Raw genomic sequence first — 72,089 nt, forward strand, 5'->3', positions numbered from 1 at the left:
AAAAACTGAAAGCCATAATCTAATTTAATATTATTTAGTATAATCAGATAATTCTTATAAATACCTTTTACTTATAAAGTACTTCTAATTTGCAGTAATAATTGATGGATATAATAAGAGTTGGCAATATTGGTTGATTTTCTTTTTATACATTCAGTACATTTGTTCCTGACAATGGAATTAAATTAAAAGACAAATTTTCAGTAATTGTCTCACAGTATGAATAGGAAAAAAAAAATTGCCTTTCAACATGTAGGTGAAATTATTCAATGTTTAAAAAAATAGACCAATCTTATATATACAGTATTATGGTAACTAGTTAAGTTGGCATCGACTATTATAAGTTTTAAAATTTTGTTATACATTGTCAAAATATCACATTAATAATATATATAATTAGGACGTCTTGATATAACCGTAAGAATTTCGTAGCATGACCTAGTCTTTGTTTTCTTTTTCTTTAAACAGGAGCTTTTAAACCATTAAAACAATTTCAATGAAAGCTCTCGTTAATTTCTCGTGCACTTTCTCATGTCAAATCCTTTATAAGAACAAGGCAAAGCATATTATATCTTCAACACCCCTCAGCTTCTTGGAAAATTAATTCCAACTACGTTGTTTTTATATGAACAATTAAACGGAGTATATATATTATTATTTTGACAACTTTAAGATAATGTTAGATACTTGGTAGATTGTGCAGAGAATACTTAAATAAAATATTTTGAAAATATACAGGAAGGTTCATTACTTGATTTGGTTTCTTATTATTCTATATACTGCGGTCTATAAACGTTCTGAGCAAATACGTAAGAAAATTCCAAACAGGACCTACATATATAATTTGAGACTGCAACTGTCTTATTTCTGTAACGAAATATAATACACACTTTCTTATCCCTGTTTTTCTTCTGTATTTTCTTCCTTTTTTCTCTGTTCACTGCGATCATTGTTGCTCTTAAACTTGGTATCAGAGCCATTGACAAACGTCACTTATGGCTGATTCCTCAACCTCTTCTCCTCTTAACAAATCTGATAAGAATTCCAGCTTCAAAACTTTATCAGATGCAAGTATTCTTACTAATCCTTCTTCAATGGCTTCGTCCACTCTTCCAACCATCTCACCAAGATTGACGCGAGACAACCATCGGTTTTGGAAGTCTCAAATTCTGTTCGCTGTAGGAACTCACGATCTTGAAGAGCACCTAACATGATTGATCTCATGTCCTACCCCCTTCATCAAAGTACAATCAGAAGGTTCAAACTCAGAGGTAATCAAGAAACCTAACCCTGAGCATGTTATTTGGAAGAAAACTGATAAACTCTTAGTTAGTTGGCTGCTTTCATCCATTTCTGAATCAATGTTTGCTGTTATCTCTAAATGCCAGTTTGCTACAGACATTTGGCTCACTTTAGAAAAGGAATTTCTCACTGAATCTAGGGCAAAGACACTGCATGTTAAAAGTTTGTTGCAAAACACTAAGAAGGAAAACATGAGCATACATGATTATTTCCTAAAAATGAAAGGCTTTGCTGAGAATTTATCAGCAAGTGGTGTTATCATAACTGATGAAGAATTGCTCAATTATATTCTGGATGGGCTTGACTCAGAATATCATGCAGCTGTAGTAAACATAACAACTAGATTAGTATCAAAACTGGATCCTATATCTGTTCAGGAGGCGCAAATTGTGCTACAAAAACTGGAACTCAGATTGGAAAGAGCAAGTAACGCAATGAATTCTACTGTTCATGGTGAATTTCATGGTGGTTTGGTCAATGTTGCTACTCTATCAATTGACAGTGAAAACAAAAAACCATAACAGTTTGGTCAGTCTTCTGCATTCTCTATACAATAGCCTTCCACACTTCATCCTTCCAACTACCAAGCCTCTAATGTTGGTCACTCTTTATTTGGTTCCAATCAAAATCTAGCCATGTACTCCCCGCCTCAGAATCAATCTTATAGTCAAAACTTTACTAGAGGATATTCAAGTGGAAGAGGTAGAGGCAGAGGAGGACGTTGAGGGAAATTTATCTGCCAAGCGTGTGGAAAAATAGGCCACTTGGCCTTAAATTGCTATCATAGGTTCGATGTGAATTACAATGGGAATGGTCCATTTGTTCGAAACAATTTTCAAGCTCTTGACACCTCTGAGTTTATCAGGTCATCCAATTTTAACTCTGGAAATTATTATCCCTCTGCTGTTGTTCACCAGTATACACCAGATTCATATCCAAGACCATCATGTCACCCCAAAATGCACTTTCCTTTCAACACTTTCCTTTAGCACCTAGATCTACAGCTGCTAACACTAATAATCAGACAGTCTCCGCTGCTGCTAATTTGCAAAATCAAATCTTGATGGCACAGTCTCAATTGTCCAGGCAGACCCCTGCATCCACAAACTACATTGATACACCATCTACTATGCATGATGCAGCTTGGTACATGGACCTTGGAGCCACAGACCATGTTACCTCAAACCTTTCTCAACTTTCAAGCAGAACAAACTAATTCGGGATTGAACAACTCCAAGTAGGAAATAGTAAGCTTCTGCCCATAACTCATACTGGTTTCATTACCTTATTTTGTCCATTTAAAATGCTGCAAATTAAAAATATCCTATGTGTTTCTCATATCACAAAGAACTTATTTAGCATCTCAAAACTTACAAGAGATAATGATATTTCTGTTGATTTTTTTGCTGATTCTTGTGTGATTAAGGACAAGTCCTCCAAAGCAATTCTACTTAAAGGTGGGTTATATCAACTCCAAGTTCCAGTCTATTCTCTCCATGCTTCTGCTGAAGCTTTGGACACTTCTGTCAACTCCAAGTCAAAAAATTACTCTACCTACTCATTTGTTGAATCATGTGTCAAGTCCAGTAGTTCATTACTTCCTAATCAAATGTTGTCCTCCACTGTTTGCAATACAGATAAAATGTTGCGTAATATTCCTGTTAATTAAGATTTGAGCTCAAATAATAGACCTTCTGTATCAAATGTTGTATCCCATATTGATGATGCACCTGTTTGCAATTCAATAAATGATATTCAGTCTTTTCCTGTGCAAAAAACCAATGTTATGTTATGGCACAAAAGGTTAGGACATCCTAACATTACCATACTTAGGAAGGTTTTTACTGATTTGAAAATTTTTCTGCAAGTTGGAAATGATATTACATTCTGCTCTGCCTGCCAATTTGGCAAGTTACACCAGTTCACATTTCTTCAATCTGCATTTCATGCCTCTAAACCCCTAGAATTAGTATATTCTGATATATGGGGACCATCTCCCATACCATCCCCTAAAGGTTACAAATACTATGTTCAATTTCTTGATGATTATAGTAGATTTGCTTAGATATTCCCATTAAAAGCCAAATCTGAAGCACTTGCAGTTTTTAAACAATTTCACACCTTAGTTGAAAAACAATTCAATGCCACTTTTAAGTATGTTCAAACCGATTGGGGAGGTGAGTATAAGAAACTAGTTCCTTACCTTTAAGACCATGGCATCATGTTTAGACACCCATGCCCTCACACTCACCGACAAAATGGTATAGTTGAGCGAAAGCATAGACAAATTGTTGACAAGGGCTCACTCTACTTGCACAAGCTAGCATGCTACTTAAATTTTGGTGGTTTGCCTTTCAAACTGCAGCCTACCTTACCAACAGACTCCCCAAACCTGTCTTATCAAATATCTCACCATTCCAAATGTTGTTCAAAACATTTCCAAATTATGCAGCTGTCAAAGTTTTTGGATGTGCAGTTTATCCTTTTCTTAGGCCATATAGCAGTCACAAATTTAATTTTCACACAACCAAATGCATTGTTGTTGGATATAGTCTTCATCATAAGGGATACAAATGTTTAGATACTTCAGGTCGAATTTATATCTATCAAAGTGTGAAGTTTGATGAAACTTTCCTTTTCACTCACTCACTGGCACTATTTCAAATTCCTCACCTGAGATAGTACAACCTCAGTCCTCTCCTTATTCTTTCCCTTCAGTATGGAATGTCCCTATTTCTACTTTTGGTCCAATTATAATCAAGAGTCTGCTTCTGCACCTCCTATCAGTTCTAATTCAAAACATGGTTCAATTGTTCCCAAAAGTCTTGTACTAAAGTCTGGTATTGATCTCTCTTTACCAAAGACTAAATCTGCAGTTCCTAATTGTCCTATCACACATAATCAGTCAAAGTCTCAGCATTTATCATCCTCTAGTCCACTTACAAATTCCCAAACACACTTACTATCTCATCCATCTTCAAACATATCCACCACACCATTGCTACCCTCCCAGTCCACTCCACCTCAATCCCCTATAACCATACCCTCGAATGAATCCTATGACACCATTCCTCTCATAGTTGAGTTGCCTTTAACTGAACCTACAACCCTTGACTCAAGCACACTTAATACCCATCACTGTCGTCTCAACTCACCTTACCTCAACCACCTGTCTCCATACCATCTAATGAGTCTTATGATTCTCTTCCACTCACGGTTGACTTGCCTTTGCCCAAACATGTACCCTCTGTATCCAACACACATCCTATGCAAACCAGATCCAAGACAAAAGCTCTTAACACCATTTTACTCGCCTCTTCCTCCCTTGAAAATAAAGAACCAGCCACTATTACAGAAGCACTTTCTCACCTTGCTTGGAAGGCTACCATGCAGTCAGAATTTGATGCACTTATGGCCAATCATACTTGGGAATTAACTCTTGCTACTTCAGATATGCATCAAGTTGGCTATAAATGGGTATTTAGAATCAAATACAATCCTGATGGGTCCATTCAAATGTTTAAGGCCAGGTTAGTTGCCAAGGGTTTTCAATAAACTCTTGGTATTGACTACCTAGAAACTTTTAGCCCTATGGTAAAGTCCCCTACTGTTTGAGTGATGTTGAGTTTAGCAATGAATAAAGGCTGGGACATCTACCAAGTTGACATCAATAATGCCTTCTTAAATGGAGATCTCATGGAAAAAGTCTTTATGACTCAACTTGAAGGATTTGTGAACTCTCAATTTCCTCATCATGTTTACAGTATTAGTAAACGATCCAGTAACGCAGTGGAAAAACAAAAACAATTATGACATGGATCGTTACTTAGAACCAAGATCTAGGTACAAAATTACAGTTTATATATATTAAATAAGAATATGCAGATTTTAGTTTAGAGTTTAAGAAATCATACGCACGTTTGGAGGCTCCTCCAACTTGTCTTTGAGCGTATTTCGCTACTGACCCAAATGTAAGATCGAATCGGTGTAGTCCACACGAAAATAGCCTCAAGGAACTAAAGAGAGATTTGCTAGATCCTCTTTAGCCTTTAAGAACCAAGAAGAAAAATCAAGTATCTTTGATTCCAAGCAAAATGCAATCTGGCGTGAGAGTGTTTAAGGGGCTGGAATTGTTCCTTTCTTTTCAATGAATGAGTTAATCCAATTTTTTTACAAAGTGTGCACTATATACCCTATTCCATCATGGAATGGGCTTGGGCTCCAACCCAAACACCCCCTTTAAGATATTTTTAATTTTAATTTATCATTATCTCAATTAAATTCAATTAATATATTTACAATATATATATATATATATATTAACATTTAACAATAATGATAATTTATTTAAATAAATGCGAATACATATTTAAACATAATCTCACTTATTTAATTTTAATATCAAATTAAATAAAGGCTACGACCTCAGCAAATTTAATTGCACTGTGAAATTACCAAAATACATTTTCACCTAAAAAGATGAAAACGCCCTTCTTCTAAGTTGACTCTTAAATTATCTTCTATGTGTGTGACTCATAGGCTCCTCATCATACCGGTAGTGTATAGTATCGTGATTAACACCAATTAATCGTCTCACTACACACAGACCAAGATTGGCCCCTAGCAAGGCATCATGGCCACCCGATATATTCGGATTCAGCAAAGCAACTACATGTCAACGATGTGGTTACCATACAATCCGATCCTTTCATCATCCGTTATCTCAATGAGACCGAGGTAGAGAAATAGTATCAACCTTCGGTTACTTCCGATATTGTGTATTCAGTTACTAGACCAATGACCTATATTATAAACTGGATAGAGCAACAACTCAATCCCATTGTGGCCACAGTTTTAGTGTCATTGCCATTTACTGAATTGTACCGTGAGATAACTTCTCCCGTACTCGGGAGTGATGAATCCTCTATCCATCCACCATAGTCTTGATACACTCCTTGATGTAGCCAATCACCACCGTATTGACAGCTCTGAATAGAACTGCATTAGGTTAGTGTCAAACTACACCAATCAGTGCACAAGACACACTAGTGATCTCAAGTCTAAGGATCACACGCACCACCATTCGTTAGAGGATTTGTTCCATAGACACTAGGGTTACCATCCATATGGAATCCTCTGGTGGGTCAGTCCAGTGAACTTGCCTACAGCAAGCATCCATGTGTTGCACCAGGTTGTCACCAAACAACCTTGACAAGTGAGATCAGTCACTGCCTTTCGACAGGGTTGTTCAACACAATGATAGCCTTATCGTATTATCTGTGCCCTTACTTCAGATTAATACTGGGGCTATGGACATTTCTAGAATGGACATCATATGTGCTGATAGGGTTCTCACTATCAAGATTTGAAACACTTGATACCCTCATCACGGTTCTACCATTCTAAGGACATATATCAATACGTACAATGATGATTTATGTGATATAGTATAAAACGCCTTTTATTGATCAATGAACATTATTACAAAGAGTCAATTCTACAATAATTGATTGGCTCTAGGGCATCTACTCTAATAATCTCACACTTGCACTATAGTCAATCATTCATGTATTTAATACCAAATGATCTCAAGTGTCTTTCATGCTTCTACTGTGACAGAGGCTTTGTCAATGGATTTGCGAGATTGTTGTCAGTATGCACTTTACAAATTTGCACATCTTTCCTCTCAACTATCTCTCTGATGAGATGGAATCGTCTGAGTATGTGTCTGGACTTCTGATGAGACCGTGGTTCCCTGGCTTGAGCAATTGCTCAATTGTTGTCCAAATAGATGTCTATAGGATCAACAATCATGGTAACCAGAGCAAGTTCAGTAATGAACTTCTTAATCCAGACTGCCTCCTTGGCCGCATCTAACAATGCAATATACTCAGCCTCTATTGTAGAGTCCGCTACAGTGCTTTGCTTGGAGCTCTTCCAGCTCACTACACCCCCATTGAGACAAAATACAAACCTTGATTGCGATCAATAATCATCTTTGTCCGTTTGGAAACTAGCATCACTATATCCTCTTACAGTGAGCTTATCTTCCCCTCCATAAACCAATAACATATCCTTAGTCCTCTTCAGGTACTTAAGAATATTCTTGACAGCCATCCAGTGATGCTCACTTGGATCCAATTGATATCTACTACAAGTGCTCAAAGCACATGAGACATCAATCCGAGTACATAGCATGGCATACATGATGGATCCAATTGCTGATGCATATGGGATCCTCTTCATCCTATCTCTCTTATTTTGTGTTCTAGGACACAATTCCTTAGAGAGATAAACACCACGTGACATCGGAAGAAATCCCTTCTTGGATTCTTCCATACTGAATCTTTTTAGTACTTTGTCAATATATGCACTCGGACTTAGGCCAAGCAACCAACACGATCTATCACGATAGATCTTTATTCCAAGGATGTAGGCTACTTTCCCTAAGTCTTTCATGGAGAAGCACTTGGAAAACCAAGTCTTTATCGACTACAAGTTCAGTATATCATTTCCGATCAGAAGTATGTCATTGACATACAACACTAGGAATGCCACTACGCTCCCACTCACTTTTTGTAAACACATGGCTCACTTCGTTCTTGATAAAACTGAATTCTTTTACGGCATCATCAAAACGAATGTTCCACTCTTTGAAGCTTGCTTGAGTCCATATATGGATCTCTGCAACTTGCATACCCTATCAACTTGCCCATCAAGAATGAAACCATCGGGTTGTGTCATATACACATCCTCTTCAAGGTTTCCGTTCAGGAAAGCTGTTTGACATCCATTTGCTAAATCTCATAGTCATGATATGCAGCAATCGCAAGCATAATCTGGATGGATTTAACCATGGCAACCGGTGAAAAGGTTTCTTCATAGTCAATTCCATGAATTTGTTTGAAACCTTTGGCAAACTGATGGGAATGCAAAATGTCATATTTAACCCCCTTAATATTTAGTCTTTTATACGTATTTGTTTCCTAATTGTACTCATTATTACTTTATTTTGGTTTAGGAAGCAAATGGAGGTGTTAATTGAAAAACGGAATTAATTAGGGGAATTCGGATAGTTTCGCCACAGCTTCGTAATCTGGGCATAATTCTCTCATCCGAGCTCCGATTGAGATGATTCAAAATGCTGTGGAACACTAAGAAAGAGATCTATAACTTTCATGTTTTGAGTTTTGAGAGATACTGGCTGAATAAAGGTTGTAAGAGAGCTTGAATTTGACGCACCTGCATTGCCGACGTCCTGGAGCGTTCTGACTTGTCATGCAAGTCAGTCTATTATTGCACGTTTTGAAAACATACATGCTGCACGAAAATTACAGCTGGAAACACCACTTTCCTATTTTATTAGGACTCTATTTTATTTTATTTCCAATTAGAATTAAATTAGGATTAATGTTATTTTAGGATAGGAGAATATTTCTTTTAGGAGATTGAGTGGGATTCGAATTCTAAAATTGGATTTTAAAAGGGAGATCAGATTAGGTTTTAAGGGACCACGCCTCTCTCTCTTTTCTTCTCTGGAATTTTCTTTCTCTTGAGTTTTTGTGATGGCCATGAGCGGCTAGAACTTTTGTAACTTGGTCGAAGGAAACGGAAACCTCGGAATCAAATAAACTGTGAGATCTTTCTGTTTTTAGTGTTAAATTCATGTTTGAGTATTGAATGTTATTCTGTGCATATTTTCATGATTGATGCATTTAATTACTAGGAGGCCTACTAGTGGATTATTTGTTGCAATCTACTGCTAAGTTTGATATCAAATCCGTAATTGTTTGATCCCTCTAACTTGTGAAGCAATTAGGGTTAATAATTTGCTGCGTCAGGAATTTATAATCTTAAGAAGAACATTCAACTAAATTAAATACAACCGCTTGAGTTTGTGTTGTTTAGCTTCATCGATCTCTCTAATTCTTAAGGCTGCCACTAGATTAAATCTTTAGCGCTTGTCTAGGGTTGTTTAATGGTAAGATTAATTAAGATCGCTTGTTTCCTAATTAATTACAATTAAGGAGAGATAGGAAAATAGTTCCAACGGTGAATATTCAAGTATGAATTGATTTAATTTTGCATCAATGATCAGTTGTAAGATTCCGATGGTGGATGTTGACTGAGACCAAGTTTCGTTATATTAATTGATTTCGATTTAAATTGTTTTTGTTTTGATTTTTGCCAAGACTGTTTTCTGTTTTACTCAAAACCCCCCAGCTTTGTTCACATCATCGAAAAATTCGGCTAGACGCTCTTCGTGGGATCGACCCTTGCTTATCATATTTACAGTTTAGTAGTTAGGTTAGAAAGGTTATTAATCTTGGTTGCCTACGACAGCACACCACAAACCAATCATGCTTTATAAGTATGCACCTTACCATCCATGTCAGTCTTCTTCTTGAAGACCCATTTTCACCCTATGGGTTTTACCCTTTCAGGTGGTTCCACCAGAGACCATACTTGGTTCTGGTACATGGAGTCCATCTCAGATTTCATGGCTTCAAGCCATTTAACGGAATCTGGATCCAATATAGCGTCTTCGTAGGTTCTGGGTTCATTATCTTGGTAGACCAGCACATCACCATGTTGAGTCACAAGATAACCGTATCTCTCGGGCTCATGGCGTGCTCTCCTAGATCTACGTAGCTCTTGTGCTACCTGAGGTGGTTCACTTTGATCCACAAGTTGTGGAGTAACCTCCTCTTGATGTTCAAACACCTTCAATGGCACATTATCCCGTCCTTCGTCTAGTATATTTTGTGGTTCTAGAACTTCATCAAGTTCTACTTTTCTCCTACTAGTACTTCTTAGAAAAATTTCTTTTCTAGGAAGACACTAGAACGAGCAACAAAAATTTTGCGCTCTTTTAGGTGGTAGAAATAGTATCCTTTAGTCTCCTTTGGATACCCCACAAATATACATTTACAGGATTTTGGGCCCAGCTTGTTCATAGTCAATTTCTTAACATAAGCTTCGCAACCCTAAATCATTAGATAAGACAAGCTGGGCTTTCGCCCACTCCATAGCTCATATGGAGTTTTATCTACAGACTTTGACGGCACACGATTCAAAACGTGAGTCGCAGTTTCTAGGGCATAACCCTAGAACAATGCAGGTAAATCACTAAAACTCATCATGGACCTAACCATATCAAGTAACGTCATATTCCTCATTTCAGACACTCCATTGTGTTGGGATGTATACAGAGGGGTGAGTTGTGATACTATCCCACATTCCTTCAGGTATTCAGAAAACCCAGAGCTTAAGTATTCACCTCCTCGATCCAACCAAAAAGCTTTAATACTTTTGCCCAACATATTCTGTACTTCATTCCTGAATTCCTTGAATTTATCAAAGACTTCAGATTTATGTCTCGTAAGGTAGACATAACCATATCTATTGAAATCATTAGTAAATGTGATGAAGTATGAATATCCACCTCTGGCCTCAACTGTTAGTGGACCACATACATCACTATGGATGATGCCTAACAGCTCAGTAGCCCTTTCACCTTGTCCTGTGAAAGGAGACTTGGTCATCTTGCCTAACAGGCATGACTCGCATACCTCAAATAACTGAAAGTCAAAAGGGTCCAAAACTCCATCTCTTTGAAGTGTTGTAATGCGGGTCTTATTAACATGACCCAATCTACAGCGCTAGAGATATGTCTAGTTTTGATTGCTATGTTTAGTTTCTTGGTTTCAACATTGAGAATATCTTTATTGTTTAAATCAAGAACATATAATCCATTATATAACCTTGTAATTCCAAATAGAATACCATTTAAACTAAAGGACAACAATCCATTAGATATCTCAAAATGATACCCTAAATTATCCAAAACGGATACTGAAATAATATTTCTAGAAATAAAAGGTACATGATAACAATTATGTAGTTCCAACAACAAGCCCGTGGCAAACATAAACAGTAAGTCCCTATAGCCAATGCAGCCACATGTGCTCCATTTCCAACTCGAAGGTCCACCTCTCCCTTGGTGAGCACTCTACTCTGCCTTAGTCCCTACACATCAGTACAAATGTGACTACCACATCCTGTGTCAATGACCCAAGATGTTGAGGGAGAAAAGTTAATCTCAATCATAAACATACCTAAAGTCATAGCATCTGACTTCTTCTGACTTGCGAGGAAAGCCTTGCAATGTTTCCTCTAGTGGCCAGTTTGTCACAAAAGAAGCAAACTACTTTGCCATTCCCTATGCCACTCTTATTTACAATCTGCACCCAATCTTGCGTTTTTAATGGGTGCCCTATTTTCTTACAAAATGGATAACGCTAAGTCGATTGAGGACATTCTAGATGAGTTTTTAAAGATGACTCTAATCCTTAAAGGAATTGACCAAGAGTTAGGGGACACTAGTCTAGCGATGATCTTACTGAATTCTTTGATTGAGGAATACTAAGTAGTCAAGAATGCCCTACAATATTCAGGAACTGTGCCTAGTCTAGACTTGATAGTTGCAAGACTCAAAGCTAAGGGACTAGAGCTAAAAGTCCAAAAAAGGTCAAGTAGCAATCTGTTTGTAAAAGGTAGGCCAGAATCTAGCCAAGCAGGAAAGAATAACCAGTATCAGCAGGGGTCTAAGAACAAGAAAAAAAGGAAAGGTAATAATAAAACAAGGCCAGAAACAAGAAAGTGTTTTTTCTGCAATAAACCTGGTCATATCAAGAGGAACTGTTTTGATTGGTTAAAGAAATAAAAACAGGGAAACACTGAAAGCAATCTGGCCTCTAGTAAGAACCAATTAGATGAGCCTGAGGTCTTGACAGTGTCAACATCTGACACTGCTAAGGAATGGGTCTTGGAGTCAGGCTGTTCCCTCCATATGAGCCCGAGCCCGAGCCCAAACAAGAACTGGTTTCAGGACTTAGAATTACATGAAAATGAGGCTGTCTATATGGGAAACAATCAGGCCTGTAATGTTAAGGGTATAGGCAGTGTAACCCTTAGACTAACGGATGGAAAACTTGTAAAACTAACCAAGGTGAGGTACATCTCTGATTTAAAATGATGGCCAATACAAACCGCATTCCAATACCTTACGAGTTATCCTCTGTGGTCCAAAATGTCCTCCACATGCATAGGTATGACAGAAGCTTAAAATAAGAATAAATTCATGTTCTGGTATGCACCTTCTTATCACTTGGTTAGCTCAATGCTTCCACATATATTGATCATCCCAAGCATAATACTTAGCATCACTCTTGATCTTGTCCTTTTGAGCTCTAGTCAAATCATGTGGCAACACGTTAGTAACTAAAAAATTAACAATATCTGCATACCATGGTGAAGCCATTTTAATGGAAAACAATTGCTCATCTAGAAATGTTTCTCGCAAAGGAATATCATCGTTGTCACGAACCCAATGGCTAAGGTAATTTGCCACAACATTCTCTGTTCCCTTTTTATCTTTAATCTCCAAATCAAATTCCTGGAGTAGAAGAATCCATCTAATTAGCCTTGGTTTTGCCTCTTTCTTTGTGAGCAAGTAACTAAGAGCTACATGATCAGAAAAAACAATGACTTTAGCACCCAACAAATATGACCAAAATTTTTCTAAAGCAAAAACAATAGATAAAAATTCTTTTTCAGTTGTAGAATAATTGAGTTGGGCGCCATTCAAGGTCCTGGATGCATAATAAATAGCGTGACACGCTCTGCCAACTCTTTGACCTAAGACAGCGCCTAATGCATAGTTGCTTGCATCACACATAATTTCGAAAGGTAGATCCCAATTAGGTGGTTGTATCACTGGTGCTATCGTCAACAATGTCTTCAACTTATCAAATGACTCATTGCACTGCTCATCAAACTGAAAATCCACATCTTTTTGTAACAATCTACATAGGGGCAATGCGATTTTTGAAAAGTCCTTGATAAATATCCGATAGAAACCTGCATGGCCAAGAAAAGATCAAACTTCCCGCACACTGGCAGGGTAAGGTAAAGCTGTAACCAAATCTATCTTAGACTTATCAACCTCTATTCCCTTGGATGAAACAATATGCCCCAAAACTATACCTTGCTCTACCATAAAATGACATTTTTCCCAATTAAGTACAAGGTTAGTTTCCATGCATCTATCTAGAATTAGTGTAAGATTATGCAAGCACTGATCAAATGAATCACCAAAAACACTAAAATCATCCATAAAAACCTCTATAATTGACTCGACATATCTGAAAAAATACTTACCATACATCGCTGAACTGTGGCAAGAGCATTGCAGAGACCAAATGGCATTCGGCGATAGGCGAAAGTACCAAATGGACATGTGAATTTCGTCTTCTTTTGATCCTCTGGTGCTATGACAATCTGGTTATACCCTGAAAATCCATCAAGAAAATAGTAATAAATATAACCAACTAACCTCTCAAGCATTTGATCAATAAAGGGAAGTGGAAAATGATCTTTTCGAGTTGTTGAGTTCAACTTCCTGTAATCAATGCACACAAGCCGGCCTGTCTGAACACGTGTAGGGACCAACTCATTGTCTTGATTTTTCACAACTGTAACACCAGATTTCTTGGGGACCACTTGCACTAGACTTACCCACTTACTGTCTGAAATCGGATAAATTACCTCAGCATCTAAAAGCTTTAGGATTTCTTTTTTCACCACATCCATCATTGGAGTATTTAATCTACGTTGCGTTCCTGTGTCAGTTTGGCACCTTCTTCAAGCAAAATCAGATGCATGCATATGGAAGGACTAATCCCCTTAATGTCAACTATGGTCCAACCAATCGCTTCCTTATCCTCCCGCAACATTTGAACCGGTTTCTCTTCTTGATTGGGTGTTAACTTGTTCGACACAATTACCAGCAGTGACTCATTCTCTCCCAAGTACACATACTTCAAATGGCCCAGTAATAGCTTCAATTCCAATGTAGGGGCCTGCAAAACAGAAGGCAATAATTTCTTGTGAGAATCAGGCAGCTTTATAAAAGAAACTCCATACCTTTCTGGAATCGGTTTTAAAGAACGTAAAGTTGCCACTGTCTCCTTCAATTCTTCACTGAGCTCTATCTCTCCTTTCTCCTTTGATTCCACATGTTTGAGAAGGGCAACCTCTAACTCATCTGCATTATTTAACTCAAAGATCTCTTGTACTATGGAATCAACAGGATCAACAACATCAATAGCAAAAATAGACTGAACATCAGTTGGATATTTCATGGCATCAAAAATATTAAAACAAATTACTTCACCATCAAATTCAATCGTGAGGGTACCATCATGAACATCTATTTTTGTCCAAGCTATATTTAGGAATGGTCTTCCTAGTAAGATAGGTGCAGGGTCAAGAGACGAAGAATCATCCATATCCAAAATGTAAAAATCAGCCAGAAACACTAACTCATTGACTTGAACAAGAACATCTTCAACTACCCCTTCAAGGTATGCATTAGTGCAATCAGCCAATTGAATAATAACACCAATATCTTTCACGTGACGTAGATTTAATGAAGCATAAATAGATCTTGGCATAACATTAATCGAAACTCCTAAATCTAACATAGCTCTCTCAATTCTGGTGTTACCAATCTTACAAGGAATTGTGAACATACCTGGATCCTTGCATTTGGGAGGAAGCTTTCTTTGGAAAACTGCTGACACATTTTCTCCCATTATTATCTTCTCATCACCATTCAACTTCTGCTTATTGGTGCATAGCTCTTTAAGAAATTTTGCATACCTTGGCACTTGCTTAATTGCATCCAACAAAGGTATATTCACTTCCACCTTGCGAAACATCTCCAAAATTTCTTTATCCTTCTCTTCTTTCTTTGACTTCGCGAATCTACTAGGAAAAGGTAAAGTATTAGATTGAAGTTGAATTGAAGGGTTAGGAATTACCTTTGATTCAGTTGTAGCCTCTTCTTTCTCAATTTCATCTTCAATTTCTGCTTCCTTTGCTACACTTGGAATGTTCAGCTTCGGTTCTTCCACTTTCTTGCCACTTCTTAGCGTCACTGCATTCACATTTTCCTTTGGGTTCACCACTGTTTGCCTCCAACTTGAGCCTCTAAACGACTTATAGTAGTTGCCATTTGACCTATCTGATTCTCCAAACTTTGAATACTAGATCTTGTATCTTGTTGAAACTGTTTGGTATTCAAAGCAAGAGACTTAACTATATCTTCCAGGGATGAGTTTGAACTCTGTGAGGCAGGTTGCTTCGGTTGGAAACCTTGTTGCTATTGTTGTCTATTCTGGAAGAAATTATGTCCACCTTCTACTTGTCTATTTCCTCTATAACTGAAATTCGGATGATCCCTCCAACCTGGATTGTACATGTTGGAGTAAGGATCATACTGCCTCGTTGGTCCAAGAAAGCTTCCAACTGCATTAACCTGCTCAGCCCCTTCCTCTTGAAGTGTTCGGCCCATGTCCATTTGTTGTCCCATTGTCAAACATATCCCACAAGCTTTTACCTGTTGTGCATTCCTTACAGCCAACTGTCTAACAAGAGAGGTAAGATCAGATAATTGTTGTTCAATGGAAGATGTACTTACCTCATTCACCCTTTTGGGTGCATCTTGTCTTGTACCAAACTGTTGGGAATTGGCAGCCATGTTTGAGATTAACTGTTTGGCAGCTTCAGGAGTTTTATCCACCAACGCACCTCCACTTGCTGCATCTATCATGTTTCTTTCCATAGGCAGCAATCCTCCATAGAGATACTGAATTAACAACTGATCACTTATCTGGTGGTGAGGACAGCTTGCACATAGCTTCTTGAATCGCTCCAAATATTCATACAATGTCTCCCCATTATATTGCCTTATACCACATATCTCTTTCCTGATGGAGGTAGCTTTAGAGGCTGGGAAATATCTTTCTAAAAACAGCCTTTTCATCTCATTCCATGTTGCGACTGTCCTCGATGGTAGATAATAGAGCCAATCCTTTGCTTCATCCTCCAATGAAAAGGGAAAAGCTCACAACTTAATCTGCTCCTCTGTCACCCCTGTCGGTTTCATGCTTGAACATACTACATGGAACTCTTTTAGATGTTTATTCGGATCTTTACCTGTACGACCATGAAATGTAGGGAACAAGTGAATTAGACTAGACTTAAGTTCAAAAGCAACATCTAAAGTAGGGTATTGAAAACACAAAGGCTGCTGATTAAATCATGAGCAGCCAACTCCTTTAATGTTCTGCCAGCAGCCATCTCTTCTTCTATTTCTGAATCTGGATCATTTGATGAATTGTGGGATGCTAAACCAAGGGCTATATTGAGACCAAAAGATGAAGAACTTGCTTGACGTGCCTCTTTTCGCAACCTCTGTAAACTACGTTCGATTTCTAGATCAAATTCCAACTCTCTTGTAAAATTGGATCGAGTCATAAACCACTAAAATCACCAAATTAAGCCCAAATAAATAAAAAATAAAAAAATAAAATAAATTTTTTTCTTGACAGAAACTAAAACCGGCCAAAAACCCTATTAAATGATTGAATTTGATGATGAGAGGGTAGGGCTAGAAAACTTCTAGTCTTGCTCAGAATTTTGTTTTCTTCGAAACAGGTACTCGCAGCACTCCTAATTCAACCAAAATTTCTCTTAGGAATAGTACTGAATAAGTGTTCATGTTGAATAGTGCTACTGTTCAATTTTTTTTTTTTTTTTTTCAAAAACCTAAAAAAAAAAAAAAAATCACAATTGAACAATTAAAAAAAATTAAAAAAAAAACACAACTAAACACTGATTAAATGAAATAACACAAGAAAATAGAACATAAAAAATAATCGACAAAGAACATTCCCTGGCAACGGCGCCAAAATTTGGTAGCGTGCCGAATGCACCAAATTAATTAACCTTACTAACCTAACTACTAAATTGTATATAGGGTGAGCAACGGTCGATCCCACAGGGAATGATTCGATTAAATCCTATACTCTATGCCAATAGCCACAATGAAAACAACGGAAAAATACAATAAAACCCTAAACAGTAAACAGGACAACAGAGTAATGAAAGTGGGTGTGATCAATGCAATCTAAACTGAAAACAAATTATGGTAGAAAATATCAGATTAAAAACACCAGTTCTCCGTTCAAGATCCACCTAAACATGCATTGGACATACTAATTGTAACATTATTCTGTCTCGTTATTACGGAATTACTGACCCTAGGAAACAACAAGCTCTGTTACCTGAATTTTCCCTTAATTGTCACTTCTGAAATAAACTCTTCAGTTAGATCCTAACCCTTGAACAACCTAGAATAAGCTCTGTAAGTTTAATTCAATGGCAGCCTTAAGAATTAGGAAAATAGATCAATCCAAGCAACAATCACGCAAGTTCGGATTATTTAACTTAGGTTATGTTATTCAAGGTGACAGACTGAAAACTTGTCCATAATCATCTATCACTATGTGTTACTCATTGAATAGAAATAGGATAATTACGTATCACAATTCCTAATTCTAACAGATAAAATTCCGATTAAACAATTCAGCAGGCCATTACTAAATCACTCAAACAGAAAATTATAAACAATTAAAACAGAATAACATAAACAATTTCAATAAAAACGAGATTGAGAACAATGTTACTGAAGTTAACTTACACCAATGACATGAATTCAGGCTTCAAAATCCCCTTGAACTGAAGAAGAAAGATCAGCCGCACATCTTGACATAGCAAGTAAAAGAAAACTGAAAAAAACTAAAAAAACTATTGTTGTTCTCTTCCCTCCTTTTTAACCTAACAACTCATCAATAAATAACATGTGTTTTCCTTAATTCTACCCCAAGAATCATGGAAATTACTTTCCTAGATCTTTGCTAAAAGATAGACTTCCAAAATTGTTAAAATCTTATCAGATATGGAAAACAGAATTCATCTCTAGCTTGCACCAGGATTCTCGCAATGTAAAAGAACTCTTCTGGGCTTGGCCACTTCATAAAAGTTGTAGTCCCGGATGTGTAGATGAATCTGAGCTTTTGAATCACCTGTTTTCGATACCTGAAACTCTAGCTGGGCCTATTCGAAGACTCAACACTCAGCTAGGAATCCTTCTATGAGTAGGATTCCAGGTCCGGTTTTGCAATAACTAATGAGGACCCACACGAACTCAGATTCTCACCCATAATACCTTCCTAGAAATCTTGATTCGTCTACTTTACTTTTTCTGAAGAACACTTTTGCAATCGAGAATTTTGACTTCATGAAAAACCTGAAAAATGCAGCACTGGTTAGAATAACAAAAATCTGGAATTTCCTAATCTTTTCTCACTTATTTCATAAAGTCTATCCAAATATGCCAAACTTACAAAATAAACTCTAATCAACTCAACTAGGCATAAAACAAAACAAAAAACATAATATGGAAGGAATAAAAATATATAAATTACACTCTTATCAACAGACGTCTGGTAATGAATAAACATGTTGATCGAAAAAGTGTCAACAATAATTTGGATAAGGTGATACGAAACATTAGTAGAGTATTTGGGGTACTGTATCACTAAGTATGAAAGTTGCTCTGGGAAAATTAACAGACATCTAACAACAGATAGACACGTTGATTGAAACAAGTGTTGAAAACTTGTAGTAAAACTGTTTGTGGTGCATTAAAGGAGAACGTAATAAATAGTTAACAATGGTTCGGCAAGCGGGTTTCCAAAATATGTTGTGGTTCAGTGTAGAATTCAATCTAATGAATAATGGAATGGAAATTTATTTGTATATGTTATAGGAATAGTATTTAGATTGCTGTTTGTCGAACATTTTTTATTATTTGAAATTGTCATAATCATTGGTATTTAATATTTTTATTAAATATTGTTTACGTGTTACTAATTATTGTAATCTTGTGATGAATTTCTCTTTATAAGTTATTAAATATTTGGATCAATCGTTGATAATCGAATGAATTTTAACTTTTATTTTCAGATTAAACTAAGAAGCATTTGAAATTTGTACATGTGCAAGAAATTACATACAAAAATTACTAAAAATTAAATTTCATACAGACTATTCGGTAATCCACGTTACATCTATGACATGTGATATTTTCTGGTGACGTTGATCTGTCTTAGTGTATACGATTTTGATTTTCCTTGTTGCAAGTCCCAAATATTTGTCCCTTAATGAGAATTGTTGCAGTTGGAGTTAGGGACTTGAATTCTTTCCTGCAATATTCCAGTTTGTAGAAATGATTAGGTAGTTTTACTAATTTCTTTAGAATTTGCATACCTTTGTTGTCATGTATAGTAAGCAGAGCAACGGCAGTGTGATTTTCATTAGTTGTTTAGAATCAAGTTATGCACGGCTCAATACCAAAGAATAGAATTGCAAAGTTTAAAAAGCAGCTTCATGAAGGGTCGATATATTTGATCAGACATATAAAAGTCATACCATTTGCTCCCTCTTATAGACCGATTGAGGGAAAATATCGTATACAATTTCTCATGATCACGACTATACAAGAATTAAAAGAATCGAGGATTGTTATTCCGAGAAATAAATTTGATTTTGCTGGTCTTGATGATCTTCAGAATAGGACAAATGATACAAGGTTATTAGCAAGTACAGTTAATTTGAATATTTATATTTTAAATGCGTGAGAATTATTTTTGTACATCAAATATGATAAATTATATGCAGATATCATTGGAGTTTTGAATGCAATAGGAGAAATTGAAGAGATCAGATCAACGAAGACTAAAAAAAGAGACATCAGATTGCAAATGGCAGAGTAAGTTCTTTTGTTAATATTTTTACGTTCTTCTTCCACTTTAAATAATTTATGCTGATATTAATTTTAGGGAAGTAGTTGACATTATGTTATAGGGAAAGTTTTTTGAAGAAATAGGTGAAGATTTGCAATCAGCGAGTATTGGCCCAATTGTCATAATAGTTACTTCAATGAATGTTAAAGATTTTCAAGGTACTAAAAATATATTACATGGAATTAATATATTTTCGATTACTAATTTATGTCTTTTTTCCATACAGGATGATTATATCTAAATACAACCTCGGCATCTAGAATTTACATAAATTTAGATATTAGGGAGGTGCATTCTCTACAGAAAGAGTATGTGTTTAAGAAATAGTTCTTTAAAGTAATTTCATGGATAGAATGATATTTAATATTTTATCTACTCTTGGTTATTTCAGAATGAACATTCTGCCAGTAATTCAATTACAGAAAAAGATTCTAAATCGAGTTCCGATTGAGAAGGAAATGTTTGAGAATAGAACATCACTTAAACATGTTACCAATCTCCTGTGGCTTGATGTTGATGAGGTACAGTATTCACTCAAAACGTTAAACTGATTATTATAACATAGTTTGTGAACAAAAATTATAATTGTATAGGTGATGGAGTATACAATTAAGGCCAAGATAATCAAAGTTGATGATAAATATGGTTGGTGTTACAATTCCTACACATATTGCAAGAAGAAAATTCCTGATATTAATACCTATTTATATTGTGACAAATGGAACAAGGAATCAAAGTCTCCTTAGATGAGGTATAGCGTTGTTTGTTTTTTGGTGTTTGTAATTATGAATTGTCAATGCAATAAGAAGTATATTCAAATTCAGGCATTTATTTGTAACAATGTTTAGTTAATGTTATAACAGGTACAAGGTAGAAATGAGAGTGTCGGATGGAACTACCGAAGCAACTTTCATATTGTTTGATATAGTTATGCAGAGATTGGTTGGGTTATCATGTTCGCAACTGTTGAACAAACAAGGTAATGATCAGAAGAATATCCCAAAAGTTTTAAGTGAGCCATCTGGACAGATGTTTGTTTTTAAGATCTAGTTGAGAATTATAGATCTAAAGAAAGGATACGAATCTTATACTGTGACGAAACTTTTTTCAATTGATGAGAAGCTTGAGGATGAATATAAATTGCGAGAATTGCAAAAGGTCAGTATAATTTTTATTCCTAAATAGTTACCCTAGATACTCTACTAACGTTTCGTATCACCTTATCCAAATTATTATTGACAGTTTTTCGATTGACATATTTATTCATTACCAAACGTCTGTTCATATTCCACTTTTTCGTATCCTGTACTCTTATAAATATTATTTTGATACTTGACAAAATATTTATTGTCCATCCTTTGAAAATGTATCAATAAGATTTTATTATTAGTAAATCACATTTTTGTTTATCATAATAACTCAACATCTTGTCGAACCATTATTAACTACCTAACTAATATGTCACATGCTTAACAAAATATTTATTACGATTTTCTTTAATATTGAACAGATAGTCTACTAACGTTTCGTATTACCTTATCCAAACAATTATTAGCCCTTTTTCGGTCGACATGTTTATTTATTACCTTTTCATATCCTATTCTCCTATAAATAATGCTCTAACATCAATCACCCATTTAACTTTTGTTCATTTCTTCTCCAAAACTTAATTCGAAGATGGTTGACAAAACATCATAACCAGAAGAATCTACAGCAAATACCAACAACGACCTCAACAACAATAATTCTCCACCAAGGCAACCAGAAGGTATAAACGTTCCACATCTTTTGTATCCTAAATTACAAAATCACAAACAAAACCATGATACATATTTGTAGGAATATAAAAACCACTAAATTTTTTTTTTTTTTTTTTGATATGTCGAGAGTTCATTTGATAATTATATTTACACATTCATGTTACCATTTCCATATATTTATAAAACTTGATTGTATATTGTTTCTGCAATTGGTTTAGACATTTTTCAGGGAATGCCGGAATTGAAAGAGATTTTCAAAAAAGTTGAGACCAATCTGGATGATCTACATACTGCAAAAGACAAATTCACAGAAGTCATTGACCAGCTGTTACAAGTCATGGAATCTACCATGGATGTTATTTATAACCTAAACAAAAGAGAGTATGCATATGCACTAGAGGAACTGAACAACTATAAGAAAAATATGAAACAAAGTCTATATTGTCCAAACTCAATTCACAGTATAAAAAAGCGATGTACTTATGTCTTTTATAATAAAAGTATTATTCTCTATATTCAATTTTATCTTGATTTTGGTGTTGCTCATTAATTGATTGAAAATTGTTCTCCATCGTAACACGTTACTTTTGATTTGATTCTTTCATCTTCGCACATTGGATGAGTACTAACAATAATTATATAAGTACATTAAATAGATATTCAAAAAATCTAACCATTTTCAAGAAAAATATATAAAGATAAAATACAGTCAATATCAAACCTAAAAATGAACTCAATATAAATTTTAAGTTCAAATAATTAATCTTCATAATAGTAATTGACATTAATAATTATAGAGGTACAATTACTAATTTTATATTAACACAATTCTGCACGTATATAAAAGTTATATTTACTCTAAAACTTGTACATATATAAAAATTATTTTTACATCCTATTCTAAAAATATTAAATAAATATACCCGCGCAACGCACGGGCCCGATACCTAGTTAAAGATTTAAGTAAAACTTAAAATAGTTTCATAATAAAACCTTAAAAAAATATAATCTCTTTTTAAATAGTTAGTCTAATATTGTAGATACACCAGACACAGTTAAAAGATGAAATCTGAAAAGGTTATTATAATCCTTGTCAGATTATTGCAGTTTGAAAAAGTTAAACAACATAAAAATTCTACTATTTAAGAATAAAAATGAAATTAAAAAAAAGAAACACTTTCATTTATGAAATTATAAAGTAAAGTTTTTAAAAAAGAAAAATAATATAGGACAATTAAATTATAAAATAAAATTTGATGCAAGAACTTTTTTTAGTTTTGTTTTTAAAGATAGATATTTTTATTTTAAAACATTAATTATAGTTGTGAAAAGATATATTGTTTATAAATTCTATTATTTTTACTTATCTCTAAATCTATATTTTTTTCTATATTAATTCTTTCTAATAAGATAAAAGGGTATAATAGTCATTTTAGTTATATATAATATATATATATATATAATATATATATTATATATAATACTATATATATATATATATATATATGAGAGAGAGAGAGAGCGCGCGACATGTTCCCACCCAAGGTTTGGTGAAATGGAAAGTCATAAATTTTAAATTCATACTCTTAAATTAATAGAAAATCGTTTAATGTAACGGTCAAAGGTAAAAGTGGTTATTTACACTGCATTTAATCTGAAATGAATCTCACCCCCGTGTGATTATCGTCTCAGGCCAATTTGGCCTAATTCCAACATCGTTGGCATTGGCGTGCGCTGCTAGGCTCTAAGGGATGGCATTGGTCGAATTGGCTTGGGCCTTTTGTTGAATAAGTCGTGTGCCAATTCAAGAATTCTGATATTCAATGTTGGAATCAATTCAAAAACCTAGAAAGAAACAACACAAAACACTTCAAAAACAAATCAAATCATCAATCTCCACTCAAATCATCAAAATCAAACTCCAATTGAACCCAAAAATCAACAAATTCGCAAAACCAAAGGTAGGTGGTAGACGACAAACGGTGAGCAACCGACATCGAGGTTGATGGGGGTTTTGGTTGGGAGGAGCCGGTGATGTAATTGGTGGTGTTGGGAAAGATTTTAGCGTAGGTAACGGGATGAAATTTGGGTGGAAAGTTGCAACAATCGTGCAAAACCCTAATGGCGTGATTCTGGGATCAGCGAGCAATTAAGGCTCAGGGTGTTGGGGCGGTTTTTGAGAGGAGGTGTCAGCAGAGAGAAAAGTGGGGCCATGGCCGGTTTCCAAGACTTGGAAGCACGTGGACCAAAAAAGGGCAATGTTTGGGGATTGGCGACTTAATGAGGTGGGGGGTGATAAGGGTTTTGATGTGTAGGTTGAGAGGAGTAAGATGGTGGAGTCAAGAGGTTCAGACGATGCTGAAACAGACTAGAGTGGCAAGAGGCGGCATCGCTCACACATGTTTTAAGGGTGATAAGGGTTATTTTTCTAATTCTATTAATTTAAGGGTTAAAAAGTAATTTACTTACTAAAGGCAATAACCTAAAACTTGCTAATTGGTTGATGGGTGGGAATTTCTAATTTATGAAACCAAAGATTGGAACTTGCCATTTCGCCCAACCTTGGGTGGAACATATATATATATATATATATAAACATTATCTCATCAGAAATAGAAATATAAGGACATGGAGCCAAGGGAAGAAGACACCATCGCCAACAATTACAATCTCTACGAAGCATACAACGAACTTCACGGATTGGCGCAGGAGCTGGAGACGCCATTCGACGCACCCGCTGTGCTTGTAGTGGGTCACCAGACTGATGGGAAGAGTTCTCTTGTGGAAGCTCTCATGGGCTTTCAATTCAACCACGTTGGTGGTGGCACCAAGACCCGTCGCCCCATTACTCTTCACATGAAATACGATCCTCTCTGTGAAGTTCCCTTGTGCCATCTCGTCTGTGATCATGATCCCTCCCTCGCTCACGAGAAGTCCCTCCAAGAAATTCAGGTTCTTTTTACTCAATTCTCTTATATCACCATTGTCAAAATTATAATTCCTTTATATTCCAAAACTTGGTTTGTGTTTCTTATCGCAGTGAAACAAAGAGGTTATCTGGATTAATAGTAAAGAAAAGAAAAAAAAACAAAAAACAAAAACAAAAACACAGTTAGTTTTATTTGCAACATTTTTAAGTATACTTGCTATTAATATTTAAAAAAAAAAAAAAAATGAAATTTGGATTTCATAATTTCAAGACAAAATTAATATATAAATGTTTGATTGAATAGAAAATGATTATGAATATTTATTATGAATGCTCTGATTTTGTGTTGTTGATTGTAGGCATATATTGATTCTTTATTAATATATAAATATTTTTATAATTTCTACACAAAATTAATATATAAATGTTTAATTGAATAGAATTTTAGGTTTTTTATTATACTCAATTATGTTCTATCACCATTGTCAAAATAATAATTTCTTTATATTCCAAAACTTGGTTTTGTGTGTCTTTTAACAGTGATGATTGCAATATTCTATTATTAGACCGTTCTCTATGAGAAACAGTAAACAGGGAGGTTATTCAGAGCAAAAGAAAAAAAANGCCTACAGCAAGCACCCATGTGTTGCACCAGGTTGTCACCAAACAACCTTGACAAGTGAGATCAGTCACTGCCTTTCAACAGGGTCGTTCAACACTGTGATAGCCTTACCGTATTATCTATGCCCTTACTTCAGAATAATACTAGGGCTACGAACGTTTCTAGAATGGCCACTATATGTGCTCATAGGGTTCTCACTATCAAGATTTGAAACACTTGATACCCTCGTCACGGTTCTACCATTCTAAGGACATATATCAATACATGCAATGATGATTTACTCGATATAGTATAAAATGCCTTTTATTGATCAATGAACATTATTACAAAGAGTCAATTCTACAATAGTTGATTGGCTCCAGGGCATCTACTCTAACACTTTCCAACCAAGTTCTCTCAAATTTCTTCAATCATTTTTCAAGGAAAATTCATAAATCTTGGTTTATTTAGAGTGGAATATCAATCCCAAGCATCCTTAGGTAAGATCCTTGCACTAAGATGTTAGATTTAATTTGTAAAGTGTTGAATTCTTATGATTTGTGTTCATAGGATTTAAGAGAAAGGGAGTTGTGTCAAGGAAGACTACTAAAGTATTGGATTGCTCACATCTAAGGTAAGTAAATCCAACCCTAGCCATGATTGGAGCAATATTGTGTAAAGAACTTTTTTTATGCATGTATGTGCTTATATATGAAGAATTGTTGATGGTTAGAATTTATCCATGAGAAGCAGTGTTTGTGTACTTAATGTTTGATGAGAGTTTGAAAATTGTTCTCCATCGTAACAAATTACTTTTGATTTGATTCTTTCATCTTTGCACGTTGGATGAGTACTAACAATAATTATATAAGTACATTACATAGACATTCAAAAAATATAACCATTTTCAAGAAAAATATATAAAGATAAAAGACAATCACTATCAAACCTGAAAATAAACTCAATATAAATTTTAAGTTCAAATAATTGATCTTCATAATATTAATTGACATTATTAATTATAGAGGTACAATTACTAATTTTATGTTAACACAATTCTGTACGTATATAAAAGTTATATTTACTCTAAAACTTGTGCATATATAAAAATTATTTTTACAACCTATTCTAAAAATATTAAATAAATATACCCGCGCAACGCATGGGCCCGATACCTAGTTAAAGATTTAAGTAAAACTTAAAATAGTTTCATAATAAAACCTTAAAAAAATATAATCTCTTTTTAAATAGTTAGTCTAATATTGTAGATACACCAGACACAGTTAAAAGATGAAATCTGAAAAGGTTATTATAATCCTTGTCAGATTATTGCAGTTTGAAAAAGTTAAACAACATAAAAATTCTACTATTTAAGAATAAAAATGAAATTAAAAAAAAGAAACACTTTCATTTATGAAATTATAAAGTAAAGTTTTTAAAAAAGAAAAATAATATAGGACAATTAAATTATAAAATAAAATTTGATGCAAGAACTTTTTTTAGTTTTGTTTTTAAAGAAAAATAACATAGGACAATTAAATTTTTTTTTTAAAACCTTAATTATAGTTGTGAAAAGATATATCATTGTTTATAAATTCTATTCATTTTTTACTTTATCTATAAATTCTTAATATTTTTTCTATATTAATTACTTGAAAGCTAAATTTCATACCTTAGGGCATCGGAATAATAACGCAGGGTTTACAATCATCCCCCCTTATAGGAATTTCGTCCTCGAAATTCAGTTGAAGAGGTCTCGATATATTTCCTTCATATCTTGCTCAACCTCCCATGTCGCTTCTTCTACATTATGATTCCTCCACAGTATTTTAACAAGCGGTATTTTTTTATTTCGGAGCTTTTTTATTCTTCTATCCAGAATCTGAACTGGACGTTCTTCATAAATTAGTTCATCTTTTAACTCCACTTCATTTGCTTGTAATATATACGAAGGATCACTAACATACTTTCGCAACAGGGAAACATGGAAAACATTATGGATCCGGTCCATACTAGCTAGTAAGGCAAGTCTAAGCTACTTTGCCCACTTTCTCTATGACCTCATATGGACCGATATATCTAGGGGCAAGCTTCCCTTTTCTTCCAAACCTCATCACCCTCTTATAAGGAGAGATTTTCACAAACACTTTGTCTCCTACTTTGAACTCTATATCCTTTCTTTTCGGGTCTGTATAGCTCTTCTGTTTGTCTTGGGCCTACTTCATTCTCTCTTGGATTAACTTTACATCTTCTATCATTTTTTGTGTCATGTCTGGACCAAGAGCTTCAGCTAATGCATTCTTTTCTCCTATTTCGTCCCAATGTAATGGAGATCTACATTTTCTTCCATACAAAGCTTCATATGGTGCCATTTTAATGGTTGCTTGATAACTATTGTTATAAGCAAATTCAACGAGAGGGAGAATGTCACACCAATTCAACTTGTTATCAATACAGCACACCCTAACATACCTCCAATATTTGATTTGTTCTTTCTGTCTGTCCATCCTTCTGAAGATGGTAGGCTATAATAGCCACTTTCTACTCAAATACTCATAATGAAATACATATAAATATATAAAGAAATTGGGCCCAAAATTTTCTTTTTATAAATATACTATTCTTTACAAACATATACATTTTTACACAAAATTATAATGTGTACAAAAGTCATCAAAAACATAATGGACAGTGTAACCGCTTCCCCTCGAGCGCCGACGTCTCCGACCGTGTCCTCACCTCGATCCTGCAAAAACATAGAAAATAACGGGGTAGCACTAAAACAATGCTGAGTAAGTAATCTTCTACTCATCTATCCCCGTAACTCTCTCTCTCTATCTTTCCTTACAACCTCTCATTCAATTTCTCTTTGGTACTCTCTCTATTTCTCTTTCTTAGACTCTTTCTAATAACTCTTAGTAAGTCACGCCCCATCTTACCGGGGGCACAGCTGGGACTCGCTCCCACTCTACATGACCTCTACTAGTTCTAGCCGATCGGACTCGGTTGTGCATGGATTCGGAACCCTTGGCCATATGAGTGTATAATCTCTCTCTCGGGTACTCGGGTATAGCCCTCATCCATGCATGCACTCTCACGGCTACACCACTTCTCTATCTCATACTCGTGCCACTCTCTCAATGCGGCGTACATGCGGGAATACTCTACCCTTACTCACGGGTTCCCTATCGCACAACCTACTCTATTCTCTTTCTCTTAACTCTTAAAGTAGCTTATACTCAAATCCTCTACTATGTCTCAGCTACTTCTTAAGTGATAAAAAAATGTGTATAGATAGCTCATGCTCACTATGCACTAATGAATGCCAAATACAAGTTCATCAAAATAGTCATTCTGCACAGGTCACACTGAAAATGACATAACTTGCGTTATACAACTCGGATTGCTACGATTTTGGTCTCTTTTTAAAGCTTAGAAACAGGGCTACAACTTTGAGTTTTGGTATAAACCCAGTTCAATCTGTAACATGCCAAAAAACACTTATAAAGTCACCAGTGACAGGCAGATTCACCTAGGCTTTCATCAAGCAACTCATGTGCATATAAACACTCTACTAAAATTACTACTATACTTCATTCTCTAGCCATCCAAAATGGGAGAAAACTCCCTCTATACCATAATCCCTGTCAAGAAAAGCACTTCCAAAAAGGTTTACAACGCATCTCTCAAACTTCTCTCAAGTTCCTTTCTCAATACACATTAAAACACTTCTCTCTGAAGTGTATCCAACAACCACAAAATAGCTACTCATCTCAACTCAATTTCTCATCAAGCATACTACATACTTATACATGCATACATCTCTACAAGCTCATTCAAATCTCAACTTGGTTGGATTTACTTACCTTGTGAAAAAGTGACTTCCTAGCACTTTTCCTTTCCTTTGTTGTCTTGTCTCCTCTCTACAACTCAAAACAACAACAAGACAATAACAACCAATAAGACTTTACTATAACTATAAGAAAACTCACATCTAAAGCAGAATCCTTACTTAGGATGCTTTAGATGAATCTCTACTCAAAATTACTCAAAAGCTCTCTAAACTCCTTAGAAATCTTGGAAGATTGGATGAGAATTGAGAGAAGTAGCAATGGAAGAGGCGTGGAAATAATGAATAAAGGGTTTCTCTACACTTTAACTCTTTTTAGCTCATATATAAGCATCATTTCCCATTTTGCCCTTGTCCTTCCTTGGAAATTCCATCTATATCCTTTGTTCTTACAAATACACTCCCCCACTAACCTTCTCCATGAAATTTCCTTACATTTTACTCCCCACTTTTCTACTAATTAGGGGTAGCATGGTCATTGTGCCCCAAAGAAGAATTCTCTAGAAAAACTCAAGAAACTTTTTATTAGGCTCGTCGCCGCGGCGAAGAACTTTCCGTCACCCCGCGAAACAGGGCAGAACCTACCTGGGTGCAGCTCCTCCTCGCCACGGCGAAGCTTCTTCTTCGTCTCGCGAAGATTGGATTTCCAAACTTCAACGAAACTCAACAATTTCAAGGCAACCATTTCAATTAAAGACTCACCAACCAACCATGACAACATACAAACCCATTTGAAGCTGAAACAGTAAACTTTTAACTAATACAGCAAACTTAAGTACCGTACCTCAGTGGGATATTACAATGATAGGCTGTGCGTGAATTAAGCGTAGTAGCCAATGCCTTCTGCGTGCTACTCCAAAATACTAACATAATTTCACATCCCTGTCTGAGACAATACTACTAGGTACTCCATGTAATCTCACTATTTCTTTGACATATAAGTCGCCTAGCTGATCAGAGGAGATCTTGTCTGTAATCGGAATGAAATGAGCAGATTTAGTCAATCTATCTACAACCACCCAAATGGCATTATAACCTCTTTGTACTATAGGAAGACCTGAAATGAATCCATAAAATATCTTCCCATTTCCAGGAAGGAATACTAAAGGGCTGCAACAATCCCGAAGGGCGCTGATGTCTGCTTTAACCTGCTGGCACACCAGCATCTGGTAACATACTCAGTCAATCTTTCTTTAACCCTGGCCACCAATAGCTTTTCCTCAAACCTGATACATCTTTACACTCCCTGGATGAGCGATGTACAGAGTACTATGTGCTTCCTCTAAAATCTTCTTTCTTAATTCAATATCCTAAGGAACATACACTCTACTCTCAATTTTAGGATTCCATTCACCCAATTGAATTTTGATTCTCTGCCATGTTTCAACTGCTCTCAATTCCTTTAATAAACCCATCATCTGCTTGTTTTTCTCTATTTCCTCTAACAACTTAGACCGAACTTCAATTTTGGACAATTTCCCAATCTCCAACTCTATCCCCTCCTTCATTATCCCTGTTGCAAGTGCTTCTGAAAGTTAATTGAGCTAACGACTTTTCTGCTAAGGGTTCTGCAACTACATTAGCTTTCCCTGCGGATACATAATATCACATTCATAGTCCTTCACCAGCTCAAGCCATCTTCTCTGCCTCATATTCAATTCTTTCTGGTGAAAAAGTATTTTAGACTTTTGTAATATTACATTTCACCCCAAAGAGTAATGTCTCCAAATCTTCAAAGCAAAAACGATAGTTGCTAATTTAAGATCATGAGTGGGGTACCTCTTTTCATAGTCTTTCGCTGAGAAGGCATAAGCTCACCTTGCCTTTTTGCATCAATACTGCCCCAAACCATTATGAGAGCATCAGTGTAAATATCATAAGCTACTCCATCCTCTGGAAGGGTAAACAGGAGCAGTAGTTAACTTTCTTTTCAATTCTTGGAAACTCTTCTCACAGACTTCATCCATCTAAACGGGGCTTCTTTTTTTGTCAAAGCTGTGAGTGGAGAACTAATTTAGCAAACCCTTCCACATTTCCAGTAATATCCTGCTAAACTAGAAAACTTCTAACTTCTTTTACAGTCTTGGTCTTGGCCATTCAATCACTGCTTCAATCTTACTAGGGTCCACTGAAATTACCTTTTGTGAAACAATATGTCCCAAGAATGCTACTTAATCCAAGCAAAACTCACATTTGGAGAATTTAGCATATAACTTTTTCTCCTTAGTCTTTGTAACACAAATCTCAAATGCCTTCATGATCTCCTTTGTTTTGGAATAGACCAGTAATCATCTATAAAAATTACTAGAATTTATCCAAACAATCATGGAAATCCTATCATCAAATCCATGAACCGCGTGTGCATTAGTCAATCCAAATGGCATCACTATAATTCATAATGCCCGTACCTGGTTCAAATGTAGTATTGGGAATATCCTTGTCAACGACCCTTACTTGATGGTAGCCTGACCGAAAGTCAATCTTGGAAAACACCGAAGCTCCCTTTAACTGACAAACAAGTCATCAATTCTTGGTAATGGATACTTGTTCTTTACTGTCACCTTATTGAGCTCCTGTATCAATACACATTCTCATCAAACCATCTTTTTTCTTGACAATAAATGAGCTCCCATGGAGAATGACTGGGTCGAATGAAACCTTTATCTAACAACTCTTGAAGCTGCTTCTTTAACTCTTGTAACTCTGTTGGAGCCATTCTATATGGGGCTTTAGATATTGGTGCTGTACTAGGAGCTAATTCTATACAAAACTCCACTTCCCTTTCTGAAGGGTCCTAGCAAATCTTCTGGAAAAACATCTTCGAATTCTTATACTATGGGTACATCCCGAACATTGAAGTCTGGAAACTTTTCTTTATCACCCACATTAGCTATGTACCCTTACAACCCTTCCTTATCATCTTCATTGCCTTCACTGCACTTATCATCGGCTATGTAGATGCTTCCCCCAAGGTGAAATATCTTCAGCATCTAAGTTAAACCTAGCCTTCTTCTTCTGACAATCTATCAATACTCCATATTTGCTCAAGAAGTCTATTCCCAAAATCATATCAAAATCAGGCATATAAAACAATCAAATCAATATTCAACTCATGCCCATCAATCACTATAGTTTCCCCTTTTAACAACTTATCAGCAAAATAATTCTCCCCACTAGGCATCTCAATTTTAACAGCATGTTCCACTTTACTAGGCTCTAAATCTAATCTTTTTATAATACTCAGTATGGTGTAATGGGTGCCTCAGAATCAATCAGTACATATAAAGGGATGAATGTCTGACCAGTAACTGCAGATGGATTGGCTTCGGCTTCTTTCTGAGCCACTGAATAAACTCTGGCAGTCGACCTCCAATAGTCTGAAGGGGAGTAGCCTGAGTAACTTTACAGTCCTTGCCATGGTCCCGGTTGTTTACATTTGAAACACATTGGTCCCTAATAACAATTCCCTTTATGCTGCATCCCATTTTTTACAACAGGAAGATTATTCCTTCTCTGTTGTTGCTGTGGAGTCCTCTTATTCTTGCCACCCTTCTTTTGAAATCCTTGCTGAAACTTTCTTTTACCTTTGTCCTTCGAGCTTGAGTGGAATTCCCCACTTCAACTTTCTGAACTATTGTCTGGCCTGAACTAAAACTACCAATCACCAACTTGGGGTTCTCCATCCGCCCCCTTATTCACATAAATCTCTACTCTTAATGCACGTTCCAGGGCCTCATTATAAGTCTTGGAGGCTGACCACCCCTCTATAACAATCTGGCAATTTTTAGGTTCTGTAAAAGGGGAGGTTTTATGGTTGTTTATACTAGAATGATATGGAAAATGTATGAATGTGCAAATGAAGGTGACATGGTTAAAATGAATAGAATTCGGATTTGGCTTTTTGGGACTTATACTGTACATGCTTCACTGAATCAGTCATAACTGAAGTTATGAAGTCCGATTGAGTGATTCTTGAAGTGTTAAAAGTTGAGAAATATACCTAAACTTTTATGTTTTAGCCAAAAATAATTCGAATTATAAGATAGGGAAAATTGCTTGAAAAGTGACAAACTATATGGCATCCACCTTCTTAATGAAATTCCCATTTGTTTTAAGGCTCATAAACCCCTGAATAATCTCACTACTGAAATCCCTGTATTGTATGAGTAGTTGAATGAATTAGTAAAGAAGTTTAGTAGGAGAATATAGTATATTGAGCTGGGATATGTAGTCCAATGTTTGCATTCATAATGGTCATGCATATAGCTTATTTAGTTGTCTTGAAAATTTATGAAATGTTAAAAGAATGAATTCCGGAGTCTCTTGAGTTATAACCAAGATCAGAGAATGGAATTCTTATGGAAACCATGAGTCCTTTGAGTGACACCAAGACAAGGTAATGGTTCAAATGAATCCGATCGATAACAACGACTAATGACCCTCAAGTATAAGACAAAAAGAATAAGCATGCCATGTACATGAATATTTCATAAGTCATATTGTCACGTTATAGTATGTATGGTTTGTTATGACTTATGTTTATGAGAAAAAGTCCAAAGTGTATTATATTGTTTATAACTTGCTATGTCAAAGAATGAAGGTCATGTTTTGTAGGTAGGTAAGGTCCTAAGTAATATACTTGTATAATGAACCTTAATAGTTTATAAATGGCCATATTCCTTACTGAGCGATTAGCGCTCACCCCACGAAATGTTTTAAAATGCTTTGCAGGTAAGGATTAAGGCATGAAGCTGGGAGAGGATTCCGAGGGACGCTATGAGCATGAAGGGATGTTTTAATGATGACTATTGAATGGTTTTGCTAATATTTAGTGTAGTAATTATGTTCCTATTTCATAATGTAGTAAATATGTCCATATTCTGTAATGGAGTAAATATGTTGTATTAATAAAGGAAATCAAATTGCTAGTAAATTTTGTAAAGGTATGTATGTTCTAGTAAGTATTACTATGGATTTCATAATTTACTCCAAGAAAGGAAACTATATTTATACAATGAACTTATTTTAGTTTAGAAATTAAATTAATAAATATAAATATACATATATATGTTTTTAAACTACAAGTTTATTCTTTAAATAGGATTTTAAAATAAACTTCTTTCCTAGGTTTGCTTTTTCTAGGTTCTCAATGGCCAAGGGATACTTAGGAAATACCCGGCTAGGGAGGGGTTTTACATTGTGTTAAGGTGAAAGATTGAAAATTTGGGAACTGCAGACTTCGCCGCGATAAAGGAAGTTTGTAGCCGCGACAACAAACTCTCTGTCCAAATCGTGTTCTAGAATTTGTAGGCTTCGCCATGGCGAAGAAGAAACTTTGCCGCGGCGACATATGCTCTAGAATGCTTCGTCGGGGCAAAGAACTGATTAGAATTCTTGAGAAAATTCTAGAGAAAATTTTCCTTAAGGGAGAAATGACTATTCTACCCCTAATTAGTTGAAAATGTGGAGTAAAAAGTAAGGAAATTTCATGGAGAATGCAATGAAGGTGAGGGCATTCTTGTAATTGACTAAAGGGCAAAGATGAAATTTTAAAGAAAGTGTAAGGGCAAAATGGGAAAGTATGCATATTAATATGAGATATTAAGGGTCCAAGCATACAAACCCTATCATTCTCTACACCTCACATGCCACCTTCACTCTCAAATTCTCTCAATTTCTTCACCAAATTTTCAAGGTATTTTAGAGGACTTTTGGTTGGATTTTTGGTAGAGATTCATTCCTAAACATCCCAAGGTAAGAATTCTTGTAAATAGATGTGAGATTAATTTTTAAAGTGTTAAATTCTTATAGTTTATATGCTTAGGGTTTTAAAAGAAGAAGAAGTCTACCAAAGAGAGAGGTTCTAGTGTGAAACTACCCAAGCTCAAGGTAAGTAAATCGAACCTAACCCTTGATTGAGCAATAAAAGTGTGGAGATTTCTTATATGAATTTATATGCTTGAGATTGGATGATGGAATTGTTGATGAATTTGATAATTCATGATTGGATTTCCACCACGAGAAGTGATGGTTGTGTTGATAGAAATTGATAGAGGTTTGGGTGAGTTGAGAAATAATTTAAGAAAAGTTATGGAGTGTATTTTCCTAGCCAGGTTTGATATTGAATTTAGGGAGCTATGCTCCAACATTTTGGTGGTTAGAGCTTATTGTGGTAGCACAATCACCTTAGAGCTTTATTTATGTAGACAAGTGTTTGATGAAATTCCAAAGTGAAGTGCATGTATGGTTATGATAGTATAATATTTTGGAATGATTTTGTAGATGGTAGAGAAAGTAGAGAATGACATGTTTACATGCCATATTGCATCTTTGCATTTCATTAAGAATTGAGAAAGAATAATAAGAAAAATCCATCTACTTGCACACATGCATATAAGTACACTAAAGAACAAAGAGAAATAAAGAAAAGCACTAAAGAACAAAAATAAAGAAAGAAGAGTGCTAAAGAAAAGAAAAGAAAGGTTGTTGCGCTGGGGAACCCGTGGGTGATAAGAAGAAGAATATTCCCACATGCACGCCGCCTTTAGTGAGCGGCCTAAGAATAAGAAAAAGAATTTGTACAATCCGTAAGAGTGCATGTGGATGAGGGTTGTACCCAGAAGAATATACCTACATGCATGCCACCTTCAATGAGTGGCATACGAAGAAAAAGAATTCGTACAGTTTGTAAGAGTGCATGTAGATGAGGACTGTACTCACTCACATGACCAGGGTTCTGAATCCATGCATCAACTGAGTCCGATCGGCAAAGAATAAGAAAGAATAGAAAAGAAAAGAAAAGAAGAAGAAAGAAAAGAAAGAAAGAAATAAGAGAAATAGAAAGAAAGAAACATAGAAAATAGAAAGAAAATAGAATAAGAAACAGAAAAGTAGAAGTAAATGCATCTCTATGCATTTGTGCATTTGCATCATACTAATGCATGATACCATGATTTCTATCATGGGTAGTGAGAAATTAGAATAAAGAAAGAATAGAGAGAACTAGAAAGAAAGAATAAAGAAAGTTAGAACGAAAGAATAGTGTGAACTAGAAATAGTGAAAGAATAGAGAAAGAACAAAGAAAGAATCAAGAAGAAGAAAAAGAGTAATGTAAGGAAAGAATTTAGAACATGAGCAACGGAGATAGAAGAATAGTGTAGCGGATTTACTTACTGAGCAACTAGTGCTCACCCCGTTGTTTCTAAATGTTTTTGCCTGAAATAGGTGAGAAGCGGTTGGATGGACGTCGAGAAGCGGAGAGAAATGGCACTACTGTCCACTGTTTTTAAGCTATTGTATATAATATTTTTGTTATGTAAAGAATTTAATATATAAAGTAAAGAAAATTTTCGGGCCCATTATTTTTCATTTATATGCATGTGTTTTTTTTATCATCGTATATTTCTCAAATATACTAGTTAGAAAGAGCTATTACAGACGATGCTGAAACAAACTGGAGTGGCAAGAGGCTGTGTCCCTCGCAAATGTATTAGGGGTGATAAGGGTATTTTTCTAATTCTATTAATTTAAGGGTTAAAAAGTAATTTATTTACTAAAGCCAATAACCTAAAACTTGCTAATTGGTTGAAGGGTGGGAATTTGTAATTTTCATGAAACCAAAGATGGAAACTTGCCATTTCGCCCAGCCTTGGGTGGAACATGTATATATATAAACATTATCTCATCAGAAATAGAAACATAAGGACATGGAGCCAAGGGAAGAAGACACCATCGCTAACAATTACAATCTCTACGAAGCATACAACGAACTTCACGGATTGGCGCAGGAGCTGGAGACGCCATTCGACGCACCCGCTGTGCTTGTAGTGGGTCACCAGACTGATGGGAAGAGTTCTCTTGTGGAAGCTCTCATGGGCTTTCAATTCAACCACGTTGGTGGTGGCACCAAGACCCGTCGCCCCATTACTCTTCACATGAAATACGATCCTCTCTGTGAAGTTCCCTTGTGCCATCTCGTCTGTGATCATGATCCCTCCCTCGCTCACGAGAAGTCCCTCCAAGAAATTCAGGTTCTTTTTACTCAGTTCTCTTATATCAGCATTGTCAAAATTATAATTCCTTTATATTCCAAAACTTGGTTTGTGTTTCTTATCGCAGTGAAACAAAGAGGTTATCTGGATTAATAGTAAAGAAAAGAAAAAAAAACAAAAAACAAAAACAAAAACACAGTTAGTTTTATTTGCAACATTTTTAAGTATACTTGCTATTAATATTTAAAAAAAAAAAAAAAATGAAATTTGGATTTCATAATTTCAAGACAAAATTAATATATAAATGTTTGATTGAATAGAAAATGATTATGAATATTTATTATGAATGCTGTGATTTTGTGTTGTTGATTGTAGGCATATATTGATTCTTTATTAATATATAAATATTTTTATAATTTCTACACAAAATTAATATATAAATGTTTAATTGAATAGAATTTTAGGTTTTTTATTATACTCAATTATGTTCTATCACCATTGTCAAAATAATAATTTCTTTATATTCCAAAACTTGGTTTTGTGTGTCTTTTAACAGTGATGATTGCAATATTCTATTATTAGACCGTTCTCTATGAGAAACAGTAAACAGGGAGGTTATTCAGAACAAAAGAAAAAAAAACAAAAGACAAAGTGAGTTTTATTTGTAACATTTTTAGGTACACTTAATATCAAATATTTTCATATTTCAACACAAAATCAATGTATAAATGTTTAATTGAATATAAAACATAATGATAATAAAAATGTTTGTTGAAAGTTAATGTAAAAAAGTTGTTTTCGGGGGGGGGGGGGGTTGGGGCGCGGTTGTGGTGGGCGCAAAAGGAATAGGTAAAGCAAAACCAAAAAAATAAAATAAAATTATTATGATATCTTTATTATGAATGCTCTGACTTTGTGTTGTTTATTGTAGGCATATATTGAAGCTGAAAACATGAGGTTGGAGCAGGAATCCAATCAGTTTTCTGCTAAGGAAATAATTATAAAGGTGGAATATAAATATTGTCCCAACCTTACCGTTATAGACACTCCTGGACTTGTTGCTCCTGCACCAGGTCGAAAAAATCGGGCGTTGCAGGTCTAGTACTTAAAGCAAATGAACACTTTTGTTTAATTTTTTCTTAGCCTTGCTTGTGATTATGAATTTTATTGTTTCTGTAATCATGAAGGGTCAAGCTCGTGCAGTTGAGTCCCTAGTGCGAGCAAAAATGCAGCATAGAGAGTTCATTATATTATGCCTTGAAGACTGCAATGACTGGAGCAATGCAACTACAAGGCGGGTGGTAATGCAAGTATGTGCCCAGTTTCATTCTAGTAAACAAATAATATTGTACCTTTTCTGTGTTTTGTAATGAGTAAATTTATTAAGGAAAAGAATCGAATAGAGCTTTAGTATCCTTACTAGCTAATCACCTATGTTCATCCGGTAGATCCTGAGGATTTTTATCACAATTCTAAGATGCTGAATTCATTACATAATCGTTTTTTATTTTTTATTTTTTTGTTTAAATCCACCACATTATATTTGTCCTTTTTTTCTCTCCTAATGGTCTGTTTGTTGGAATAAAATGTGGTAAAATTGAGTTCCTAAGAATTTTGGAGTTAAATTTTGATTTCTAACCTTAATTTGTTTCCTGAAATAAGAAAACTTCACTTTCATTTGACATGATATCAACTTTCTTATTGTATTTATCCAAATCATGATATCAACTTTCTTATTATATTTATCCAAATCTGGTGGACATTCAAATTGTCCTATAAATGTATTATTAGATGCTTCAACTTAGGAATGGTAGATATTTTGATCTTTTGCATGTCCAAAACATCCACTTTTTATTGATCACTTGCAGATTGATCCTGAGCTTACAAGAACTGTCATTGTCTCAACCAAGCTTGATACAAAAATTCCCCAGTTTGCACGTTCTTCAGATGTGGAAGTTTTCCTTTCACCTCCTGCATCTACACTTGATGGCTTCATATTGGGTGACTCTCCCTTTTTCACATCAGTTCCTTCTGGAAGAGTTGGTATTGGGCATGATTCGGTTTACAGGTCAAATGAAGAGTTCAAACAGGTTTAGTTCTCTAACTGATTCCTTACTTGTATATCTGCATGATTTTGTTTATGATCGATATTAGAGATTAATAACTATTGTTGGGCTTTTACCAGGTGATTTTAACATTTAGTTTGAATGGTTGCTTAACATGGTATTAAAGCCAAGCTAATTAAGTGGTCTTGTTTTTGAATTCTTCCAATGTATTTATAAAATCATAATAAGTTGTGTTTGTGTTTGTGTTTGTGTTTGTTTTTGTGGTTATTGTTGTACTTCTTGATGTGTTTGACCATGTTCTCTGCTTGTGAGGAGGTGTTTTGGAGCTTAAATATATTGTTGGGTCCTTTCCTATTAGCTAAAACTTTTGGGCAAGTCCTACAATCAACAGGTACAATATCTTTGAGAATATATGTTCGGGAGGAGAGAAGAAGAGAAGAGGATTCATTCTTTGGTCTAGTGGTTGAATTAAGATGGAAGAGGGTTGCCATTTTTCTGTATGACAATATCCACTATAAAAGGAAGAGAAGTAAATACCATTTGATGCAAAATTAAGGTTCGGAAAAAGGGGGAATTACTATAACAATTATTGGGGTAGTATCAAAAGTCATCTCTCTTGTAAAGATCTTTAAATTATGAAAAACTGAAGATAACCAAACTTTAGATTTCTTTTATATCAATAAATCATACTAAAAATTGTATCCTTACCTTTACAATAAAATCTAATTGCAACTATTTAAAAAACTAGGAAAAGTACTCAAAAAGACTAAAAACTAAGAAAGACCTACATCATTACACCTTTTTTTTTTTTTTTTTTTTTTTTGACTTCTTTTTAAAGGAAAGCTCTGGCCATAAAAAAAATTGATAGGCCACCCGTTACTAAGGTCTATCAATTGAAGGGACGTAAAGGGCACCAAGGGCAGATGAGTGCTAGTGCGAGTTAGTGGGCACTAAAGGCAGATTGTGCTAGTGGGAGTTAGTTATGGGGATCTCCACATGGCAGGGTATAATGATTGTTTAAAGTGGGGATATTTTAGGAGAATAATTAGTATATACAGTTTGTATTAGTCTTGGGGAAGGGTTAAGCATTTTCTTCAAGGGTTATCAAGGGAGGTCCCTAGCTCCTCGAATTGCTAGGAATTGTCATTGTTCTTGGTTTACTTTGCTGCTTGATTCTGTTTTGTCATTCAGTTCTTATTTTAATACAATATTGATTAATATCAGATTGTTGTTTCCTTGTTATCTGTCTTTTGGGTATTTGTTGGCTTGGATTTGGTTCATTTTGACAATGGTTCCTATAAAAAAATAAAAAAATATAAATTTCTGGTTAGGGTTAACTCAAGAATTTATTTTTTTCTTTTTTGATGAGAAACCATAAAATTTGTATTAAATTAGTGAGAGGTAAGTAGTTACAATTGTGGACAAGGTGTCATGAAGAATCAAAAAATAAGGAGAGGGGAATCTCATCTTTACCCTTGTTTGTAGTGAGTAATCATCCTTCCCCTTGTACAAAATAGAACACGGACCATACAAAATTAACCTAGAAGTCTTCCTAGTTGAGATGATTGTGGAAAAAAGAACCTTGAAACATAGCAAATGAGGCCTGAAATGAAGAAAAAAGGCGAACTTTGTCCCATAATTCACTACCATTTTCTTACTAAAATTCTGATTGTTTATTTCTAGCCAAATGACCTAAAGAAGATTTGAAACAACACATCGAAAAAGATTTTTTTGCTTTCTTTCCTCTTCTTTTAAATTTGAAATTCCTGTTCCAACTTTTGTATTCTTAAGTTTCCTTCTCATTCAAGTTCCTTTATAATTTGAAATTTCTATTCCAACTTTTGGAAAGAGGAGAGAATATCACACTAGAATAAACATAAACTTCTTTTTTTCATATGGAAAAGCTTATGTAGATTATGGAAGGAATCACACATGGCAAAAGTCTTCTACCATTTATCCTCCCAAAATTGGATATGCTTTCCATTCCCCACAACAAGGAAGTGTGATTGATGAAGAAGCACATTCCTAAGTGATAGTTTTCCATTCTTTTTCAAATGATTGGTTGCTAACCGCGTTTGTGCCCCATCCATTTGAATCGAGGCCATATTTACTTCTAATCATTGCATTTTGCAGAGAATTTTTTTTAAGAGGGAATCTACAAAGCCATGTAGTGAAGAGAGCTTTATTTTCTTTCTCTACTTTCCAGTACTAAGTCCGCCTTTATTCTTGAGCCTAGATGCAATGTCCCTCTTACGAAGGTGAGAACCTTTCCTTCATCATACCTTTCCAATAAGAAATCCACCATCATTCTCTCTATTCTCTTTCAAACCCCATTAGGAATCTTAAACAAATAAAGAAATTTGGAAGAGTCATTCATCAAAATAGAGTGAATCAGGGTGAGTCGACCCCCTTTAGAGAGCAATCTTTTTATCCATGCCTAAATTGTTATTTCTATTTTCCCTCCATAGGATCCCAGAAGCTATAAATCTAGGGTTATTTCCAAATTTCTAATTGAACAACTCCACTGTCAATCCAAAATGATTAGCCAAAGTGTTGACTTTCCTATCTCAGGAATTAATCCCCACTGTTAACTCTTACCCATGTTAACTTTAAAGCAGGAAATAAGACTAAAATTTTCTTTTATTTTTTTTTTTTTTTTCAATTTTTATTGATTAAGCAAAGAAAAAAGAGAGTATCATTTGGCAAATTGTAAATGAGAAACTTCAATCTTTTCTTTAAATGCAATGAAACCCTCCACAATCTTTGCCTTGAAAGCTTTATTCATCAATCTACTTAAGCCATTCCCTAAACTAAAAGGAAAAGGAGATAAGAGGATCTCCTTGTTGTATCTCATCTCGCTCCCATGGGCAACGGTTAATAAAAACCGAGAAATTCAGGGAATGAAGACAACCCATGATTCATTTTTTTCATTGACTTCCAAACCTTTTGGCTTCTAGATCAAATTCCAAAAACTCTTTGTCGACATGATCGTAGGCTTTCTTAAAATCAAATTTTATTAGCATTTATTCTTTTGTTTTGCTTCCTACACTCCAGAACTTCATTTTCTGTTAACACTGAAAAAAAGATGTGCTTATTTTCAAAAAACGTTGTCGTGTCTTTTAGGCCAACTTTAGGTGCAGGGAAAGGATTTTTGCTCTTATACAGGCTATTAACAAGGCTGATGAGGCAAATGTAAGTGGAATTGGCAATTCAGTTGGTGATTTCACTGTCATAGAATTTCTCCAACACTCTTATTATTTTGAAAGAAAGTCGTAGAGGAAGCATCTAGGCTGAGAGCTTTTTCTAGAAAAACATTGGAAGATAACTCCTCAATTGAGCCCATGCACAAGTGGTTAGAGATATATCCATTGGATTTTGTAGAAAATTTTCTGAAATGTTTGCCCTTATTGATTCTATGAAACATCTTAGTATCACCATCACCTTCCTTTGCTGAAGAAGTTTCAGCTTTCTTCCTCTTTGTGATTTCTTCTCACCTCCAAGTTCTCCAGCTCCCGAATTTATCTTACAGGCAGTAGCTTCTCTGTCTTGACATCCCAAACGAATTGCTCGATCTGGTTCTTCAACTTATATTTAATCTGACTCAATTTAGACATCAATTTTGACACTCATAACTTCTTTGCCGCCATTCCTTAACATACCTCTAAACTGCTGATGTTGCAGCCATTATTTTTTCAAATTTTAAAGGAACTGGCCACCTGGTAGCAATTTTAGATTCAAGAATAATTGGGTCGTGATCAAAAGTTAATTGAGAATGCCTCTTGTTCAATTCAACTATCTTCCTCCCAATCGAATAAAAAAAGAAATCTATCCAACCTGCAATGGTTTTGAGATTAGACCAGCTTAAAGATGTTCCATATAAAGTCGAATATTTGAGATTAGTCTCTTGTGTCAAGCAATTAAAGCCCTTCAGATCCTTCCCCATTGAGATTTTTCGGAGAGAAATCTGACTACATTGAGGTCTCCACGAAACACCAAGCTGGACTAACCTATACCTTAAAGCCTTGCCAGCTCCTCTTAAAACCTCTTACTATCTCTTGGTTTTTTGGGCCTGTACACCCCAGTCTTGCCCAACATTATAGTGGGTTTTGATGGATATAGAAAAGTCTCCCCGGAGAATCACAAACCTCAATGTCCTTGCTGTTGGAAGCAACAACAATGCCACCTGCTTTTCATTCTGAAGGGAGAAATAACCAGTCTATAAATCTGCCTGCGCAGAGCATGCTAACAATTCTTCTGTCTAGCGTATCTCTTTTTGTTTCGTGCAAATATAACAATAGACTTGTCTTTGTGTATTAGCAAGGGTCCCTGTCTTCTTTCAAAAAAATTTCGGTTGGTATGTCTTTTACTGGCTTAAGTTCTTATTAATATTTGTGTCTGTCGGCTTTTGGTTTGACTAAGTAAGAGGTGATGAATCATCCTTGAGTCCATTGTTCTCTATTAATAGCGGCTCAATTTCACCTTGTAGCATGTTTGTCCACCAAAATTTGTCGCTTTTGCTACCTTTTTGGTTTGATTAAGTAAGAGGTGATGAATCATCCTTGAGTCCTTTGTTTGAATCATCCTTGAGTCCTTTGTTCATCCTTGAGTCCATTGTTCTCTATTAATAGCGGCTCAACTTCGCCTTGTAGCATGTTTGTCCACCAAAATTTGTCGCTTTTGCTACCTTTTTGGTTTGATTAAGTAAGAGGTGACGAATCATCCTTGAGTCCTTTGTTTGAATCATCCTTGAGTCCTTTGTTCATCCTTGAGTCCATTGTTCTCTATTAATAGCGGCTCAATTTCGCCTTGTAGCATGTTTGTCCACCAAAATTTGTCGCTTTTGCCGCCTTTTTGGTTTGAATAAGTAAGAGGTGATGAATCATCCTTGAGTCCTTTGTTCTCTATTAATAGCGGCTCATTTTCACCCTGCAAAATGGTAGCTTGATGCTATTGGTAAATTTTGAATTTTTTTGTACTTTTATTTAGTACGATCAAGTAGATGGGAATATGGAATGGAAAATATATTTATTTTTCTTCTCTTATCATAATTCTTTTTCTCTTCTTTCTTACATTTTTACCCATCTCTCAATCAATCTAGATTTATCTGTACCAAGTCCTTGATCTTTCTTACCAAGTCCTTGTTCACAAAAGCTAGTTTCAGTTTGTTTTCAATGTTGTTTTCTATTTTCCATATAAAAAGAAAAATGGATTGTGGCTTGAACTGAAATTTGGTTATTCAAGAACATGAGAATTGGTTTCCCTGATCTTGTGTTATTGTCATATTGGAATATTAGGATATTAATAGATACTTGATACCATTTGATACATACCTTCCAATACTCAATCAAACCACAACAATAACAAAAACAACACTCAAGATCAACCCAGAAAAATATCAAAAAAACAGTAGCCAAACCCAAAAAATAATAGTCAAGTCTATTTATATTCTAGCAAATCAAGTACACAGAAGAATTAAACTTAGCAATCACTACCAATAGCACAATCAAAAGGAATACAAAACTTAAACAAAAGAAATCAGAAATAATGTTGGTCTTCGAGGGCCAACTCCTCCCAGATAATGCTGGACTTCAAGGGTCAGCAACCTCCCACTCTACTTTTCTCTTTTCTGAATATCCTCTCAAATCTCCCTGCCTCTCTTTTTGTTCTACTGACATGTCAATCACCCATTCCCCTAATGCCATCTATTCCTCCTAAACAAACCTCATGCACAAAGAACCTTCTTGCTAGCTACCCAAAATCCTCTACTTCGCACTCTTATGTCTCCTACCATAAACCAACATATTAGGGATCTCATCAATACCCTCCCCAAGCAGTACCACCTTGTCCTCAAGGTGGAGGAATGAGAATTGTTGTAATTGAGGTACCCCCAAACGCAACTGTTATGATAGTGGTTATCAATAACTCTAAAATAATAATGGTGATCTCAAGTTGGATATACTTTTGGATATTATTGTGAGCACATCTTCCACAGATAAAAATGGTAACCAAGGATCTGAAATCGCTATCCCAAATGATAATTTTCGAACTCTCTCTTGCTAATTCACTGCTCCAATTGCCCATATCAATCCCCACATTAGCTTATTTAAGTGCTGGAGTCTCATTTGTTTTGACTCCAACCATTGCTACCATGTGGCCTTTCTATTTCAAACACTGAATGAGAATACCCTAGTTAGAAAGGGGGAAGTTCCCAATCACATAAATTTTATTTACCAATTCCAACCTTTTTTTTTTTTTTTTGGTGAACTTTTGAAAGTCTTCAGCTTCAAGTACCAATTTATCTGAGTCGGAAAGCAATCCAAAATCAAGATCTATGCCTTCCATATCCGCCACCTTATCTTCTGAAATTAGTTTGACATTGATACCTGCTTTTCTGCAAGCCTCTATTGCTTTTCTTGTCTTTGTCCAGCATATATGCTTCAGACCAAGTAGCCCAATCAGTGTTAGGCTGTTATCTTCAAACGATGAAGCATTATAAGCAATTGCTATAATTTTCAGTTGTTTAGACGACATACATTTAACAACTCGCTCAAAATCTGACTTTTTTTGTTCATCCATGTTATTCATTGTCCCTTTACTATCAAAGTTGCAAGAACACATGGGTAATATCACTTTTGTAGGTCCTCTGCAATGCAACCATATATGGGTTTCCTTATCTCCATTCTCCCTCATCAATATTCTGCTTTCCTCTTCCGTGAAGCTAAGATTTCTGGCATTAACAACGGTGCAACTTTGCTTATCAGTCTCTTTTTCTGCTCCCAACTTCAATGTAGCCCTGGAAAGGAGCCAATCTTCAGTTGAGTTACTGGGACCCTATGGCATCATAAACGATACACTGATTCCTTTGCACAGAGCGTCAATAACATGCTCATCTATCATCGAATCTTTATTGATGAGTTCTTCGCCAATCCAAACTTCCTTACCACTTGGTCTAAAGATAATCCCCTTGATAGCCTCCATTAAGTCCTTGCTCGAAGTTGGTTTGTCTTTGATGTTCGGCATCCTAGGATGATGCTTTTGCTTTCTGAGCTCAAAATGTAGGAAAACCACTAATGGAATAAGAATTGAGATTGAAAGCCCAATAATCTGTGTGCCAATGCTCACCTTGTCGAGTTGAGTTGGTAATGGGGTCTGGTTGGGAGTGTTAGTAACCTTGCTCATCATCTCATCCCATGTTGTGTTCATACCCATAAACCTTGTGAGCATGTGACCATGCCCTTTAATCACCTTTGCAACGTAGAAGAGGAAAGGGTTCTGTTCATTAATGGTTGCTAAGCCATCACCCAACTTCAAGGATTCACCAGATATAAACAAACCATCACAAGGTACATTGTATCCCCGTTGCCAGCACACTATGACATCGATTACAACCTTAGAAGCAAATAGTTCCTATAAATTTCCCCTTCTAAGTACATCGATTTCTGTCATTCGTCGGAAATGAGTTGTTCGTCATGGGTAGAAGTTGTAATCGGCTTGTCGATTCGGTGCAGTACTCGGGCTTTGGAATCCGGCAGCCGTCGTGGTACTAGTTGGTTCTTCCTACCAACACCATCGCACAATCGAAGAAGTAACTATAGGTCTCGGGTTATTAAGAGTGGATTGGGTCTTGCTAAAGTCGTCTGGCCTGTTATAAAAGGAGTAGGTCTTTAGCCCAAGTTCTGTTGGTCCAATTGTGGGCCCCAACCCATTTACTTTCCATTGTTTTCCAGGCCAAATCTTAATTGCATCCAAGGCCTGGTTTTTGTCCTCTATCCTTTGGGCCAACTCAATTAATTGGACTAATGAGTTGGGTTGGCCCAACCTCACTTCAACCCTAATTTCATATTTCAGCCCATTTACAAAAGAAGCCCTCAAAATATCTTCTTCCTCTTCACTTAACGGGGCTGAGACAGCCTCAAACTTTCTGTGATCTACTTCCACCACGCCTAGCTGCCCCAAAGCGTTGTTCCTTCCTACCTCTGTTTGACTTCCCTGATTCTGATTGTGAATAATTCCTAATGACTCTGGAACTTCCGACGATTTCCCTCTACCTCTTCGCCTTCTTCTTCATCTTTCCTTCTCATCCAAGCTCGTATTTCCATCAAACCATCCCAAACAACATCAATATCTCTTCCAAGTTTTGACACTTCCCTCTTAACATTTTCTATTCTAACTTCCATTCTCGTACCAACCATCCCACAACCGAACTGCTTTGATACCATTTGATAGATATCTTCCAATACTCAATGAAACCACAACAATAACAGCAACAACACTCAAGACTCAACCCAGAAAAATTTCAACAAACAGTAGCCAAACCCAGAAAATAATAGTCAAATCTATTTATATTCTAGCAAATCAAGTGCACAGAAGAATTAAACTTAGCAATCACCACCAATAGAACAATCAAAAGGAATACAAAACTTAAACAAAAGAAATCAGAAATAATATTGGTCTTTGAGGGCCAACTCCTCCCAGATAGTGCTGGACTTCGAGGGCCAGCAACCTCCCACTCTACTTTTTTCTTTTCTGAATATCTTCTCAAATCTCCCTGCCTCTCCTTTTATTCTAATGACATCTCAATCACCCATTCCTCTAATGCTATCTGTCCCTCCTAAACACACCTCATGCACAAAGAACCTTCTTGCCAGCTACCCAAAATCCTCTACTTCGCACCCTCATGTCTCCTACCATAAACCAGCATATTAGGGGTCTCATCAGATATCTTACAGTTTGATCATCTTGCTTTATTTATGCCTACAGATATCTTATGATTAATTCTTAGGGCAGGCTATATCTTTGAGAGAGATGGAAGATATTGCATCTTTGGAAGAGAAGTTAAGCCGGCCACTGTCAAAGCAAGAAAGAAGTCGAATTGGTGTGAGCAAACTTAGATTATTTTTGGAAGAACTGCTGCAGAGAAGGTGTGCAATTCTGTGTTTCTCTGTCTTCCATTTTGATGAATCTGTTCTTAGCTTATTATTAACCTGCTAGTTTCTATAATTAAAAGTTCAATAACTTTATGCTCATAAGGTACATGGATAGTGTTCCTTCAATCATTCCACTTCTTGAGAAGGAGTACTGCAGCACAACAAGAAAACTGAGTGAAATGAACAAGGAACTCAGGTTTGTAATTCAATTTATATTAAAAGAAAAATGGTTTCCTAGAGGAAATTTTTGATAGATATGAATTATGTATGTTAACTGCTAAGTTTCAATAAAGCTGCAGGGCTGAAACCATTATTTTAACATACTTTTTTTTTTTTTTTTTTAGTTTCATTGGTTGCATTACTTTTTCTTTCATCATGACCAATTCCTTTTTTCCTTTCATGCAGCACTTTGGATGAAGTAAAACAAAGGAAAAAGGAAAATTTTCATGATCTGTTCTTGACCAAGGTTTCAATTAAGGGTTTACTCGTTTTGGAGTTTTCTATTGCTGCTGTCAATATTTCTTTTCATGGGTGGCTTATTCTATGTTATTACAGTATAGTAGAATTGCCTAGATAGACAGAGGTAGTGTGAAGAAATTAGACTACCTGTTTGTTTACTATTACACAAATTAGTAGTCTTTCGAATCTGTCCCACTCATCCTTCCTTTTTATGTTGGAGAAGTATATGGATTTGTATATGGAGTCCTACTGTTTCCTGTAATGTTACTTGTTCTGACTGAAGTATATGTTTACTGGTCAGTTGTCATTGCTACTGAAGGACGGTTGTGCACCTCCAGATAAATTTGGTAAATAATGTTTTATCTTTTTTTTTATTCTTGAACACGAACATTGTTTCTCTCAAAAATTTTGCTAAAGTCCGTAACGATTTATATTTTTATGCATCTCTGGTTCTCCTGTTGGACATGAATAGCTTTACTTTGTTTTGTTGCAGGTGAAACACTACAAGATGAGAAAACTAATGGAGCACATTCATTGGAACAGATGGTATTCAGTTGCCACACAAGTTGATACCTGTAAGGCGGAATACTGTCAAACTATAAATATATTTTAACTTAATTTTATGATTTATTTCTTGTCTTGCTTAAAGTACACCATTTATGTGCTTGCAAAATTCTTGATGGTTTTCTCCCTTGAGAGCAGAGGAAACCTCCATGTTTATGTTCTTCACTATTATGGCCATGTATCAGATACGTAGCATTGTACGTATGTATAGCTGATTTTATCGTGTAGGAAAGTATTTTTTACTGGACCACTAAAACAATTCAATCTTTTTTCTTTTATTCTGATGTAAACATGCATACTGAGACAAGGTTTCCTTTTCCGTAGAATGCAGGAATGGCGCTTTAGGGGGCGCACAATATCATCGGGCCATGGCTGAATTTCGTTTTGTGGTTGGAGGAATGAAATGCCCACCAATTACACGAGGAATTGTAATGCTTGTGGAGTTGAAGATATTCATGATGGAAAACTATTCTAGGTATTGGGTTTCCTGGTGCTTGTACTGATATTCTTCGGATTTGTTTATAATTTATAATTTTTCCATTTTTATTGGGGAAACCAGGACGGCTTGTGTGATCGCCGTTGCAAAGGCCCGTGATACATTCGAACCTTTTCTTCATCGGGTGATACTACTATCTTATCTACCATGTATTCCTTCTACCATCTTGCCATACCACAACACATTTCTATTCTTTCTTTTCCTTCTTTTTTTCGTCTTCTGTGTTATGTACAAGGAATGTTTGTGTCGTACCATTAAATGATTGAGACTTGGATTTATCTATGAACTCTGCCTTCTAGCCACTTTACTATGGTACTGATGCTCAACTTCCCACATTTTGCCAATGCAAAGCATCAGGAATCTTTTCATAGTTGCCTAGTTGTAAGAATTTTTTGGCCTACTGTTGTTCAAATGAAGGTGAGCATATCCTGCGGGTCAATGTTTTAGGCTCATGTGAGGTATTTTACCAAGACCTTATTTTTTATGGTCAAGTTGGGAGGCATTATTATCAATTAGCCAACGTGAACAGGTTATGTATGATCATGGATTTGGAAGAAGGAAAATGTCTTCTTTGTGATGTTTTATAGAGTTTTGGCTAGGTACCTCAAACTGGGGCCAACTTTAGGGGTTTAGTGTTTAGGGATAAGTACAGCTTGGTTGTCTTTACTTTTGTTGGTTGTTGCTAGGAATTAGTGGTTGGATGGATGTAATTGTGCTTTGGAGTTATTGGGATAAGTGGGATACGTAGGGCCTGGATCTAAGAAGTTGAGTTTATGGATTATCTGATGATCTCATTGAGGGTTTGGGTGCAGAACAATTTTGACTCGTGTGCTTCTCTCTGTATCTGCTTAATCAGTTTTCTTCTTTCAAAAGGAAAAGATTCAAGTAAATTTAAACCCTAAGAAGAGTGGATACTCAGTTACTGCACTATGATCAGTTGTAAAAAGTTTCAAAAAATAATATAATAATAATAATAATATAATAATAATATTAACAATGGAACAGGAAAGGAATTGACTGCTTACAGGTTATTTTAATAATTATGAAGGACAAATGATATAAGGATTGTGAGGTGGGCCCTAAATTTAATAACAGGGTTTGATAATTATAATAACAGAGTGATCTGTAATAACAGCCCCTAATATAAATCTAGCTAGATAAAGGGGTAACTATTAAAATCCCTCGAGAGTTCCTCGAGTTTTAAAGGAACCAAAGTTTTTGATAATCATCCTATATTGCCCTGCCATTAGTATTGGCAGGTGTTTCAGATATAAAAATTAAATGCTTTAATTATTTGATACCGCAAAGCATTTGGAAGAGAAGCTTGGTTTTTATGGGATATTGCTTTCTGGCTGCTGTATGGGTTATTTGGTGCGTAAGGGGATAAAAACCTCTTTTTTTCTCTTCTAATTCAAAGGAAAGGATGTGAATTTTTTCTTGGGATAAGACTCCTTTTTGCTTCTTTGTGGACTTCAGTTAGAAGCAATTCGGGGATTTCCTTTTTTTTATTCAGAATCAGAAGGTTTGGAAAGCTTAAGTATTTTCCTTTTCTCTTCTTTTTCTATTCCTTTTTGGACCCCTAGTGCACACGGCAGCTTAGCAAGTTCTTTGATTAATATTTTCTTCTTGGTCCTTGCTTCTATGCTCTACTAAGATCTTTCTTTATCCTATACAGTTGGCTTTAGGCTCTTGCACATTCTGAAAAGATTGCTTCCTATATCTGTCTATCTTCTACAGGTATGGGCTCTGTTATTTAGTGAGTTGGAAATTCTGTCATGCCATAGAATCTTGGACTATAATTCATTTAATAGTTGGACAGTTTTTCTAGTATTAACTTATTATTTTAACTTTACTGTGTTCTAATAGAAAGATGGTGGGATCTGAGTGGCCATGAGGTATTTCTAAGGCGTGTTGCTTCTGCCTTCAACAACTTGCAGAATCTACAGAAAGATCGTGCCGTGAAAAGTAAGGGCATTTGGTGCCATTTTTACTATTATTTTCGGAAGTATTTGGTTTTTTAGATCTAAGAATATACTTCATAGTTTTTTGTATAAACAAAAAAAAAAAAAAAAAAAAAAAAAAAAAAAAAAAAAAAATTCTAAATTATTAGATGAAAACACATTTGGGGAATATTTGAAAGCAAACAACATCGAATTATATCCAACTTTTTGAAATTTTTTTCAGAAACAACCAAAGTGTGTTTTCAGGTTTTCTTCATAACTTTGTAAAATGATTTCCTTAATTTCCAAAATCATTTTTGCTAAATAAGTTACTAATCAAGTTTTCCTTGTTTTTGCATTGGAAAGGAACATGTATCCTTAAAACTTTAAACATAAGCCACACGATACTTTCCTTTATTGCAATCTAATTGTTTTGCTGTCTGTTATAATTTGCATGAATTGCTTTAAAATATTTTTCTAGTTACAACATGCAGTGAAGCTAGCTACTAGGGGACAACCAAATTAAGCAAGTAATGCTAGGACTTACGATTATTTGATAGGAAGTTCTCTGAGTTACACAAACAAAATATCTGAATGAAATTCATGTCTAGGTAGTTTTCGCTCTTTTATTGTCATGGTGTAGAAAGTAACATTTGATTCTTTTTGCCAAGGCTATATATTTACTTGTTTGCTAATCATCAGTATTTCTGTGGGAACTGCTTTTTTTATTTTGGTTGTTTGTTTGCTCTTCTCTGGCTAGCTTCAACTGATGCCCAATTCTTTCATCAATATTTTGCTCCAGATGTATGGAGGATTTGGTGAGCACTACCCGTTATGTTTCATGGTCACCTCACAATAAGGTTAACATTTTGACTTTTGGGCCGTTAAATTACTATTGGAAATGTAGCTACTTAAATTTTTTATCTTATTTTTCGTTTCATATGCATCTGCATTATTTCTGAAATGAAGTCCATGCTTTATGGACTTGTCCAAATTTAGAATCTATATGGCATCATTTGCATCTTTAAATAATCTGGTGTCAGGGATTAACTTTTGTAGTTTCCCCACCGTTTTGCTTTCAAGTTTCCGTGTTTCATTTTATGTCTTAAAGGGTTACTACCATAGTTTAAAAAGTAATTTATTGTGTGGGACTTCTTATCAGCTCTTAAAGACATTTCTAGTTGTATGTTCTGTTGGTGCTTACATCTACTTATCTTTACATTTGACATTAAATTTGTAGAACCGCGCTGGATTACGTCAATTCTTAGACTCATTTGGTGGAACAGAGCAGTCCACTGTGTTAAGTAATTCTATATCCGCGGATATTTCTCAAGGGCCATCACTTGGGTCAATTGGTAATGAGAAGCACGATACTAAGCCTAGAACAGATGTAAAGCTCGTCATTTAGCTTCAGTGCTGATTCAAGCTCTTGTGTTCAGACAACAGAAACAGGTTGGCGGACCTTCTAGATAACACCCTCTGGATCGGAGACTTCACACCTTCTCTGAGAGGATTGTTTACGCATTAGTACAACATATATTCCATGGAATAGAGAAACTTTTTGGCTTCTGCTGAATTGAAGGTTCCCACGTTCTATTTTCTACTTTTATTACAAAGTTATGCGATTTATTTCCTTTATCCCCTACTAAATCAGGCATCCACCGTTATTGAAAGTATTATATACCCCCCTAAATTATTAACATCCCCTACAAAATATCAAAACCCTCCTACAAAATTATCAAACCCTTTGATAAGGTGTACTTAATACTTTCAGTGGCGGTAATCAACATATTAAGAAATCTCAGTGTGGAGTAAATAATAAACCCGAAGTATATTTTCTTCCATCTTTCTGTATTTGATTCTGCATCTTATTTTAGCCATGATGATACATGAATGTAATACAACATTGCTTTTTTTGGAAATTTATGTCATATTTCAATGGCAGAAAAAACAGAAGGTAGGGGATTCGGATTCTGTTTTGTCAACTTCTCATCTATGCTGGCTGTCTTTCTTCCCATTTAGTTTACACTGTTTATAACTCTGTTATTTTGCAGTTCAACTGTTTCCTCTAATGCCAGTGGTTGACAAGTTGCCTGCACTCTTAAGGGAGGACCTAGAATCTCTTGAAGATGACCTAGATAATGTGTTTGACATCACCAATTTGCGATATTCATTGAGCCAACGGAAGCATGCAGAGATTGAGCTGAAAAGGGTACTTTAATTATGTTTAATTTTCTTTTCCATTAAGAACTCTCTTTTTATCTCTCTCTGTGCAAATATGTTCGAGCACACATGATTTGCAGATTAAGAGGCTCAAAGGAAGTTCAGACTGAAACAAGCACCTTAGTTTGCATCAAACTGTGTCAAGTTTGTTGCTATCGCCATCTGCTTAATTTCTGGTTCAACAAAGATAAAATGAAAAGTTGAGAGTGAGAGGAGATTCCTCTTAATTCTTCATTTGTTGAAATTGAGTTTATATAATCTTGGAAAAAGACTGGTTGACAGATTTTGACTTATCCTTTTGGCATGACATTAACCTTCAACGTTAGGAGTTTACTGATTTAATTAATTTACGCTTTTTTTTTTGGTGAACATGTAGGACATTTGTTCTAATTAATTAAGTTTTGGACATAATGTCTTTATATTTAAAACAAATTGTAGGCCACCGGACCACTGTTGCCCACCAACCACCATCGTTGGTCATCGTCAACCCATGCTGACGATCGTTAAAATGGTGCACGACTAGCCCAACCATTTGGCCATTTTTTCTGGATTGATGGTCGGAAATGGCCAGATGATCGTATACATGTCAAAAACAGCCAAATCTGTGGAAGATCCATGGCGTCGTGCATCGAAATAGGTCTGGCCATTAACGACCTTGATTAGCCGAAAATGACCAGATCTATCTATTTCTAGCCGAAAATGGTCAAATCGATGCACGGTTAACCAGATTCGGTCGATCGTGCACTGTTAGGTAACTGTTGGTGACAATCGGCGATGGTGGTCGATAGTCGACAGTGGCTTGGGTGGGTGGGGTGTTTTTATTACAAATTAAACTTTTATATGGATGAGGTGTTTTAGCAAAATCTCAAAATATAAGGGTTTTAAAAATGATTCAAAAAAATATTATTTTAATATTTAAAAAGAGGACAATTTAGTAATCTATATAATGTATCTATCATTTATTTTTCTAACCAAATATACAATATAACATACCTATCAATTTATTCCAACCAATAAAACATATTTCTCTAAACATTTCTAATAATATTCAGGTAATCTATCTTTCTGTTATATAACATTCTCAATAATCAATATTCTTAAACTAAACACACCCCTTAATACTTTCAAAATTGTTGGGCCATTTGCAAGTTATTATTTTCTCAAGAAGAGGGCGCGAGGGTGTAACGTGTATCATATTGACACGCCATTAAGCTCTAATTGAGCATTCACTAGATATTTTACCATGTTAAAGATTGGATTGATTATCTTATCGCCCCTAAGGTTTTGAAAACTGAACTTAGATACAAGTTTAGGTTATTATACCAACACCACGCGTGACATTTGAGAATTATGTAAATCACACCCTTATGGCTCACTTCGTTCCATTTCTATCATTGAAAAGGATAATTTCATCATTCACTTAATTTTTAAAATGAAAACGAATATTTGGGATCAAGTAAACCTATCTATACTTGCAAACAAAAAAAAAAAAAAAAAAAGGGCTATCTAGAAGGACAATTTCATCGTTTTAATCACTATAATAAGAAAACAAAATTTTGGAATAAAGAAGTTAATAAAAAAACAAAACTAAAAATTGAAAAAGAATAGCATTATTTATTTTTTGGTAAATAAAAGAATAACATTACTATTAGCCAAATGACACTTATGATAAACTTACAATTATATTACCTTTATATTAGAAAAGAAAATAAGATGGCGCTTAACAGTTTAAAACTGTTAACTTTAACTTTATTAAGGGTATTAAGGTATATTTTATATGCACTATAAAATAATTTTTTTTTAAACTACGATAATTTGAAAAAAAAAAATTGTTGTAAACAAGAAATAAATCCCTAAAGTTTATATTACTAATGTGATTCTTTCTTATTTTAGATTGATTTATGTTTATTTTCTTTCCTTTGTGTTGTCGTAAATCATGTATAAATTCATCCCTACTCTATTGAATAAAATTAAACAAGAATTCACAATTTCTTCAATTCTTGTTTCATGGTATTAGAGCCCTGGGTTCACGAAAATTTCTCTTCTAAAAAAACCAGGAGCTGTTGGACTTTTAACCCAGCCACCATAAAACTTCAGAAGTTGCCCATCTGCTATGCCAAATCAGCCATCAATTTTTTGATCAGTTTTTTTGTCTATGATTATTGATTCCCAAAACTCATCAAACTCCACTAGTTCCACCTCCACCACCCCTGGTTCCACCACCTGCCGTTGCCTCGGTTGTCGATTCTCATATCCTTCAAATTACTCAGCACCCTTTCAGTGGAGAAGCCAACTTTTGTGAGTGCTTCCAATTTGTTCTTCTGATTATTCGTGGAAAGGGCAAGACTGGTTATTTGGATGGTTATACTACTCAACTCGCCTCTACTGCTGTTGGATACAATCAATGGATAGCTGAAAATTCAATTATTATGTCTTGGCTTATCAACTCAATGGAGCCAAGAATTGACAAGACATATCTCTATTACAAGACTACAAAGGATATTTGGGAAGGAGTTCAAAAACTGTATTCTGATTTGGAGAACACGACTCAAAGCTTTGAAATTCGATTTGCTATACATTCCACAAAGCAGGGATCGATGACAGTTATAGATTATTTTAATCGTCTTACAGAACTTTGGCAAGAGATGGATTTATATTATGAGACAGACTGGAATTGCACAGATGATAGTACTAAATACAATCAAAGACTAGAGAAAGAACATGTCTTTGATTTCCTTGAAGGCCTAGACCCTGACCTTGATGAAGTTTGGGAATGCATTCTTGCAACTAAACCTCTTCCTTCCAATCGTGATGCATTTGCAGAAGTCCGCAGAGAAGAAAGTCACAAACGGGTTATGCTAAGCAACTCTGGAATGAACTAAGCTTCTCATGCCTTTGCTCTTGCTACACAAAGTGCTCGAAATCAGAAAACAACTTCCAAACAGTGGTGTGATCACTGTAATCGACCCTATCATACACGTGACACATGCTAGAAACTTCATGGTAAGCCTACTGATTGGAAGCCACGCAGTCAAAGAAATGGACAGCAAAGAGATGGAATAATAACACATGTTCTGCATATACAACAACTCCTACAGTTGAGCCTACTCCTACTCAGAGTCTTCAACTTTTAGCCTCACAAGTTGAAATGTTGCAAGCTATTCTAAGTCAAACTAAGCTCCCTACAACATCAGATTCTCCTACTACTACTGCTTCAGTTGCTTATAGAGGTATTCTTAATTATGCTCATGTGTCGTCCACCATATGATTGGTTCTATCTCTATGTTCACTGCCTTTGAACCTTGTCCTGCTAATTTTAACGTTTCCATGGCAGATGGTACTGTTTGCCATGTCGCTTGCTGTGGGACTGTTATAGTGTCTAATTTGATGTTAAACTCAGTTCTTTATGTTCCCAATTTTTTCTGTAATTTACTCTCTCTCAATAAATTATCTATGGACTTTAATTGTATAGTAACATTCTTTCCATCTCATTGTGAATTTCAGGACTAGTCTTCAGGGATGATGATTGGCAGTTCTAAGGAGTGCAATGGTCTCTATTTTCTCATGGGTGCTCCATCTCCTTTAGGTTCAATTTTTTTTTTCCCTTTCTGTTTCTACTATTTCTAATAAAGAGGTGTTTCTTAGGCATCAATGCCTTGGACATCCAAGTTTCAATTATTTAAAACATTTCTATCCACACCTTTTTATTAATAAAGACATCAGAACTTTTTAGTGTGAAGATTGTATTCATGCTAAACAGTCTTGACATTCCTATCCTTCGCACTCATATCAATCATCACAACCATTTCATCTTGTTCATAGTGACATTTAGGGACCTTCTCGTTCTGCAAATTTAACTCATACTACCTAGTTTATTACATTTATAGTTGATCATACAAGGGTCTGTTGGGTATACCTCATGAAAGAAAAATCTCAAGCTTGCTCCATCTTTTAGCAATTCCACAAATTTATACATACTGCTTTTCAGAAATATGTTCAAATTCTCCGCAATGATAACGGTAGGGAATATATGTCTCATGATTTTCAATCATACCTTTTTGGTCATGACATATTTCATCAAACATCTTGTGCATATACTCCCCAACAAAATGGCTTAGCTGAAAGAAAGCATATGCATCTTCTAGAGGTCACAAGGTCACTCATGTTTGCCTTTAATGTTCCTAACTTGCTATGGGTGAGGCCACTTTAACTGCATCCTACCTCACAATTGTCTTCCTTCTAAGAGTCAACAATTTTGAACACCTATTAGCCTACTAAAAGAATGTTTTCCCCATGTTCATCTTCTTACTTCCTTACCTCCGAAAGTTTTTGGATGTACGACTTATGTCTACAACCACTCTCCAACCCATTCCAAATTTGACTCTAGAGCCATCCGTTGTGTCTTTGTTGGATATTCGCCTACTCAAAAAGGGTACAAATGTTACTGTCTTACTTCCAAACGATTCTTTGTTTCAGCTGATGTCACCTTTCTTGAAAGCCAACGATTTTATCCCAATGCTCCTCTTCAGGGGGAGAAATCAAGTGAAGCTCCAAATTGGGATCCTTCTATTTCTCTTCCAATTTCTCTTCCTTTGAATGACAATGATCCTTCATTTACAACACTTAGTTCAGAGGGAGAAACTCATGACAAAATAGACACCTAGACTTTAAAATGGAAGACTATTATCTACTCCAGAAGGCCAAAAGCTCTTACTCCCTCCAGCCATCAAACCCAGTGCCTAGTCCTATGGTGGAAGATTCAAAGGAGCCTAGTCCTATGGTGGAAGATTCAAAGGAGCCTAGTCCTATGGTGGAAGATTCGGAGATAGGTAATGAAGAGCAAAATGACCTTGATATTCCTATTGCTATCCGAAAGGGAGTAAGGTCTTGCACTCAACGTCCTATTGCGAATCATGTTACATACTCTAAACCGTCTAACCAATATAGGGAATCTATTTCAAAGATGGATGGTATTGAGATTCCTAAAGACATTGAAAGTGCCATACAGATTCCCAAAGTGGAGTATTGTAGTTATGGAAGAAATGAAGGCATTAATAGATAATAATACTTGGGAGATTGTGGATTTACCCAAAGAACAAAAGATTGTTGGCAGCATATGGGTTTTTATTGTAAAGTACAAATCTGATGGAACTATTGAGAGGTTTAAGGTTAGATTAGTTGATTAGGGATTTACTCAAACATTTGGGATTGATTATAAGGAGACATTTGCTCATGTTGCAAAACTCAATTTAATTAGAGTGTTATTATCATTGGCTGCTAATCTTGATTGGGAGCTATATTAGATGGATATTAAAAATGCTTTTTTGAATGGAGAACTTGATGAAGAGATCTATATGAAGATTCCACCTGCATTTGCGAAAGAAGAACAAAGGGGTAAGGTGTGTAAGTTTAAGAAGTCATTGTATGTATTAAAACAATTTCCTAGGGCTTGGTTTAAAAGATTTAACTTGGCTATAAAGGATTTCAGGTATCATCAAGGGCAAGCAGACCATACACTATTTACCAAGCATTCTCATAATGGTAAAATATCTATCTTGATTGTTTATGTTGATGATATTATCATAATAGGAGATGATGTGCAAGAGATTGGGAATTTGAAGAAATACTTGAAGGCGGAGTTTGAAGTTAAAGAGTTGGGAAACCTTCGATACTTTCTTGGTATGGAGGTGACACAAAGCAAACAGAGAATTTATATCTCTTAGATAAAGTATATTCTTGACTTATTAACAGGGACTAGAAAACTAGGGTGCAAACCGGCTGGTACACCATTAGAATTGAATTGGAAGTGCAAGAATACTTAAAAAGATCCTTTGGTAGATAAGGGAAGATACCAACGATTAGTAGGCAAACTCATCTACTTGTCACTCACTAGACCAGATATTGCCTTTGCAGTAAGCATGGTGAGTCAATTCATGCATGCACCCACACAAAAACACTTTGATGTTGTAAATCATATCCTAAGGTATCTTAAAGGTACTCCAGGAAAAGGATTACTATTACGAAAGACTGATAGAGGGATTGCCAGCTATACAGATGATGACTGGGTAGGGTCTGTTGAAGATAGGCGATCTACTACTGGCTATCGCACTAAGGTTTGGGGAAATCTAGTCACTTAGAGGAGTAAGAAGTAGTCAGTTGTATCCCGTAGTAGTGTAGAAGCTAAGTTTAGAGCCATAACACAAGGAATTTGTGAGCTACTTTGGTTGAAATGACTAATGGTAGATTTAAGGATTCCCTGTACAGGTTCTATGAAGCTCTATAGTGACAGTGAATCAGCAATCAGCATAGCACACAATCTAGTGCATCATGATCGAACAAAGCATGTTCATATTGATAGGCTCTTCATTAAGGAGAAAATGGAAGGAGGGATTATCAGCTTATCATATGTCTCAACAAAGTTTTAAGAAGTTGATTTATTTACCAAAGCCTTGCCCAAACTTGGGTTTGAGTTCTTGGTAAGCAAGCTAGGAATGATAGACATCTATTCTCCAACTTGAGGGGGAGTGTTGGAAACAAGAAATAAATCCCTAAAGTTTAGGGATACATTAGGGATACATTCCTTTTTAGTTAATGTATATTACTAATGTGATTCTTCCCTAGTTTCGATTGATTTATGTTTATTTTCTTTCCTTTGTGTTGTTGTAAATCATGTATAAATTCATCCCTACTCTATTGATAAAATTAATCAAGAATTCACAATTTCTTCAGTTCTTGTTTCAAAAATTCAGTGATGGAAAACAGAAAATTAGCACATATTTGTAGAAAAAATAGAAAAAAGGGAAAACTAAGGTAAAAAAATAAAATTTGAAGCTATACTTTATATTTTAGTTTTAATTTTTTTTAATATATATTGCTTTATTTTTTATATAATTATATAAATGTTATTTTTTTTTAAATTATTGTGATGTATATATTGTCTTATTTCTATTGTTTTTAGTTTTTTAATAAAATAATAAAATCACTCACATATGGGTATTTCAGTCTTTAAAAGATTTTAGTTAAAGTTGACGGTTTTACACAGTTAAGTATACTCTCATTGTCTTTATAAATAATTGTGCCCTATAGTCTATAAGTTCTTATATAAAATTGTCCTATGCTAAACGAGTTAACGACTTTTTCCCACCCAAATAATGGCTTAATGACCATTTTCCACCCACAGATTTTTAAAATACCACTTTCCCACCCAAAAAAATGCACTTTCCTGATTCGACGGCGAGTGAAGAGCAAACTCAATGCATTCTTTTGGGGCTTTTGAAGAGGGGAGGCTGGTGAGTCTTTTGGTGGTGAAAGGTTGAACTTTGGTGGTCGTGGTTGGTTGGAATTTGATTTGGGAAGGGCGGCTACACAAACCCTAGTAGCTCGATTGCCAACGATTAGCGGGGTCGGCAGTAGTAAAGTTTGAGAGGTTTTGGTGAGTGATGATCGAGGAAGAGAATGATGGTAGTTTAGGGTCGTAACGATGCGGAAGTCAGTCAGCGATTGATAAGGTTAGTGAGAAAGTGTCATTAAATGTATTTGCTTGGGTGAAAGTGGTATTGGAAAAGTCTGGGGTCGGAAAAGTGTCATTAAGTCATTATTTGGGTGGGAAAAAGTCTTTACTCTACGGTAAAAACCGAAAAGAATATAATATAAAAGCCCACCCCACGTTACCCTTGCCCATCCCCATCGAATCCTATCTATTGCGCGCTGCCCACCACACTCCCACCCTGTTATCAACAGCTAGTCGGGTATGGTGCTCTTGTAGGTTTGAGGTGATGAATTTTGTTCATGGGTATGGTGCTCTGAATGCTGCTCTTGTGGGTTTGAGGTATTGGCTTTTGTTGGTGACGGGTGGGGTTGCGGTGGGTTTGAGGTTCTCTATCTCTTACACTTCAATCATGAGAAGGATTACAACAAGGTAGGGAGAGATTCACAATGATATCAAGTGGGGTGTAATTTTAATTTTTCAATTAATTTTGTAGAAGATAAGAGTTGAGGAAAATTTCAAGGGTAAATAATTTTTATATATGTACAAGTTTTAGAGTAAATATAACTTTTATATACGTACAGAATTGTGTTAACATAAAATTAGTAATTGTACCTTTATAATTATTAATATCAATTAATATTATGAAGATCAATTATTTGAACTCAAAATTTATATTGAGTTCATTTTCAGGTTTGATATTGACTGTTTTTTTATCTTTATATATTTTTCTTGAAAATGGTTACATTTTTGGAATGTCTATGTAATGTACTTCTATAATTATTGTTAGTACTCATCCAATGTGCGAAGATGAAAGAATCAAATCAAAAGTAACATGTTGCGATGGAGAACAATTTTCAATTAATTAATGAGCAACACCAAAATCAAGATAAAATTGAATATAGAACAATTTTCAATCAATTAATGAGCAACACCAAAATCAAGATAAAATTGTGTAATACTTTCTCTCTCTAGCTAGTATACTCGTAAAATAACAGTAAAACTTACTAAATATATATAAGAAAATATACATGTAGATAAGTATAAAATAATGGGCCCATAACTAATTTTTCTTTATATACAAATCTTTACATAATGTAATAAAGTCACAAAACATCACTCGACAGTGTTGCCAAACCCTTCCGCTTCTTGACATTCCAAGCAACCGCATCTCACCTACTACCTGCAAAAACATTGAAAACAACGGGGTGAGCACTAATTGCTTAGTAAGTAAACCCGTTATGCTACTCTTCTCTCTCCATTGCTTATATTCTGAATTTTTTTCCTTACATCACACCTCTCTATTCTTCTCTGTTCTTTCTCAATTTCTAATTCCTTACTTCTCATGATAGTAGGCATGATATCATGCATAGATATGATGCAAATGCACAAATGCATAGGATGTGCATTTTCTTTTCTGTTTCTTCTATTTTCTTATTCTGTTTCTTTTCTCTGTATTTCTTTCTGTGCTTCCTTTCTTTCTATTCTTTCTTTCTTTCTTTCTATTCTATTCTTTCTTTTCTTTCTTTTCTTTCTTTTCTATTCTTTTCTTTCTTTTCTATTCTTTCTTTTGTTTTCTATTCTTTCTTTTTTTCTTTTTCTATTCTTTCTTTCTTGCCGATCAGACTCGGTTGAGGCATGGATTTGGAAACCTGGCTGTGTGAGTGTATTATCTAATTCTGGGTACAGTCCTCATCCACATGCATTTCTAACAGACTGTACAATTCTTTTTTCTGATTATGAGGCGCTCACTAAAGGCGGCGTGCATATGTCACTCACGGGTTCCCCATCATAACAACCTTCTCTTCTTTTATCTTTTTACACTTCTTTAAATGAAATTTCAGATTTGAACTTCTTTAATATTTCTCATTTCTTTCTATTTGTTCTTTAATGTTCTTTAATGCTCTTATGAATATGTATGCATGTAGATGGGCTCATGCTTATTATTCTTTCTAAATTTACATGTTTGGATGCAATAATGCAATATGGAATGTGAACATGTCATTCTCTACCATCTCAAGAAAACAAATAATCATACTCATATATGCACTTCTCTTTGACATTTCATCAAACAATTTATATGCACACATCAACTCTAATTTGGCTACACTTCTGCCTCTCTTCTAAGCCACCAAAATTTGGAATAAAACACACCAAAATTAATGTCAAACCTGTCCAGGATTTACACGCCATAAATTCTACTCCAATTCTTCCATAATTCATCCAAACTCTCATCAAACATCAAGTATACAAACACTACTTCTCATAGATAAATTCTAACCATCATTCAGCATCCATTCCATCAACAATTCTTCATATAAAAACACATACATGCATAAAAGAAATTCTCTACACAATATTACTCCAATCATAACTAGGGTTGGATTTACTTACCTTAGATGTGAGCAATCCAATACTTTAGTAGTCTTCCTTGATCCAACTCTCTTTCTCTTAAACCCTATGAACACAAATCATAAGAATTCACACTTTAAAAATTAAATCTCACATAAAAGAAATTCTCTACACAATATTACTCCAATCATAACTAGGGTTGGATTTACTTACCTTAGATGTGAGCAATCCAATACTTTAGTAGTCTTCCTTGATCCAACTCTCTTTCTCTTAAACCCTATGAACACAAATCATAAGAATTCACACTTTAAAAATTAAATCTCACATCTTAGTGCAAGGATATTACCTAAGGATGCTTGAGATTGAAATTCCACTAAAAATAAGCCAAGATCTATGAATTTCCTTGAAAAAGGATTGAAGAAATTTGAGAGAGCTTGGGTGGAAGGTGGCGTGAATGGAGGAGAAGAAATGGCTAGGGTTTTATTCTTCAACTCTTGATATAAGAAAATATTATTTATAGTTTCCCATTTTACCCTTGCACTTTCTATGAAATTTCATCTATGTCCCTTAATCAATTACCTCCATGTTATTCTACTTTTTTTCACTCTCCACTTTTTCAACTAATTATGAGTGAAAAGACCATTTTACCCCTAATGAAATTTTAAGGAATTTTCTTCACACTTGTTCAAGATAACTTTAACAAAATTCAACTAAGGGTATTAAGGCATAAGTAAAACTACGTACCTCAATGTGGGCATTACAAATTGAATATAGAGAATAATACTTTTATTATAAAAGACATAACTACATCGCTTTTTTATACTATGAAGTGAGTTTGGACGATATAGACTTTATTTCATATTTTTCTTATAGTTGTTCAGTTCCTCTAGTGCATATGCATACTTTCTTTTGTTTAGGTTATAAATAACATCCATGGCAAATGCCATGATTTGTAACAGCTGGTCAATGACTTCTGCAAATTTGTCTCTTGCAGTATGTAGATCATCCATATTGGTCTCAACTTTTTTGAAAATCTCCCTTAATTTCGGCATTCCCTGAAAAATGTCTAAACCAATTGCAGAAACAATATACAATAAATTTTTATAAATATATGGAAACAGTAACATGAATGTGTAAATATAATTATCAGATGAACTCTCGACATATAAAAAAAAAAAAAAAAATTTAGTGGTTTTTATATTCCTACAAGTATGTATCATGGTTTTGTTTGCGATTTTGTAATTTAGGATACAAAAGGTGTGGAACGTTTATACCTTCTGGTTGCCTCGGTGGATAATTATTGTTGTTGAGGTCATTGCTGGTATTTGCTGCAGATTCTTCTAATTGTGATGTTTTGTCAGCCATCTTCGAATTAAGTTTTGGAGAAGAAATGAACAATTATGGTGTATAGTATCTGAAGAAAGTTTAATAGGTGATTGATGTTAGAGCATTATTTATAGGAGAATAGGATACAAAAATGTAATAAATAAATATGTCGACTGAAAAAGGGTTAATAATTGTTTGGAAAAGGTAATACGAAACGTTAGTAGACTATCTGTACAATATTAAAGAAAATCGTAATAAATATTTAATGAATAAATATGTCGATCGAAAAAGTGTCAATAATAATTTGGATAAGGTGATACAAAACGTTAGTAAAGTATCTGGGATACTGTATCACTTAGTATGAAAGTTGCTCTATGAAAATTATCAGACATCTAACAACAGATAGACACGTTGATTGAAAGAAGTGTTGACATGTAACGCCCACATGGAGGTACATAATTTAATTTATGTTCTTATGCCTTTAGTTGATTTTTGCTAAGGTTATTTTAAGGAAAATGTGAAGAAAATGCCTTAAACTTACATTAAGGGTAAAATGGTCTTTTCACTCAAAATTAGTTGAAATTGTGGGGAGTGAAAAGAGATAGAATTTCATGGAGAATGCAATAAAAATGAGGGCATTATGGTAATTGACTAAGAGACATAGATGAAATTTTAAAGAAAGTGCAAGGGCAAAATGGGAAACTATATATAATTTTTATGTTATATCAAATTGAAGAGTGAAACCCTAGCCACTCTTACCCATATGCACGCCACTTTCACCTCCATATTCTCTCAAATTCTTCAATTCTTCTTCAAAGGAAATTCAAAGGTTTTGGGGTGTTTTTTAGTGATTTTCCATCTTAAGCTTCTATAGGTAAGATACTTGCTCTAATAGTGGAATTTTAGTTTTTAAAGTGTTGATTTTGATGGTTTTTGCTCATAGGATTTAAGAGGAAGAGAGTTTGATCAAAGGAGATTCTTAAAGGGTTGAATTTGCTCATATCAAAGGTAGTAAATCCTACCCTAAGTGTGATTTAAGTTATGTTGTGTAGAGAAATTTCTTTATGCAATATATATATGTTATATGTGGAATTGTTGATGGATTTGGTGTTGAATATAATTAGAATCTATCCATGAGAAGTTGGGTTGGTGTGTGATACTTGATGAATGTTTGGTTGAGATTTGGAAGAGTTGAAGTGAAAATTTTGAAGTGTGTATTTTGGGCAGATTTGGAGTTAATTATGGAGGAGTTTATTCCAAGTTTTTGGTGGCCTAAATAGAGATAGAAGTGCAGCCAAATTATTGTTGATTTATGCACATGAATGTTTGATGAAATGCCAAGGAGAAGTGCATGTAGAGTAGATTATGTGTTACCTTGGGATGTGTTGTAGATGGTAGAGAATGACATGTTGGCATTCCATAATGCATAATGCATAAATATGTAAATTTAGAAAGAATTATAAGCAGAAATATCTACATGCATATATTCATAAGGCATGAAAAATCCCTAAATATGTTAAGAGAAAATAGAAATAAATGAGAATATTAAAGGTATTCAAATCTGAAATTTACCTAAGAAGTGTAAAAAAGAAAAAAAAAAAAAAAAAAAAAAAAAAAAAAAAAAAAAAAAAAAAAAAAAAAAAAGGTTGTTGCGATGGGGACCCCGTGAGTGACATAGTCCCACATGCACGCTGCCTTTAGTGAGCGGCCTCATAATTCAGAAAGAAGAAATGTACAGTCCGTTAAAAGTGTGTGTGGATGAGGACTGTACCCAGAATTAGAGAATTCACTCACACGGCCAAGGCCCCAAATCCATGCCTCAACCGAGTCCGATCGGCAAGAATAGAAAGAATGGAAAGAAAGAATAGAAAAGAAAGAAAGAATAAAAAGAATAGAAAGAAATAAATAAAGAAAAAGAAACAGAATAACAGAATAAGAAAAATAGAAAAGAAAATGCATAATTTATGCATTTGTGCATTTGCATCATGAATATGCATAATACCATGCTCATTATCATGGGTAGTGAAAAAATTTAGAAAACAAAGAGCAAAATAGAGAAAGAATAAAGAAGAAACAGAGAAAGAATAGAGAGAAGAACAGGAAAAGAATAGAGAATAATCGGGAAATGTGATGTAAGGAAAGAAAATTCAGAATTTTAAGCAGCGGAGAGAGAAGGGTAGCATAGCGGGTTTACTTACTGAGCAATTAGTGCTCACTCCGTTGTTTTTAATGTTTTTGCAGGTAATAGGTGAGTTGCGGTTGCACGGAATATCGCGCAGTGGATGGGTTGGGCTACACTGTCACGTTGCTATTTTGAGTACATTTTGTAAATATTTATATATAAAGAAAAATTCAATATGGGCCCATACTTTGTTACTCGTATATATGTATATTTTCTTATATAAATTGTTAATGAGATTTATTATTTATTAATTATTTTACGAGTATACTAGCTAGAAAGAAAGCATTACATGACAACTTGTAGCAAAATTGTTTGTGGTGCATTACAGGAGAATGTAATAAATAGTTAACGATGGTTCGACAGGTGGGTTTCCAAAATATGTTGTGGTTCGGTGTAGAATTCAATCTAATGAATAATGGAATGGAAATTTATTTTTATATGTTATAGGAACAATATTTAGATTGCTGTTTGTCAAACATTTTTTATTATTTGAAATTGTCATAATCATTGGAATTTAATATTTTTATTAAATATTGTTTATGTGTTACTGATTATTGTAATCTTGTGATGAATTTCTCTTTATAAGTTATTAAATATTTGGATCAATCGTTGATAATCGAATGAATTTTAACTTTTATTTTCAGATTAAACTAAGAAGAATTTGAAATTTGTACATGTGCAAGAAATTACATTCGAAAATTACTAAAAATTAAATTTCATACAGACTGTTTGGTAATCCATGTTACATCTATGACATGTGATTCTGGTGACGTTGATCTGTCCCAGTGTATATGATTTTGATTCTCCTTGTTGCAAGTCCCAAATATTTGTCTCTTAATGAGAATTGTTGCAATCGAAGTCAAGGACTTGAATTCTTTCCTGCAATATTCTAGTTTGTAGAAATGATTAGGTAGTTTTACTAATTTCATCAGAATTTGTGTACCTCTGCTGTCATGTATAGTAAGCAAAGCAACAACAGTGTGATACATTGCTTGCATGTTATATTTTTGGCAAACTGCAATCAGCAGTTTCAATCCCATATATGTATCATCTTCGATGAAGAACAAATATGTTCCTAGCAGTAGCAAAGCTTGTTTATTTTCTGCTTCTGCAAGTGTCTTCAGAATTGAAAATCTCGCTATCGTTATTGTTGGTAGTTTGTGTTGTTGTTTCGAAATGTCCATTCTTTGTAATATTTGTTTTATGTTTGTTCAGATATTTGCACCTGTAAATTTTATGGTAAGTAATGGTTTTGAAGCACAAGATTCATAATACTTTAAAAAAAAAAAATTCACAGTTGGGAATGATAATACCATTACCTTATGATTAAGTAGATAAGAATAAATAAGTGTACCAAATATGACTCACTTAAATATGGATCCTAAAATGCATTTTGTTTTTTGTTTATTAGAAAACTATTAACAACTAAAGATACAGATCATTCGGCAGAGTCATTTCTATGGTTAATCGTTATTGTTATAAGATTGCTACGGAACATAGTAATATCTTATTGTTATTAGTTGTATATTTAACCATTTTGTATAATACCATTTTCTGTGTGAGTAAGAAAATAATAAAAACAATAGATTAATGAGATACAATGGTTTTAATAAAACTTATGTTAACCGTATTGCTTGTAAAGTAGTGTGATCTTTGTTAGTTGCTTCTACAATGATTCGTTGTAGAATTTCTGACGGTAATTGTAACAGTCATGTGGGTTGTTTCTTTGTTAATTTGAAAGGAATCATGATGTCTTGGTGATGGGTTTTGGATGCAAGCATATGGAAATTATGTTGTTGATATGGTATCTATGGTTTATATAGTTCGCGTGTAGGTAGTGAACAGTTTTTTTTTCTTCCTTTTTTTGGTATTTCAACTGCTTATATAATTTTCTGTTTGCTATTAATAGGAGCCAGCGTTCTTATCCGAATCTGGTTTTTAATAGTTTTGTAAAATAATGGTTTGTATTTAAATGTAAACGGTTTGCATTCATGTTAATTCCTATCTAGGTATATTAAATATTTTAGATATTTGATTAGTACGTGCATGGTACAACACTAGATATCATCAAAAAGTATAATGAGAAGGGTATTGATGTTATTGATGGATGTGTTCTGTTTAATTAGGAATACAAAAGAAACAAATGGAACATGAATAAAGATATTATAATGAATAAACATGGTTGTTTAAGAAGAATAAGACCTAATTGATATGAGTTTAATAGAAAAGATGAGAAGAATAAATTGGAAAAATAGCATCAATCGTACGATTAGACCACATAATATTCAGGTAGTCTTCTCAACTTGAATGAGTGATTTAAGCTCGTATCACTTTAATGTTATATTAATTATTTATTCAAAATTTAAAAGTATTTATTTGTTTCTCGAGAATACAAAAGATGCTTTTGGAAAACTAATAAATGTCTAGTAATAAGTAAACATATTGATTGAAAAAAACGTTAATAACTTTTTGGATAAGAGGATATGAAACAGTAGTAAACGTAATAAATACTTAGTTAAGTATTCAAGTAAGAAACGTCATGATGATATTATAATATATTGCCTGGATTGTGAATAATGGTTTAGGGTTTAGTGTGGTGTTATCACATAACAGAGTCAAATTTAATTTGGTTGATAAAAAAAAAAAAAAAATGATTTATCTTAACGTGTTAGATTATACAAGTTTTAGAGTAAAAATAACTTGTATATATGTATAGAGTTGTGTTAACATAAAATTAATAATTGTATCTTTATACTTATTAACATGAGTTAATATTATGAAGATTAATTATTTGAATTTAAAATTCATATTAAGTTCATTTTCACGTTTGACATTGACTGGTAAATTTTTTTCTCACAGTATAGGATTCTTTGCAGTCAAGAGGATTTATCTATCTAAAGTACTTATATACTTATTATTAGTACTCATCCAATGTGTGAAGATGGAAGAATTAAATAAAAAATAAGGTGTTATCATGGAGCACAATTTTCAATCAATTAATGAGCACACTAAAATCAAGATAAAATTGAGTATAGATTTTATTATAAGAGAAATAAGTACATCCGCTTTTTCATACTGTGAAGTGGGTTTGGATGATATAGTCTTTATTTTCTGTTTTTCTTATAGTTATTCAGTTCCTCTAGTGCATATGCATACTCTCTTTTGTTTAGGTTATAAATAATATCCATGGTAGATTTCATGATTTGTAACATTTGGTCAATGACTTCTTTGAATTTGTCTCGTGTAATTTGTAGATCATCCAGATTGTTCTCAACCTTTTTGAAAATCTTCCTCAATTCCGACATTCCCTGAAAAATGTCTAAAACAATTGCAGAAGCAATATACAATCAAATTTTATAAATATGTATCATTGTTTTGTTTGTGATTTTGCAATATAGGTTACAACAGATTTGCAATATTTATACCTTCTGGTTGTTTCGATGGAGAACTACTATTGTTGAGGTCGTTGCTAGAATTCGTTGCAGATTCTTTTGGTTGTGATGTTTTGTTAGCCATTTTCAAATTAAGTTTTGGAGAAGAAATGAACAGTTAAAGTGTATAGTATCTGAAAAAAGTCAAATGGGTGATTGATGTCAGAGCAATATTTATAGGAGAATAGGTACGAAAAGGTGGAATATGAGCAGATAACTGGTACTAAATAAACATGTCAATCAAAAAAGTGTTAATAATTATTAGGATAAGGTAAGACGAAACGCTAGTAGACTATTCGTAGAATATTAAAGAAAACCGTAATAAATATTTTGTTAAGTGTGCAGCATATTTGTTAGGTAGATAATAATGGTTTGGCAAGATGTTAAGTTATTATGATAAACAAACAATGTGATCTAAGTCAGAGATGATATGACAATGTCACAATATATTTATTAATTTTTTAATTGTGCTTCGGTAATATGATTATGAAACATCAAACATGTATATAGTTCGATTTTGATCTTGTTTGATCAATAATGGTACAAAAGTTTTTTTAAACGTGTAATAGAAATGGTTATTTCTAGTTTTTTTTTTTTTTTTAAATTAAGATTATAATATATATAGATTGATGTTTATTATTAATAGGAGTTAGTACTATTATCTGAATCTGGTTTTGAGAATACCAAAGGTCCTTTGGGAAAACAAGTAAATGTCTAGGAATAAGAAAATGCGTTGATCGAAGAAATGTTAATAAGTTCTTGTATAAGAGGAAGATTATAATATATTTAGATTGGTGTTTATTATTAATAGGAGTCAATATTGTTATTTGAATCTGGTTTTGAGAATACCAAAGCTTCTTTGGGAAAACAAATAAATGTCTAGGAACAAGAAAACACGTTGATCAAAGAAACGTTAATAAGTTCTTGTATAAGAGGATACGAAACGGTAACAAACATAATAATTATTTTGTTAAGTAATCAAGTCAGAAGTGTAATGATGATATTATAATATATCGTTTGTACAATGAATAATGGTTCATCGGTCGTGCTTCAAATGAATGTTATCAGTTAGCATAGGATTTAAATTGGTTCGTAATACAATCAAAGTTTTTTTCGGTGTGCAATAGGAATGTTTATTTATAGATTTTGTTAATTTGCATTATAATATACTTAGATCGATGTTTGTCAAGTATGTGTAGACAATCCAATGATAAAATTGAATATAGAGAATAACACTTTTATTGAGATATTTTTACATGTGTAATAAATAATATAAAGAGCTCACTAAAATTTATATTTCATAAATACTATTTGGTAATCTATGTTACATCTTGGACATGTGATATTTTTTGGTGACGTCGATCTGGTCCAATGTATACGATTTTGATTCTTTTTGTTGCAAATTTGAAATATTCTCCTTTTAATGA

General features: G+C 34.6%; 2 protein-coding genes and 1 pseudogene across 2 annotated transcripts; 2 read left to right on the forward strand and 1 right to left on the reverse strand.

The window, feature by feature from the left end:
* Positions 1-13,967: 13,967 nt before the first annotated feature.
* Positions 13,968-15,086, reverse strand: LOC116104910. The gene is made up of 2 exons (XM_031391344.1): positions 14,535-15,086; positions 13,968-14,483 (listed from the first exon to the last, which is right to left on the reverse strand). The coding sequence occupies exons 1-2, from the start codon at positions 15,084-15,086 to the stop codon at positions 13,968-13,970; spliced, it is 1,068 nt and encodes a 355-aa protein (XP_031247204.1).
* Positions 15,087-24,466: 9,380 nt separating this feature from the next.
* Positions 24,467-24,904, forward strand: LOC116104911 (dynamin-like protein ARC5). The gene has a single exon (XM_031391345.1). The coding sequence runs from the start codon at positions 24,467-24,469 to the stop codon at positions 24,902-24,904; it is 438 nt and encodes a 145-aa protein (XP_031247205.1).
* A 12,021-nt stretch (positions 24,905-36,925) lies between these two features.
* On the forward strand, positions 36,926-53,995 carry LOC116104913 (annotated as a pseudogene).
* The last annotated feature ends 18,094 nt before the right edge of the window (positions 53,996-72,089 follow it).

Source organism: Pistacia vera, unplaced genomic scaffold (assembly GCF_008641045.1).
Source record: "Pistacia vera cultivar Batoury unplaced genomic scaffold, PisVer_v2 Contig488, whole genome shotgun sequence".
Taxonomy (NCBI): Eukaryota; Viridiplantae; Streptophyta; class Magnoliopsida; order Sapindales; family Anacardiaceae; genus Pistacia; species Pistacia vera.

Bases quoted from the DNA above. Each gene is read 5' to 3' on its own strand.
- LOC116104911 (XM_031391345.1), top strand. From the start codon at position 24,467: ATGGAGCCAAGGGAAGAAGACACCATCGCCAACAATTACAATCTCTAC.
- LOC116104910 (XM_031391344.1), bottom strand. From the start codon at position 15,086: ATGTTTCGCAAGGTGGAAGTGAATATACCTTTGTTGGATGCAATTAAG. The intron at 14,484-14,534 runs GTAATTTGTTTT...ACTGATGTTCAG, and splicing joins CGATTGAATTTGATGGTGAA to TCTATTTTTGCTATTGATGT.